Genomic DNA, 60948 nt, shown 5'->3' with positions numbered 1-60948 from the left:
ACTCGGTACCGGTACCCCCTGTACATAGCGTCGTCATTGTTATGTACATTTCTTGTTACTTTTTTATTGATTTCATTTAAAAAAAAAACTTGTTTATTTAGTAAATATTTTCTTAATTAACTCTTTCTTGAACTGCATTGTTGGTTAGGGGCTTGTAAGTAAGCATTTCACGGGAAGGTCTACACCGGTTGTATTTTGCGCAAGTGACAAATACAATTTGATTTGATTAGAGTGAATATGGAACTCACCCATCGAGATCATCCCAGTTCAGTCGGGTGTACTTGCCACACAATAGAAATCAATGTTTTAATATGGTCTGTCTTGATAAAAGACTGTTTAACCCTATCTAAAATGTATCCTTGAGGCTGCTGCCCCCCCCCATTCTCTTCACTCTGATGCTACAAAGTGTCTGTTTATTATTTGTGACTCAACGTCTGTGTCTAGCTGTCCAGGAAATCTCAGGAGTGTGTTGTTGAACTTAATTGGTTTTCTGTTGTAGAGCAGTACAGGTAGTAGAGGATTGGGTCTCCCGATCTCCCCCAGTGTGTCAACGGGACCCGGACTCAGACAGAACACAGGACATATTTAATAGTCAATCACCATTAAATCTTCATTCAAGTCAGGCCTCCCTAACGGCACACTGCGCACTCATGTGCGTGCGCACACACACGGACTGTGTGTCTATCTGTGTCATTGTGCCTTTGGGTTGTCTTTGTCTGTGGTTAGGTCTTGCATGTCTGTGTTTATCAGTGTACAGTATTTGATATTCGTGCAAGCATATAAAATGTATTTAACATAGTTACTTTATGCAGGACTTCTGCCAACGTCCATTTGGTATTGTGCACACACACACACACACACACACACACACACACGTTGGGGTGTGAAAAGCCTGTGCATCCTCTTGTGTTACTGCTCTGTTGGCTACACTAGTTTCACACCTCATCACTGCAGAGTGAATGCAGCTTTCACAGGTGCCTAGTAGTGGGACACAGCACGGTGGATGGTGTAGTGGCATGTAAAGGCCCTCCAGGGAGAGATTTAACCCTAACGGCTGGTCTAGGATCAGCTGTTACTACCTCAGTGCCATCTGTTATCATAAGGACTAAAATGACAAGACCTGTCTTGGAACAGAACTGAGGCCATATGTACCACATTGTGCAGCATACTGTGGCATAGGCCTGTATCTTAGTCTTCGTGAACAGTGTTAATTCAACAAGACCGCCAACATGCCTTCACAGCAGGAAACCTTGCACCACTTGTCAAACAAGTGTCAAGTTCAACTAGTCCTGCCCTGTATTAGCCTACTGACCCCAGGCCTTGGGATGATTGACAGGTGTCTAGCCCACTCACTGACTCAGCATGGGAGAGAGACGGTGAGTGATGGACAGCCGTGGGCTCAGCTGGCAGTGTGTGTGTGTGTGTGTGTTATACTGTTGCATCTGCTGCCAAGGCCTTCAGTCTCTGTGGGCTACTCGAGGGCTTGTTTTTCTCCATCTGTCCATCTCTCTCTCCCTTGCTCTTTCACTTGCTTGCTCTCTCTCCCTCCATGCCTCTCCTGTCTCTCTCTCCTCCCTCTATGCCAAAGTAGGCGTTATTCAGATGGTTCACTGTTTATGGATATGAGCCACTTCACCACCAGACCTCGCTCTGTTTACATCCCAGGTGGGAATGTTTGTCCTTAAAACATCTCTCCCCGCTCCTCCTCTCCACGGGCCTTTCTCCCTCCCTCCTGCTATAAAAAAAGGAATAGTAACACAATAAAATAACAATAACGAGGCTATATACAAGGAGTTCCGGTATCGAGTCATTGTGCAGGTGTACGAGGTAGTTGAGGTGATTGAGGTAATATGTATATGTAGGTAGGGGTCAAAGTGACGAGGCAATCAGGATAGATAATAAACAGTAGCGGCAACTAATGTGAAAGTGTGTCTGTTTGAGTGTGTGTGTGTGTGTGGCGTCAATATGCATGCGTGTGTGTGTTTTGTGTGTGTGTGTGAGTGTCAGTGTAGTATTTCTATTTATTTAACCTTTATTTAACCAGGTAGGCCAGTTGAACAAGTTCTCATTGACAACTGCGACCTGGCCAAGATAAAGCAAAGCAGTGCGACAAAAACAACACAGAGTTACACATGGGATAAACAAACGTACAGTCAATAACACAATAGAAAAGTCTGTATACAGTGTGTGCAAATGAAGTAAGGAGGTAAGGCAATAAATAGGCCATAGTGGCGAAGTAATTCCAATTTAGCAATTAACACTGGAGTGATAGATGTGCGGATGAGGATGTGCAAGTAGAAATACTGGTGTGCAAAAGAGCAGAAAAACAAATATGGGGATGAGGTAGGTAGTTGGTTGGATGGGCTATTTACAGATGGGCTGTGTGCAGCTGCAGCGATCAGTAAGCTGCTCTGACAGCTGATGCTTAAAGTTAGTGAGGGAGATATGTGTCCAACTTCAGCGATTATTTTTTTATTTTATTTTTTTAAAATTTTTTTTTTTTTTTTTGCAATTCGTTCCAGTCATTGGCAGCAGAGATCTGGAAGGAAAGGCGGCCAAACCGGTGTTGTGCTTGGGGATGACCAGTGAAATATACCTGCTGGAGCGTGTGCTACGGGTGGGTGTTGCTATGGTGACCAGTGATCTGAGATAAGGCAGGGCTTTACCTAGCAAAGACTTATAGATGAACTGAAGCTGAATATGTAACGAATATGTAAAGAGGACCAGCCAACGAGAGCATACAGGCCACAGTGGTGGGTGGTATATGGGGATTTAGTGACAAAACCGATGGCTCTGTGATAGACTGCATCCAATTTGCTGAATAGAGTGTTGGAGGCTATTTTGTAAATGACATCGCCGAAGTCTAGGATCGGTAGGATAGTCAGTTTTACGAGGGTATATTTGGCAGCATGAGTGAAGGATGCTTTGTTGCGAAATAGGAAGCCAATTCTATATTTAATTTTGGATTGGAGATGCTTAATATGAGTCTGGAAGGAGACTTTACAGTCTAGCCAGACACCTAGGTATTTATAGTTGTCCACATATTCACATATATAAGTCAGAACCATCCAGAGTAGTGATGCTAGTCAGGCGGGTGGGTGCAGGCAGCGATCGGTTGAAGAGCATGCATTTTGTTTTACTAGCATTTAAGAGCAGTTGGAGGCCACGGAAGGAGTGTTGTATGGCATTGAAGTTTGTTTGGAGGTTTGTTAACAGTGTCCAAAGAAGGGCCAGAAGTATACAGAATGGTGTCGTCTGCGCAGAGGTGGATCAGAGAATCACCAGCAGCAAGAGCGGCATCATTGATATATACAGAGAAAAGAGTTGGCCTGAGAATTGAACCCTGTGGCACCCCCATAGAGACTGCCAGAGATCCAGACAACAGGCCCTCTTGACACACTGAACTCTATCTGAGAAGTAGTTGGTAAACCAGGTGAGACAGTCATTAGAGAAACCAAGGCTGTTGAGTCTACCAATAAGAATACGGTGATTGACAGTGTCGAAAGCCTTGGCCAGGTCAATGAAGACGGCTGCACAGTATGGTCTTTTATCGATGGTGGTTATGATGTCGTTTAGGACCTTGAGCGTGGCTGAGGTGCACCCGTGACCAGCTCGGAAACCGGATTGCATATCGGAGAAGGTACGGTGGGATTCGAAATGGTCGGTGATCTGTCTGTTCATTTGGCTTTCGAAGACTTTAGAAAGGCAGGGCAGGATGGATATAGGTCTGTAACAGTTTGGGTCCAGGGTGTCTCCCCCTTTGAAGAGGGGGATGACCGTGGCTGCTTTCCAATCTTTAGGAATCTCAGGCAATACGAAAGAGAGGTTGGACAGACTAGTTATAGGGGTGGCAACAATGGCAGAGGATCATTTTAGGAAGAGAGGGTCCAGATTGTCTAGCCCAGCTGATTTGTAGGATCCAGATTTTGCAGCTCTATCAGAACATCAGCTGTCTGGATTTGGGTGAAGGAGAAGTGGCGGGGGCTTGGGCCTGTTACTGCGGGGGTGCAGAGCTGTTGGCCAGGGTTGGGGTAGCCAGGTGGAAAGCATGGCCAGCCGTAGAGAAATGCTTATTGAAGTTCTCGATTATCGTAGATTTATTGGTGGTGACAGTGTTTCCTAGCCTCAGTGCAGTGGGCAGCTGGGAGGAGGTGCACTTATTCTCCATGGACTTTACAGTGTCCCAGCTGCATGATGCAAATTTCTGTTTGGAAAAAGCTAGCGTTTGCTTTCCTAACTGACTGTGTATATTGGTTCCTGACTTCCCTGAAAAGTTGCATATCGCAGGGTCTGTTCAATGCTAGTGCAGTACGCCACAGGATATTTTTTGTGCTGGTCAAGGTCAGTCAAGCCTGGAATGAACCAAGGGCTATATCTGTTCTTAGTTCAAAATATTTTGAAAGGGGCATGCTTATTTAAGAACAACCTTTTAAAGAAAAACCAGGCATCCTCTACTGACGGGATGAGTTCCATATCCTTCCAGGATACCCGGGCCAGGTCGATTTGAAAGGCTTTACAGAAGTGTTTTACGGAGCGTTTGACAGTGCTGAGCAGTGGTGGTTTGACCGTGGACCCACGGACACAGGCAATGAGGCTGTGATATCTGAGATCCTGGTTGAAAACAGCAGAGGTGTATTTAGAGGGCAAGTTTGTCAGGATGATATCTATGGGGGTGCCCATGTTTACGGATTTAGGGTTGTACCTGGTAGGTATGTGTGAGTGTGGGAGTCCAGTGAGTGTGCAACAAAAAACAAGGGGGTCAATGCAAATAGTCCAGGTAGCCATTTGATGAACTGTTCAGCAGTTTTATGACTTTGGGGTAAAAGCTGTTCAGGAGTCTTTTTGTCCCAGACTTGGCGCTCCGGTACCGCTTGCCTTGTGGTAGCAGAGAGAACAGTATTTGCCCATTTTTAGGGCCTTCCTGTGACACCGCCTGGTAGAGAGGTCTTGGATGGCAGGGAGCTCGGCCCCAGTGGTGTACTCTTAGAAAAAAGGGTTATTTAGCTGTCCCCACTGGAGAACCCTTTTTGGTTTCAGGTAGAATCCTTTTGGGTTTGATGTAGAACCCTATGTGGAAAGGGTTCTACATGGGACTGTTAAGGGGTTCTACCTGGAACTGAAAATAGTTCTTCAAAGGGTTCTCCTATGGGGACAGCCGAATAACCCTTTTTTTTCTAGGAGTGTACGCCCTACCCTCTGTAGCGCCTTGATGTCGGATGCCAAGCAGTTGCCGTACCAAGCGGTGATGCAGCCAGTCAAGATGCTCTCAGTGGTGCAGCTGTAGAACTTTTTGAGGATATGAGGACCCATGTCAAATCATTTCAGCCTCCTAAGGGGGAAGAGGCGTTGTCGTGCCCTCTTCACGACTGTGTTGGAGTGTTTGGACCACGATAGGTCCTTGGTGATGTGGACATTGAGGAACTTGAAGCTCTCGTCTCCTTCCCACACTCCTCCTGTCCTCGCTATCTCTCTTTTCTCCCCCTGTCCTCTGCTCTGTGTTGTCTGACACTCCTCCTTCCTGTCTCTGTGTGAGTGTTGGTGATGGATATTGCTCTGCTCTGGGAGTGATGGGTGAGGTCCTTCCTGAAATATAGGCATGATGTCACAAAGAGAAAAGGTCTGAACTACACTGTAGTCCTATTCTGTAGCTCAAACACTCGGCTGGGGTTGTGTTGTCACAACCTACCTGAAGATTGTGACTGTGCGGCTGACAAAGGCTGAGGCAGGAACGTTTTTGTCTCTACTTAGCCCTGAATGAAATAAACACTAAAAATAAACCTTCTTTTTGAGTGTGTACCAGCTACATAATTTGGTCCGACAACACTGTCATTAGCCATAACCCGGTGAGAATACCCAGTGTTAAAACCCCTATACTTAGTCCCTTGTGATTGATACCGTGTTATTATGTTAGGCTAAATCTGTGTGTTGATGTGTGCTGATAGGCTTAAGTGTTGTGTATGTGAACCAACTGAGTGTGATCTAATGTTGCATGAGAGCAGTAAGCCAGGTGAGGAGTCAGTGCTCCACCCATATCATGCGTCCCAAATGGCACCTGATTACCTTTATAGGGCACTACTTTTGCACTACTGGTCAAAAGTAGTGCACTATAAAGGGAATAGGGTGCTATTTGGGACATAATGTTCATTCGGAAAGTATTCAGACCCCTTGACTTTTTCCACATTTTGTTACGCTGCGGCCTTATTCTAAAATGTATTGTTTTTTTCCTCATCAATCTACACACAATACTCCATAATTACTTTTTTTGTGCAAATGTATTAAAAATGTAAAACTGAAATATCACATTTACAGTATTCAGACCCTTTACTCAGTACTTTTCTGAAACACCTTTGGCAGCGATTACAGCCTTGAGTCTTCTTGGGTATGACGCTACAAGCTTGGCTTGCACAGCTATTTTCAGGTCTCTCCATCAAAGACTTGTCCCAAAGCCACTCCTGATTTGCCTTGGCTGTGTGCTTAGGGTAGTTGTCCTGTCTGAGGTACTGAGCGCTCTGGAGCAGGTTTTCATCAAGGATCTCTCTGTACTTTGCTCCGTTCATCTTTCCCTCAATCCTGACTAGTCTCCCAGTCCCTGCCGCTGAAAAACATCCCCACAGCGTGATGCTGCCACCACCATGCTTCACTGTAGGGATGGTGCCAGGTTTCCTCCAGATGTGACGCATTCAGACCTACGAGTTCAATCTTGGTTTCTTCAGACCAGAGAATCTTGTTTCTCATGGTTGGAGAGTCCTTTAGGTGACTTTTTGCAAACTCCAAGTGGGCTGTCGTGTGCCTTTTCCTGAGGAGTGGCTTCCGTCTGGCCACTCTACCATAAAGGCCTGATTGGTGGAGTGCTGCAGAGATGGTTGTTCTTCTGGAAGGTTTTCCCCATCTCCACAGAGAAACTCTGGAGCTCTGTCAGAGTGATCATTGGGTTCTTGGTCACCTCCCTGACCAAGGCACTTCTCCCCCTATTGCTCAGTTTGGCCCGGTGGCCATCTCTAGGAAGAGTCTTAGTGGTTCCTGTCACGTTCTGACCTTTATTTTCCTTTGTTTTGTCCTTATTTAGTATGGTCAGGGCGTGAGTTGGGGTGGGCAGTCTATGTTTTGTGTTTCTATGTTTAGGTTTCTGTTTCGGCCTAGTATGGTTCTCAATCAGAGGCAGGTGTCGTTAGTTGTCTCTGATTGAGAATCATACTTAGGTAGCCTGCGTTTCACTGTTGGTTTGTGGGTGTTTGTTTCCTGTGTTAGTGTTTGTGCCACACGGGACTGTTTCGGTTGGGTTTATTTCACGTTATCGTTTCTTGTTTTGTATTTCATAGTGTTCAGGCTTTTCTTATTAAAATCGTCATGGACACTTACGACGCTGAGGAGGAATAGGAGGAAATCTGCCGTAACAGTTACAAACTTCTTCCATTTAAGAATGATGCCACTGTGTTCTTGAGGACCTTAAATGCTGCAGAAATGTTGTGGTACCCTTCCCCTGATCTGTGCCTCGACACAATCCTTTCTCGGAGCTCTATGTATTCCTTTGACCTCATGGCTTGGGTTTTGCTCTGACTGTCAACTGTGGGACCTTATATAGACAGGTGTGTGCCTTTACAAATGATGTCCAATCAATTGAATTTACCACAGGTGGACTCCAATCAAGTTGTAGAAACATCTCAAGGATGATCAATGGAAACAGGATGCACCTGAGCTCAATTTCCAGTCTCATAGCAAATGGTCGGAATACTTATGTAAATTAAGTATTTCTGTTTTTTATTTGTAATAATAACCTGATTTTGCTTTGTCGTTATGGGGTATTGTGTGTAGATTGAGGAGGATTATTATTTTTAATCACTTTTAGAATAATGCTGTAACCTAACGAAAAAGGTGAAAAGGTCAAGGGGTCTGAGAACTTGCCAAATGTACTGTACCTATGGTTTGCATAACGGAACTCTCCTCTGACGTGCTGAACTATGTGCTTTTTAACACGACGGGGAAGCCAGGGAGAGCTCGAAGGAGGAGCAACGGGAGGAGAAAGTGCCAGGATCATTTTCTAGACTTCCCCTTCCCTTCATCCGTCAGGCCTTATCTGAGCTGGGGGGGAGGATGAGTGATGTGGTGGAGCTAGAGACTCTCTTGTCTGTTTTCTCTCGCTATCTCCCTCCCCCTACCTCTTTTTCTCAGTACCTCTGTTATTATGCCCTCTGGTCATATTTTCTGTCACACTCAATGAGCACATAGAACTGCTCTCCTCTCTCTCTCTCTCTCTGATGTTCAGTCTCTAGGCTGACCCTGCCTAAATGAATGTTTACAATTACACACTCTTGCTCTCTCTCCCTCTCGCTTTTTGGCTCTCTTTCCTGCTCTCTCTCTCTCTCTCAAACCAGGAAGCTGTGCAGGGTAGAGTTCCGTCACACTCTGTCTCTCTTTTTTTCTTTCTGTCCGTCTCTCGCCTCGCGTTCTACTCTCGTCTCTCGACCAGGCAGCCTTTTGCCTCTAGTTCCCCTGTAGTTTCCTTTTTCTCTCTCTTCCCTTTTGAAGAGGGACGTTGGCGGTGGATTTGAGCAGGGAGAGATAAAGCAGTGCTCTAGGGGGGAGACTTTCAGAGAGAGCGCTAAGGAAGGGAGGCCGCAAGAGAAGGAGGGTGATGGCGAGCGAAGAGGCGATGGGGGAGAGCCCGGGGGAGCGGTCGGAAGACAGCGGTCACCCTGACACAGCGGTAGGGTTCAAAGGGCGTGTATTTACTGTACTGTACTGTCAGTGTGTGTTGCTGTAGTCAGTCGTTGTGCCTTCTTTCCCATGGTGTGTGTTTGTGTGTGTGTGTGTGTCCAATATGTGTGTTTCATTTTGTGTCTTGGTACATTCAATTCACAAGTGTCTGTATTTTTGAGTTTCTGGGTCTGTTTTGTTTATGTCAGTTCGCCTTATAGGCAGCTGTCTACTTCCTTTATTGTCTTCTTGCTATTCTTCCCCTCCACATCCACTTCTCATAATGTTTTTAAATTGCTTTCTGTTTTCTGTCTCTAGCTGACTGACAAGGATATTTCTCCTCTTGTCTGGGTCTCCCTCCTCTCCTCTTTGTCCTCCTGGCTTCATTTGTTTTGTCCTCAGTCCGTCTCGTTCTCTCCTCCCTCGCTCTCTCTCTCTCTCTCTCTTTGTCACACGGGCCCAGCTGTGCATCATCTGCCTCTCTTCCCCCTCTTCCTGTCCCCCTCGTGCTGTTTCTCTTTGTTTGTGTTGGCTTTCCACTTCCCCTCTCTCTTTCACTCCCCATGCTCCCTCTCTTGCTCGTCCTGGCTCCCTCTCTTTCTCTTGCATTCTGTGTTCCCTCTGTCTCCCCTGCCTATCCTAGAATATTTTATCTTCCTACTCTCGCTCTCCCACTGTCTCTACTAGTCCGGCCGCCTTTCTCTCTATTCATCTCTCTCCCTTCATCTCTCTCGTTCTCTCTCTCTCGCTCTCTCTCTCGCTCTCTCTCTCTCTCGCTCTCTCTCTCTCATTACTGCAGGGCTGGAGCCACTGAGAGACATACGGGCAGTAAAGCTGCAGGTGTGCGCTCTCGTTCTCTTTTTCGCTCCCGCGCCCTGCCTCCCTCTCTCTCCCGCTCTCTCTCCAAGCTCTGGGGATGACATGCTCTTTCTACTTGTTTTCCCTGTCTCTCATCATCTCCTCCGTCTGCCTTCTCATCCAGTTTATATGTGGTAACTGGTTATTCCCTGCTGTTGCAAGTAGGCGAACAGAGAAATGTGACCATGTTCCACTTGATGAGAGGGAACGTTGATTAGACCAACTAAGTTAGTACAGAAAACCTATTTCAAAAAGCAGCCATTGTACCTGCATGCGCGCACACATTTTGTGTATACGTGCCTGTGTGTGTGTGTGTTCACCAGCCATGGCCCCATACATAGTGCGTGTGGGAGATGGTGTGTGTGTTTATACGCTGTGTAGACTGCCAAGAAGTGGGAGCACAGAGAGAGAAACCGTCTGTTTACCTCATGAGGGGCCCTGTGCTCTAACTGTGTACTGACTGTACTGTCTCCCTCATCAAGACACAGAACACACTCCCTCTGGATGTAACACACACACACACACAGTCACACACACACTCCTGTCAAAGAGACTCTGGGTACCGTAAAGACAGGTGTAATAAATATCTGCTCTTTATTTGGGACCGGTAACCAGGACACACACACACTGTCAGTGCCTCTGCTTTGGCGTATTGAAGATTTTCACCGAAGTTTGTGTATGTCTGGTGACCCAAGACGACTTCCCAAGATGGACGACCTGTGAGCTCCGTTACGTCACAATGGAATGGAGTCGCGGCGGAGTGTCAATGGTTCACGGCGGTCTATCTGGGTTCTCTTACCGCCACTGGCCTCTCTCTCACACACACACACACACACACACACACACACACACACACACACACACACACACACACACACACACACACAGAAAGCTGACTCACTCACACCAAAATCCCCTCCCTTGGCCTGACTTAAACTCTCCACATCACTGCAGGTCTCCGGAGTGTGTCGACACGCATGACCCATTGCCAGGGTATTGTTATTGTAGAGGGTGTGATCGGTGTTCTGACTGGACTCGTGCTTCATCCCCTGTCGTGTGTGTGTGTGTGTGCGTGTAGCGCCAGTGGCTGTAAGAGAACCCAGATACTGTCGCCCACGGCGGTCTATCTCGTGCCAGTAGTGTGTGTGTGTGACTGTATCTGTGTTCAAATCGTTATCTCGGAGCAGGAAACTCCGGCAGACTGTTTTCCATCGTGAGCTCATGATATTCTAATGCAATCTGACCATGTTCTCTTCTTCTCTTCAGTTCCCTCTCTTCTCTCTCTCCTCCGCTGGTCTTATTGAATTAGCCACTGTTAGCGTATAGCTAATGGCACCACGATCTATTGAATTAGCCTCTGTTAGCGTATAGCTAATGGCACCACGATCTATTGAATTAGCCTCTGTTAGCGTATAGCTAATGGCACCACGATCTATTGAATTAGCCTCTGTTAGCGTATAGCTAATGGCACCACGATCTATTGAATTAGCCTCTGTTAGCGTACAGCTAATGGCACCACGATCTATTGAATTAGCCTCTGTTAGCGTATAGCTAATGGCACCACGATCTATTGAATTAGCCTCTGTTAGCGTATAGCTAATGGCACCACGATCTATTGAATTAGCCTCTGTTAGCGTATAGCTAATGGCACCACGATCTATTGAATTAGCCAGCCATTATCTCTATGCACTTATCGGTACTTACTGCGTTGGGGATTCCAACCAGACGGCTATGTATTACACGTTGGTGCAGTTGTGTGAAAGTCCTAGTGGGTCTAGGAGCAGCTGGACAACTTGCCGTGTTGACAGTGATATAGGCCTAATTCAATTGCCATTTAATTGGAGCTCTGGTGGTGCAGACACTGATCTAAGGTCAGTTTTGTGTTTTCCCCGCTAATGGTCAAGGCCAGGATTTGGACCTAGCTGATCCTAGATCTGTGGCGAAGGGCCACTTTTACCCGCAGTAGCCTCACACACTGACACTTCCTCTATCGGGGTTACTATCTTTTCTGTTCATCTTCAACCCCCACACTCTCTATCAAATCATACTTTATTTGTCGCATGCACCGAATACAACAAGTGTAGGCCTTACCGTGAAATGCTTACTTACAAGCCCTTAACCAACAGTGCGAGTTAAGAAAATATTTACCAACTAATCAACCTTGGCCTTCCTGAGCGAAGGGCCAGCTCAGCTAACCTGGGTACTGGACTCTTTCTACATTCAACAACACTAGTTACATCACTGCCTTGTCAGTTGCCACACTGATGTGCTTAGACAACAACAAACTAAAGCAGAAACAGACTGGCAGCACGGCTCCAGTTCAGACATCCTGTCTACCAGACTCTTTCTGTGTTCAACAACATCGCCTTGCCAGCACACAAGGCGACACCAAGCTCCTGAAGCAGAAACAGACGGGTTCAGTTCAGGCGTCCTCTAGGCCTATGATGTGGTAGAAGTAGAACACAACAAAGCAGCACAGTCAGGCTCAAACCCCCAGTCAACTCAACACCCACGGCCTTCTACACTACAGTACAGTGTATCCCTAACCAGGCTAACAGTACAGTGCAGGGAGTGCACCAGCCAGTCTGCAGAGCGAGAGTTTCTCTCGCCTCGCTCTCCTCCTCCATGCTTTACAGACACAGCAGCAAACTTTGTCATCTTTAATTCAGGTCGCGGCGGGCCTGAAGACCTTGCAAGCCTCCCACCCACTCAGTCTGGGCCTGGAGCACCTCCCCAGGGTCCTAGAGTCGCGCTAACTGCTAGCATTAGCCTCTCCTATCATATTAGATGGATGTTGGGACTAGCTAGCCGTTAGCCCCAGGGTTCTAGAGTGGGTTCCCTAGGAACCACAGGCAGGGAGTGCTAAAGGCTAACCTTATGTTAGCCGCTCCTATCATATCATATGGATGTTGGCGCTAGCTAGCCATTAGCCCCATGGTTCTGGAGTGAGTTCACTAGGAACCACAGGCAGGGAGTGCTAAAGGCTAACCTTATGTTAGCCGCTCCTATCATATCAGATGGATGTTGGCGCTAGCTAGACGTTAGCCTCTTCCTGTAATACCAGTTGGATGAGGCATTAGCTAAACATTGGTCTCTGGATGAGGCGCTTGCTAACCGTTAACCTCTATTTTTCCTCCTTTCCTGTAATGTGAGCTGACAGCCTGGGCAAGGATGCTCTCTACTCTGCTCTGTTTCTCCTCCCTCTTGTTAAAGAGTAGCGGTTAGCTTTTAGTGGCCACGGTACTCCGTCCTGTGCACATTATGAGCTCAGAGGAAGTCAAAGGTCAAAATGGCTCATCCTCCCATACTCATTTGACTGGCCCCATTCCAGTAGTTTTGAAGTGTGTCCTTCCATCCTTCCTTGAGGTAATCACTAATCACGGCTGTAACACGTTTTGATTGGTGAAAGCAAAGGGTTCACAGCTTTCCCACTCTCAGCCATGTCTATTAGTAGCTAGGTTTCTATCCAAATTGAAACATTTTTTTTATGAGAATATTGTAAAATCTGCATAAAGAAAATATTTTTCCCACCAGTTGTGTTTCCAGCAAACTGACTTGTGGCAGTTACTAATCAGTGCGTGATGAAGTAGTGCACACGCAATTTACTTTTTCGCTTAAGTTTTCGTGTACCGAATAAATATCGAATTATCAAATCAAACTGTAGTTGTCAAATGCGCCAAATGCAACGGGTACAGAAAGACCTTACAGTGAAATGCTTACTTTACAAGCCCTTAACCAACAAAGCAGTTTTAAGAAAAATAGCTCAAATAAATAAGAAATAAAGTCACAAATAATTAAAGAACAGCAGTAAAATAATAATAGCAAGGCTATATACAGGGGGTACCGGTACAGAGTCGATGTGTAGGGGCACCGGTTAGTCGAGGTAATTGAGGTTATGTATACATGTGGGTAGAGTTATTAAAGTGGCTTATGCATAGATAATAACAGAGCGTAGCGTAAGGGGGGGGGGGGGGGCAATGCAAGTAGTCTGGGTAGCCATTTGATTAGATGTTCAGTAGTCTTATGGCTGGGGGATTGAAGCTGTTTAGAAGCCTCTTGGACCGAGACTTGGCGCTCTGGTACCGCTTGCCGTGCGGTAGCAGGGGGAACAGTCTATGACTAGGGTGGCTGAAGTCTTTGACAATTTTTTGGGCCTTCCTCTGACACCGCCTGGTATAGAGGTCCTGGATGGCAGGAAGCTTGGCCCCAGTGATGTACTGGGCCGTCACACTACCCTCTGTAGTGCCTTGCCATTAGCCCCAGGCCGAGCAGTTGTCATACCAGGCAGTGATGCAACCAGTCAGGATGCTCTCTATGGTGCAGCTGTAGAACCTTTTGAGGATCTGAGGACCCATGCCACATCTTTTCAGTCTCCTGAGGGCAATAGGCTTTGTCGTGCCCTCTTCACGACTGTCTTGGTGTGTTTGGACCATGTTAGTAAGTCGCTCTGGATAAGAGCGTCTGCTAAATGACTTAAATGTAATGTAAATGTAGTTTGTTGGTGATGTGGACGCCAAGGAACTTGAAGCTCTCAACCTGCTCCACTGCAGCCCCGTCGATGAGAATGGGGGCGTGCTCGGTCCTCCTTTTCCAGGAGTCCACAATCATCTCCTTTGTCTTGATCACGTTGAGGGAGAGGTTGTTGTCCGGGCACCACACGGCCAGGTCTCTGACCTCCTCCCTATAGGCTGTCTCTGCGTTGTCGGTGATCAGGCCTACCACTGTTGTGTCATGGGCAAACTTAATGATGGTGTTGGAGTCGTGCCTGGCCGTGCAGTCAGTGTGTTTGCATTGCATTTTCAACTGTAGTTTTGCTGTTGCGTTAAATAGCGAACGTGCCTACTCTGGTCTTGGTACGTGTGATCTAACCAACAGCTGGCAGATACCGTGCAGTAGGCTACACAATGAGATTAATGGATAAGCGCAATAATGTTTTTATTTGTCAAAATGGCAGTCAAACATCGATCATCATGTCACCAGAATAAGACCCTCGGCATTTATTGGAAAGGAGCATCAAGCTCGTACCGTGCACTTTCACCCCCCTGTGGAGTTCATAACATATTTCATCTGTAGCCTAATTTAAACTGCATGGTTTCTCGAGTCGTAGTGGGAGGACCACACAACATGTCATCGCGTGACTCCAAGTTCACTTCGATATGATGGTTATTTGTCAGTATTTGCACATAAAGGCTTTTCCACCACCATTCCTCGCATAATACATTTTACCGACACAAAACGATCCCACCATGTCGAACGGACAGATTATCCATCGGCATTTATAAAATTGTACCGACACTTCCTGTTTCCATCACAGCTGTTGAGGTTTATTTTTAATTTTTTTTTATACGCTATGACTTGACTCACAGAAAAGCAGTGGATGGAAACGTGGTTAGTCATTTACTTCAAAGACAGGACGAAAGGATGCTTTTTTAGTATGTTTGGAACGCGGCCCTCTCTCGTTCTCTCCCTGATAGCAGAGCAACACAGGCAGGAAACAGGAAGGGCCTGAGCTGGTGTGGGACGGATATCCTGTCCCCCTCTAACGTTACTCCTCTACAACCCCGACTATCTTTTCCTTTCTGTTTCTCTACTCCAACTCAATGAGCCTCGGTGTGGTTTTAGCCAGCGGTGTTGTCAGAGGTTCTCTGTCGCTGTGGTCTGGCGGTTGTAATTTGAAGGTGAAAGGGGACTATGTGTTGGCATGGCGATGGGCTGTTTGAGGACGACGACAGCCAGGAGGTGATGTGTTGTTTTTGTATTGTTTACGGTTTTGGGGGGTGGGGGCTGCTATTTCCTATAGCAGTGATTCATTCAGTCTCCCGCTGGTCCCCTGATTGTTTTGGCTGGTTTGCTGGCTGACTTTCTCCCTGAGGGATTTGCAGCTTGTGGTAACCACTGTGCCTCTGACTGTACAGTCAAGCTCCAATTTAGAGCTCAGAACATTGGCAATTTCAGGGGGGACTGTGGACCGGAGAGATGTGACGTCTTGAGCGTTGTCGCTAGCTATCGGCCTCCTGAAATATGTATTTAGCCTGCATTTGAGTTTTCTACAAACACATGCTAACATTTGTTCTATCCTCTCTTTCCCACTTCCTTCCTCTCCCTCCTTCTGTCTTCTGTTGCTCCCTTTCCCCTCTTCCCCCTGTCCAGAGTGACCCAGGTGGGCTGTCCGTCTTAGAGCAGCTGGGTCTGGACCAGAGCTCGGACTTCTCAGACACTGCGGTGCAGCAGCGTCTTGATGAGCAGAGGGAGAGGATCCGCAGGGAGATCAGGAAGGAGCTGAAGATCAAGGAGGGGGCTGACAACCTCCGCAGGGCCACCACCGATAAGAGGAATGCCTCCCAGGTAGGCTAGGTTTCCTCCCCTTACACTCGTACTATAAGTCTCCCCCTTCTTACAATGTAATTGAATCGTTTTATAATAGTTTCATTGTGTTTATTGGGTCTCATCAAATAAAGCGTAGGGCGTTACATGTAAGTTAACATAGTGACACAGCACAACACAAGGCATTACACATTCACTGACAAGCATTGATGTAAAGTGCTACGAGCATTGGAAAGTTGCAATGTAAATGTCATTTGTTGTTGTGTGTTATTCACTAGGTGGATTCCCAACTACGCAGCTCCAACCGCAAGCTGGAAGACCTGCATGCTCAGCTGCAGGAGCTGGACGCTCACATCATGGTCAAGGGAGGAGATGACAACAAGGGTATGTTTTTAGACGATTCCATTTACACTTATGTGTCGCCCCCTTGCGTAGTCATAGCCGTGCAAGTATGAAAAGGGAGATTTTTTTTGGTTGTCGTGATAGATTGATCCTCAAGGTATTGCGTTGGTATTGCGATGACAACATGTATCTGACCTTTGACCCCCCAGATGACCCACCCCAGTCCCCGGGGGCGGAGAGCCGCTCGTCAGCAAGCCAGGACCGCATTGCCGCCCTGGAGAGACAGCTCAACATCGAGCTCAAGGTCAAACAGGGAGCCGAGAACATGATTCCCATCTACGCCAACGGATCCACCAAGGTACTGTCTCTAACCAGCCATCTGCTGATTCATCCCCTCTGTACTTACCACACCTCTTTCCTCCCTCCCCCATCTGCTGATTGTCCTTGTCTCCTGTCACCTCAGGTCTTTTTTCTATGTCCTCCCCGCTTAAATGCATTGCTTCTCCTTAATCTACAGCGATCTGAAAACACAGGAACCGGGAAAAGCAACATGGTGGATTCATACCAGGATTTAGCATATGTATACCACATCAGTGCAGATGCAGAAAAGAAAAGAAAGCAATTCAGACTTGAGGTGATTCATCACATCTTCTACTTCCTGACATGTGACCCGGGTCTTCCTGTGTCTTTCTCCTCCAATCAGGACAAGAAGATGCTGCAGACGGCACAGCAGATGCTGCAGGACAGCAAGACCAAGATCGATATCATCCGCATGCAGATCCGCAAGAACGTGCAGGCCACAGAGCACACCGAGGACACACAGGGTAGGACAGTGTATACTTACCTGTCTGTGTGTCCGTCTGTCTGGGCGGCCCTCTCTCTGTGTGTCCGTCTGTCTGGGCGGCCCTCTCTCTGTGTGTCCGTCTGTCTGGGCGGCCCTCTCTCTGTGTGTCCGTCTGTCTGGGCGGCCCTCTCTCTGTGTGTCCGTCTGTCTGGGCGGCCCTCTCTCTGTGTGTCCGTCTGTCTGGGCGGCCCTCTCTCTGTGTGTCCGTCTGTCTGGGCGGCCCTCTCGCTGTTTTTCTGTGTCTCTGTCCATTTATTTTGTCTCATTTGCAGGTCAATACTTTGCCAGTGTCCAACTGTCTGCCTGCAAAATGTAACTGTCTATTTTGGACTGTGGCGATATAATCTGTCTCGGAGGTACAGGTTTTGCCTGTTAGGCTGGAAGGTTGCCAGCACATTTCACCTTACCTCAATCCGTCAAATGGCAGCTCAGTCAAATGGCCATCAATACTGCCCAGCTCTAACCTCTCCCCATGTACAGTATAGTCATCTACCTCCCCCTGAGTGTCTGTCCAGACTGAGACGAGGCTAACAGTAAACAGATCAATACTCTACAGCCTCAGGGACTGTCTGGATGCTTCTCTCCTGGAGTGAGGAGGGCAGCCAGACTCATTGACATCCCGCGTGTGTGTCTGTCTCTCGCCTTTTCAAAGCTGTGGGCTCAGTAGAAACTTGAGAGGACACGCATACAAACACTTTTGCGCACAAACACTGACTCTCAAAGTACAAGCACACACACGCACACACACACACACACACACACATGCACTCATCGTGCGTTATGAGTTAGCAGGCGATCAATGAATCTCAATTGCAGAAGGGCACGTGAATGGGCCTTTATGGGCCCTCCATCCTCAGGAAACAGCTAATGGGGTCATCTGGAGAAGAGAGGGATTGATGGAGGTCAAGAGAGGTAGATGGAGGGAAAGGAGTAAGGAGGGGAGAGGAACTGAAAGCTATTTGGAGGGACTTTAAGGATCATGTGTTCCTATGGGCAGGCGTTTTCTGGTGTACCCAACAGACCTCTGGCTAGTGAGGATAGTGTATTCCCTATGGAATATGTCTTCCAGGCTTTTTCCTCGTCGCTGGTCAGAAGCACTTCTTCAACTTTCAAATGTAGACATATGTGACGAGGGATCCTTGTTAAAATGTAGCAGGGTGAATGTGGGGTCGAGGATGGGATTTTCACCCTAAGTGGCTTTAGTGGTTACTTAGCCAACGACTTCCACTTCCACACACACACTTGCAGAAACAGACCCCCATCACACACTCATCTAAAGGTAAACACATACTCACGTAAAGGTAAATACACACTCCCTCTGTATTTACACAAATGCGCACCCGCCCGCGCGCACACACACACACCCCCCCCCCCCCCTTACGGTCAGACAGAAGGGTCTCTGGCACCCAGCCGAAGACCGTATTAGGAGATAAAGGAATTCAACCACATACCCACCTTTCTCTTCTGTGTCTGCCTCTCTCTCTCTCTCTCTCTCTCTCTCTCTCTCTGTCTCTCTCTCTCTGTCCTTCCACCCCCTCTCTCTCTCTGTCCTTCCACCCCCTCTCTCTCTCTCTCTCTCTCTGTCCTTCCACCCCCTCGCTCTCTCTCTCTCTCTCTGTCCTTCCACCCCCTCGCTCTCTCTCTGTCCTTCCACCCCCTCGCTCTCTCGGTTTCTCTCTCTTCCTTCCCCCCTCTCTCTCTTCCCACCCACCTCTCACGCTCTCCTTCGCTCTCTATCTCCATCGCACCCTTCTCTCTCTCTGTCTCTGTTTCTCTCTCCCCCTCTCTTCCCTCTCACATAAGCACAGTGTACACTCTAAACCTATACAGAACATCCAAAAAGGTTTTGTCCTCGACAATATTCCAACACACATTGATGAAATGTCTCAACCCCATCTGCTCTTCCGCAGTCTGAATAAAAAGGAAGTGTCATCTTGAGTTTATGTCCCAGTACTCCTGGAGAGGAGCCATATTTTCCCTGTCTCTTTTAACACATCACCAGTGACGGGTGAAAGCAGAATGGTAGAAGGACCGCTCCAGTCTAGTCCGTTCACCTGTCAAGTCAGGTCAGATTCGGGGTTGTGACAGAAAGCATAAAGAAGAGTTCCCTAAACTACACTGACCATCTTCCTCTCAGGGATAGAGTTTTCCTGATAAATAAAACATTCCAGATCATTTTTTAATTAGTATTTTTTTACCTCAAGAGTATATCAGAAACTCCTAGACTATTATTGAAGTTAACCTATGTTAACATTATGCATTAAACGCATACGTCGAAGTCTACTCACTCCTTATATGCGCTTTTCACTCATCCCTTCTCTCTCTCTCTCTCTCCCCCCTCCTCCAGGTAACCAGGACGTGTGTGGTGTGGAGCTGCGTATTGAGGAGCTGAGGCACCACTACAGGGTAGAACACGCTGTGGCAGAGGGAGCTAAGAATGTCCTCCGACTACTGGGGGCCAGCAAGGTCCAGGATAAGAAGACCCTGTCAGAGGTACACACCACATGCATGTGTAGACAAACACAGAACACGAACACACACCACAGAACTCATTGCGTGCAAACTCACTCTACATGGATGCATATGAATCCATATGTAACCGATGTGAAATGGCTAGCTAGTTATCGGTGGTGCGCGCTAATAGCGTTTCAATCGGGTGACGTCACTCGCTCTGAGACCTTGAAGTAGTTGTTCCTCTTGTCCTGCAAGGGCAAGAGAGATGGGTAGATGGGTAACGATGCTTCGTGGGTGGCAGTTGTTGATGTGTGCAGAGGGTCCTTGGTTCGAGCCCAGGTAGGGGTGAGGAGAGGAACGGAAGCTATACTGTTACACATACATACAGTACATAATTAGTGTCTGAACACTGAACACACTTACAACCCCATTCTAAGGAAGACCACCAAAAATTCTGAAATGTTCATCCCTAACTACAACATTTTCAGACAAGATAGAATGGCCAAAGGGGGCGGTGTTGCAATCTACTGCAAAGATAGCCTGCAGAGTTCTGTCCTACTATCCAGGTCTGTACCCAAACAATTTGAACTTCTACTTTTAAAATTCCACTTCTCTAAAAACAAGTCTCTCACCGTTGCCGCCTTCTATAGACCACCCTCTGCTCCCAGCTGTGCTCTGGACACCATATGTGAATTGATTGCCCCCCGTCTATCTTCAGAGCTCGTGTTGCTAGGCGACCTAAACTGGAACATGCTTAACACCCCAGCTATCCTACAATCTAAGCTTGATGCCCTCTATCTCACACAAATTATCAATGAACCTACCAGGTACCACCCCAAAGCCGTAAACACGGGCACCCTCATAGATATCATCCTAACCAACTTGCCCTCTAAATACACCTCTGCTGTTTTCAACCAAGATCTCAGCGATCACTGCTTCATTGCCTGCATCCGTAATGGATCAGCAGTCAAACGACCTCCACTCATCACTGTCAAATGCTCCTTGAAACACTTCCGCAAGCAGGCCTTTCTAATCGACCTGGCCCGGGTATCCAGGAAGGATATTGATCTCATCCCGTCAGTAGAGGATGCCTGTTTTTTTTGTTTTTTTTTACGCCTTCCTCGCCATCTTAATTAAGCATGCCCCATTCAATAAATTTAGAACCAGGAACAGATATAGCCCTTGGTTCTCTCCAGACCTGACTGCCCTTAACCAACACAAAAACATCCTATGGCGTTCTGCATTAGCATCGAACAGCCCCCGTGCTATGCAACTTTTCAGGGAAGCTAGAAACCAATATACACAAGCAGTTAGAAAAGCCAAGGCTAGCTTTTTCAAGCAGAAATTTGCTTCCTGCAACACAAACTCTAAAAAGTTATGGGACACTGTAAAGTCCTTGGAGAATAAGAACACCTCCTCCCAGCTGCCCACTGCACTGAAGATAGGAAACACTGTCACCACCGATAAATCCACTATAATTGAGAATTTCAATAAGCATTTTTCTACGGCTGGCCATGCTTTCCACCTGGCTACCCCTACCCCGGTCAACAGCACTGCACCTCCCACAGCAACTCGCCCAAGCCTTCCCCATTTCTCCTTCTCCCAAATCCAGTCAGCTGATGTTCTGAAAGAGCAGCAAAATCTGGACCCCTAGAAATCAGCCGGGCTAGATAATCTGGACCCTTTCTTTCTGAAGTTATCTGCCGAAATTGTTGCCACCCCTATTACTAGCCTGTTCAACCTCTCTTTGTGTCGTCTGAGATTCCTAAAGATTGGGGACACTCTTGACCCAAACTGCTACAGACCTATATCTATACTACCCTGTCCTTTCTAAGGTCTTTGAAAGCCAAGTCAACAAACGGATACCGACCATTTCGAATCACACCATACCTTCTCCGCTATGCAATCTGGTTTCAGAGCTGGTCATGGGTGCACCTCAGCCACGCTTAAGGTCCTAAATGATATCTTAACCGCCATCGATAAGAAACAATACTGTGCAGCCGCATTCATTGACCTGGCCAAGGCTTTCGACACTGTCAATCACCACATCCTCATCGGCAGACTCGACAGCCTTGGTTTCTCAAATGATTGCCTCGCCTTGTACACCAACTACTTCTCTGATAGAGTTCAGTGTGTCAAATCAGAGGGTCTGTTGTCCAGGCCTCTCTATGGGGGTGCCACAGGGTTCAATTCTTGGACCGACTCTCTTCTCTGTATACATCAATGATGTCGCTCTTGCTGCTGGTGAGTCTGATCCACCTCTACGCAGACAACACCATTCTGTATACTTCTGGCCCTTCTTTGGACACTGTGTTAACAACCCTCCCGGCGAGCTTCAATGCCATACAACTCTCCTTCCGTGGCCTCCAATTGCTCTTAAATGCTAGTAAAACTAAATGCATGCTCTTCAACCGATCGCTGCATCCACCTGCCCGCCTGTCCAACATCACTACTCTGGACGGCTCTGACTTAGAATATGTGGACAACTACAAATACCTAGGTGTCTGGTTAGACTGTAAACTCTCCTTCCAGACTCACATCAAATATATCCAATCCAAAGTTAAATCTAGAATTGTCACTTACAAAATAGCCTCCAATACCCTACTCAATAAATTGGATGCAGTCTATCACAGTGCCATCCGTTTTGTCACCAAAGTCCCATATACTACCCACCACTGCGACCTGTACGCTCTCCTTGGTTGGCCCTCGCTTCATACTTGTTGCCAAACCCACTGGCTCCAGGTCATCTACAAGACCCTGCTAGGTAAAGTCCCCCCTTATCTCAGCTCGCTGGTCACCATAGCAGCACCCACCTGTAGCACGCGCTCCAGCAGGAATATCTCTCTGGTCACCCCCAAAACCAATTCTTCCTTTGGCCGCCTCTCCTTCCAGTTCTCTGCTGCCAATGACTGGAACGAACTACAAAAATCTCTGAAACTGGAAACACTTATCTCCCTTATCTTTAAGCACCAGCTTCCAGAGCAGTTCACAGATTACTGCACCTGTACATAGCCCATCTATAATTTAGCCCAAACAACTACCTCTTTCCCTACTTTATTTATTTTGCTCCTTTGCACCCCATTATTTCTAACTCTACTTTGCACATTCTTCCACTGCAAATCAACCATTCCAGTGTTTACTTGCTATATTGTATTTACTTTGCCACCATGGCCTTTTTTTGCCTTTACCTCCCTTATCTCACCTCACTTGCTCACATTGTATATAGACTTATTTTTCTACTGTATTATTGACTGAATGTTTGTTTTACTCCATGTGTAACTCTGTTGTTGTATGTGTCGAACTGCTTTGCTTTATCTTGGCCAGGTCGCAATTGTAAATGAGAACTTGTTCTCAACTTGCCTACCTGGTTAAATAAAGGTTAAATAAAATAAATGAAAAGATTCTCCAGGGTTGTGTTCATTGGGTACAAACAGGTGAGAATGTGTCCGTACAGAATCTGAAAATACACCTTCTTTTGAAGTTCATTGAAACTTTTTCATGCCTACCGAGCTCGACCCTGGTTTGGTCTTTAGGGTCTCAGCCCTATCCTTCCAAATCCCTGAATCTCTCTACCTCCAGGCACAGTGTCATTTGTAAACCCACACTTCTATACAGTACACACACTTCCTGGTCTATTTTCGGGCATCTCACCCCACTTCCGCCCCCTCTCATTTCCTCCAGGCCCAGTGTCGTCTGAGCGAGGCGTCCCAGCGGTTGGACCTCCTGAGGGACTCTCTGGACCAGCGTCTGGCCGACCTGCCGGAGGACCACCCCAAGGCCTGCCTCATCAGGGAGGAACTGGTCCTGGCCTCCTCCCCGGCCTTCAGCTCCCGCCACAGTGCCCCCTACCTTCACAACCAGTACAGCACCCTCAGCAAGCCCTCCCCGCTCACTGGTGAGAGACACTGGTCTAAACGTGTCAATAGGATAGGACTGCACACAACACTCAATAGTATCCGTCACATTCAACCGTCTACGAATATAATATACCATTTAGCAGACGCTTTTGTCCAAAGTGACTTACAGCCATGCGTGCATACATTTGACATACTGTACATTCACACTCGTTCTGTTTCGCTGGCATCATGCCCTGGCTTATGGATTCTTCTTGATGGTGGACTATTGACAGTGGTTTCATAGCGGTTAGCTTCACCATGGCATTTCAAACTAAACATGGACAGGGGCATCTTTACGTCACGCGGTGAAGCGCTTGCTTTAGGTCCAGATAGTGGCGTCTCGGGAGCATGCTTACTCTCTCTCTCCCCCCCGGTGTCTTCAGGTACTCTCCAGGTGCAGCTGCTGGGCTGTGTGGGGTTGTTGGAGGTGGTCCCGGGGCGCAGTAAGGGCACGGCGGTCATGCTGCCCTGCTACAGCCCCGGGGAGGGACGCTCCTTCATGAACCGCAGCAGCAAGAGCAACCTGTACGGACGCAGCGGGAGCGTCAGCGGCAAGACTCCCAGCAAGACCGACGAACTCTCCTGTGAGTGGCTCGGGTAGAGTGTGTGTGTCAAATGAACCATACCGTTACCATGAATTGGGCTGTTAAATGGATATTTGTGTGAAGGTGTGTTTGTGTAATAAATGTGTGTGTGTGTGTTTGTAGTGGAGGTGAGTGCGGTGCTGAAGATGGATAACTCAGTGGTGGGTCAGACAGCCTGGAAGAGTGTAGGGGAGCAGGCCTGGGACCAGACCTTCACTGTGGAGCTGGAGAGGGTGAGCGGTCTCACACACACACGTACACACACACAGACAATATTATGCATTCAAATACGCTTACACAAGTACAAATGTCCTCTCTCTCACACACACACACACACGCACGCACGTACTCACTCATACACTCACAAAAGAAACAAGTCTTCACACACTCTCTCTCTCACACACACACACACACACACACACACACACACACACACACACACACATAAAGGGACCAAACCTCTTCACACAGTCTTGCTCCTACACTAGTCAGCTCTTTGAAGAGGTATCATGTGTCTGTGTGTATCTTAGTTGGAACCTGTTACGTGTGTGTGTGTGTGTTCCAGTCCAGGGAGATGGAGATAGCAGTGTACTGGAGGGACTACCGCTCGCTGTGCGCTCTCAAGTACCTGAAGCTGGAGGACTTCCTGGACAACCAGAAACACAGAGTTCAGCTGGAACTGGAGCCTCAGGGGCTGCTTCTGGCTGAGGTAGGTTTCAACACACACACACACACACACACACACTGTAAACTTGACACCATTAAAGAAGTGTCAAAACTGTGTTTGGTAAATGAGTTGATCGATCCATTATATAGAGGGCAGTTGTGACGTGTGTGATTTGTTCAGGTGATATTCTTCAACCCGGTGATTGAGAGAGTCCCACGCCTTCAGAGACAGAAGAAGGTCTTCTCCAAACAGCACGGTGAGAGAGGGCAGGGAGAAATCCAGAACCTACTGCTACAGTGGATATCTTACAACAGTATTTCCCACAGAGCTAGAATGAGATTGTATTTCTATGGCGTTTTTATTATGATGATAACGGGAGGGTTGACCTCACCACAGCACCTCCTTGTGGTCATAACAGATTTAACCGCATGGTGTCTTTTGAAAATGGTGTGTTTGCTGCTGTGTCCAGCTGGATTTATATATTGTGTGTGTGTGTGTGTGTGTTTGAACTGTTCCGGTGTGTGTTTGCAGGCAAGGCTTTCCTGAGAGCTCGTCAGATGAATGTTGACATCGGGACCTGGGTCCGACTCTTGAGGAACGCTATCCCCACCGTCAACAACACCGGAACCTACAGCCCCAATGCACACAACCTCAACTCTGGGTATTACACACACACACACACACACACACACGACTTGGTGCGTGGCCCACGCAAGCAACTTGTACCCAAGTATCTACTCCTCAAATTCATCCCTGTAAGTTATTGAATGAACTCCACGTAGCATGCTGTGCACTCTGGACCCTGTCGCTAACCACCCATGTCTGTATGTGTGTGTGTGTTTGCGTATACGTGTGTGTGTTTGCACGTGTTTACAGGGAGATCTCAGTGGAGAAACTAAATCTGGACAGTGACTCTCCAGTCAGACATGATTACAGGAGAGACTCTGATAATAACACCCCGGTGAGAGAGGGACAGGAAGACGAGAAACCCAATAAGAGAATAGCAAAATACAACATGAGATGAACCTCACACACTCACCCACTTCATTTACCTCTCTCTCTCACTCCTGGCTTTGCTTCCTCCCTCCGTCTCTCTGTCCTCTTCCTCCCTCCGTCTCTCTGTCCTCTTCCTCCCTCCGTCTCTCTGTCCTCTTCCTCCCCCCGTCTCTCTGTCCTCTTCCTCCCCCCGTCTCTCTGTCCTCTTCCTCCCCCCGTCTCTCTGTCCTCTTCCTCCCTCCGTCTCTCTGTCGTCTTCTTCTCCCTCTGTTCTCTTTTTTTCTCAGGAGCGGTTGTCAGTGATTGAGCCCTTCTCTCCCCCAGACCTCACCCCTGATCGCCCTGCCCAAACCCCCCTCTGAGCAGGTGTGCACCCACACTCGTTCCCGTGGACGCGCTCACTATGCGGACACACAAATGGTCATATATGTACACCTACGCACACGAGGGTTTCACACACACAACAATGTTATATTGGCGGCCACCAGTGACCAAGTGCCTTCCAGGCACCTCCGTTAACCTATGAACTGTTGAAATGCAGTACACACCTCTGGCCATGCTGGACCAGTCACTGTGTTTACTGTGGAGATATGATTTATTGTGGTAATGTGTCTCTCTCTCTACAGTGAACATAAGAAGCTCCTGTGCCTCCAGGACTTCAGGCTGATCGCCGTGCTGGGCCGGGGACACTTTGGAAAGGTACGCGTTTCTAACCTCCCTCTGGCCTTCAAGTCCAAATAAACACTTTGATTTAGTCTGAAATGTGACCCTTGAACCCTGTCTGTTTTACCTGTCCTCTCTCTTAGGTGCTGCTGTCAGAGTATAAGAAGACAGGAAGTATATACGCCATCAAGGCCCTGAAGAAAGGAGATATTGTTGCACGGGACGAGGTGGAGAGGTACGTGTGTGTGTGTGTGTGTGGACCTTTCATTTATACATTTACAAACTTGTTTTTACATGACTGCAACAATTTGTCATCACACAAGGCTTGAAGTTGAACTCTGAAAGCACAGATCTCATGTTCACCACCTCCACTGTTGTTTTTCTCCTCTCCCTCCAGTCTGATGTGTGAGAAGCGTATCTTTGAGACGGTGAACGTCTCCCACCACCCCTTCCTGGTCAACCTGTTTGCGTGTTTCCAGACCCCGGAACACGTGTGCTTCGTCATGGAGTACACGGCTGGTGGTGACCTCATGATGCACATCCACGCTGATGTCTTCACTGAACCACGGGCTGTGTACGTAGTGTGTGTGTGTGTGTGTGTGTGTGTGTGTGTACGTAGTCCCAGAGTGTGTGTGTGTACGTAGTCCCAGAGTGTGTGTTTGTACCTAGTCCCAGAGTGTGTGTGTGTGCAGTCCTTGTGTGTGTGTGTGTGTGCGCAGTCCCTGTGTGTGTGAGTGCGCAGTCCCTGTGTGTGTGTGTGTGTGCGCAGTCCCTGTGTGTGTGCAGTCCCTGTGTGTGTGCAGTCCCTGTGTGTGTGTGTGTGCAGTCCCTGTGTGTGTGTGTGTGCAGTCCCTGTGTGTGTGTGTGCAGTCCCTGTGTGTGTGTGCAGTCCCTGTGTGTGTGTGTGCAGTCCCTGTGTGTGTGTGTGCAGTCCCTGTGTGTGTGTGCAGTCCCAGTGTGTGTGTGTGTGTGCAGTCCCAGTGTGTGTGTGTGTGTGTGCAGTCCCTGTGTGTGTGTGTGTGTGTGTGTGTGCAGTCCCAGTGTGTGTGTGTGCAGTCCCAGTGTGTGTGTGTGTGTGTGCAGTCCCAGTGTGTGTGTGTGTGTGTGCAGTCCCTGTGTGTGTGTGTGTGTGCAGTCCCTGTGTGTGTGCAGTCCCTGTGTGTGTCTGTGTGTGTGCAGTCCCTGTGTGTGTCTGTGTGTGTGCAGTCCCTGTGTGTGTGTGCAGTCCCAGTGTGTGTGTGTGTGTGCAGTCCCAGTGTGTGTGCAGTCCCAGTGTGTGTGTGTGTGTGTGCAGTCCCAGTGTGTGTGTGTGTGTGTGTGTGTGCAGTCCCAGTGTGTGTGTGTGTGTGTGTGCAGTCCCAGTGTGTGTGTGTGTGCAGTCCCAGTGTGTGTGTGTGTGTGCAGTCCCAGTGTGTGTGTGTGTGTGCAGTCCCAGTGTGTGTGCAGTCCCAGTGTGTGTGCAGTCCCAGTGTGTGTGTGTGTGCAGTCCCAGTGTGTGTGTGTGTGTGTGCAGTCCCAGTGTGTGTGTGTGTGCAGTCCCAGTGTGTGTGTGTGTGCAGTCCCAGTGTGTGGGTGTGTGTGTGCAGTCCCAGTGTGTGGGTGTGTGTGTGCAGTCCCAGTGTGTGGGTGTGTGTGTGTAGTCCCAGTGTGTGTGTGTGTGTGTGTGTGTGTGCAGTCCCAGTGTGTGTGTGTGTGCAGTCCCAGTGTGTGTGTGCAGTCCCAGTGTGTGTGTGCAGTCCCAGTGTGTGTGTGTGTGTGCAGTCCCAGTGTGTACGTAGTCCCAGAGTGTGTGTACCTAGTCCCAGAGTGTGTGTGTGTGCAGTCCCAGTGTGTGTGTGTGTCCCTGTGTGTGTGTGCAGTCCCAGTGTGTGTGTCCCTGTGTGTGTGTGTGTGTGTGTGCAGTCCCTGTGTGTGTGCAGTCCCTGTGTGTGTGTGTGTGTGCAGTCCCTGTGTGTGTGTGTGCAGTCCCTGTGTGTGTGTGTGTGCAGTCCCTGTGTGTGTGTGTGTGCAGTCCCTGTGTGTGTGTGTGTGTGTGTGCAGTCCCTGTGTGTGTGTGCAGTCCCTGTGTGTGTGTGTGTCCCTGTGTGTGTGTGCAGTCCCAGTGTGTGTGTGTGTGTGTGCAGTCCCAGTGTGTGTGTGTGTGTGTGCAGTCCCAGTGTGTGTGTGTGCAGTCCCAGTGTGTGTGTGTGTGTGTGTGTGTGTGCAGTCCCAGTGTGTGTGTGTGCAGTCCCAGTGTGTGTGTGTGCAGTCCCAGTGTGTGTGTGTGCAGTCCCAGTGTGTGTGTGTGTGTGTGTGTGTGCAGTCCCAGTGTGTGTGTGTGTGTGTGTGTGTGCAGTCCCTGTGTGTGTGTGTGTGTGTGTGTGCAGTCCCTGTGTGTGTGCAGTCCCTGTGTGTGTCTGTGTGTGTGCAGTCCCTGTGTGTGTCTGTGTGTGTGCAGTCCCTGTGTGTGTGTGCAGTCCCAGTGTGTGTGTGTGTGTGCAGTCCCAGTGTGTGTGTGTGTGCAGTCCCAGTGTGTGTGTGTGTGCAGTCCCAGTGTGTGTGTGTGTGTGTGTGCAGTCCCAGTGTGTGTGTGTGTGTGCAGTCCCAGTGTGTGTGTGTGTGCAGTCCCAGTGTGTGTGTGTGTGTGCAGTCCCAGTGTGTGTGTGCAGTCCCAGTGTGTGTGTGTGTGTGCAGTCCCAGTGTGTGTGCAGTCCCAGTGTGTGTGTGTGTGCAGTCCCAGTGTGTGTGTGTGTGTGCAGTCCCAGTGTGTGTGTGTGTGCAGTCCCAGTGTGTGTGTGTGTGCAGTCCCAGTGTGTGGGTGTGTGTGTGCAGTCCCAGTGTGTGGGTGTGTGTGTGCAGTCCCAGTGTGTGGGTGTGTGTGTGCAGTCCCAGTGTGTGGGTGTGTGTGTGTAGTCCCAGTGTGTGTGTGTGTGCAGTCCCAGTGTGTGTGTGCAGTCCCAGTGTGTGTGTGTGCAGTCCCAGTGTGTGTGTGTGTGTGTGCAGTCCCTGTGTGTGTGCAGTCCCAGTGTGTGTGTGTGTGCAGTCCCAGTGTGTGGGTGTGTGTGTGCAGTCCCAGTGTGTGGGTGTGTGTGTGCAGTCCCAGTGTGTGGGTGTGTGTGTGTAGTCCCAGTGTGTGTGTGTGTGTGTAGTCCCAGTGTGTGTGTGTGTGTGCAGTCCCAGTGTGTGTGTGTACGTAGTCCCAGAGTGTGTGTGTGTATGTATGTGTGTACGTAGTCCCAGAGTGTGTGTGTGTGTGTAGTCCCAGAGTGTGTGCGTACGTAGTCCCAAAGTGTGTGTGTGTGTGCGTAGTCCCAGAGTGTGTGTATGTGTGTACATAGTCCCAGAGTGTGTGTGTACGTAGTCCCAGAGTGTGTGTGTACGTAGTCCCAGAGTGTGTGTGTACGTAGTCCCAGAGTGTGTGTGTGCGTAGTCCCAGAGTGTGTGTGTGTATGTATGTATGTGTGTGCATAGTTCGTGTGTGTGTGTAGTCCCAGAGTGTGTGTACGTAGTCCCAGAGTGTGTGTGTACGTAGTCCCAGAGTGTGTGTGTACGTAGTCCCAGAGTGTGTGTACGTAGTCCCAGAGTGTGTATGTACGTAGTCCCAGAGTGTGTGTGTACGTAGTCTCAGAGTGTGTGTGTTTGTGTGTATGTAGTCTCAGAGTGTGTGTGTTTGTGTGTATGTAGTCTCAGAGTGTGTGTGTTTGTGTGTATGTAGTCTCAGAGTGTGTGTGTTTGTGTGTATGTAGTCTCAGAGTGTGTGTGTTTGTGTGTATGTAGTCCCAGTGTGTGTGTGTGTGTACTCCACTTTTTTGAATAGGTGTCTTACATGTTTCTGTCTCTGTTGACAGGTTCTATTCAGCCTGTGTGGTTCTGGGGCTGCAGTTTCTCCATGACCACAAGATTGTGTACCGGTGAGTCAACGACACACATCTACTCTCTTCGCGTTCCATCCAAGTCCATGACGTCTGTAACATTTCCTATGTCCTCCCTCCTCCAGAGACCTTAAACTAGACAACTTACTGCTGGATACAGACGGATATGTAAAGATTGCCGACTTTGGACTCTGTAAGGAAGGTGGGTGGTCAGAAGTTTGTTGAATCTTTACACTTCTATGACGCGTACGTCTGGATACCTAGTGTGTGTGTGTGTGTGTGTGAACACTCATGTGAGTGCGAGTTTTGTGTGTGCCCGACCTGCGTGCGTCTCTTCCTGCCTGCATGCTTAACACTGTGTAATAACATCTCCCCCTCTATAGGGATGGGCTATGGGGACAGGACCAGTACGTTCTGTGGTACTCCAGAGTTCCTGGCCCCTGAGGTCCTAACCGACACCTCTTACACCAGAGCAGTGGACTGGTGGGGCCTGGGGGTCCTCATCTATGAGATGCTGGTGGGAGAGGTGAGACGTCATTGAAGAGTTGGACAAAATATAGATATGGGAGGACAGAAGATATCTGTCCACTCTTTATTTGAGTAGACATATTCAATGTACATCACTTGGTAGCAGTATACCGTGAACAGAAATGTGTCGATTCACATCAAAAAAAATCTCCTTGGGTTTGGTTTGTGTCTATATTGTGAGGTCTGGTATTTATAAATGGGTTTCCCACTCAATTGTCGGAGTGTATTTCTCTGCTAGTCGCCCTTCCCTGGTGACGATGAGGAGGAGGTGTTTGACAGCATCGTGAATGACGAGGTCCGCTACCCACGATTCCTCTCCACAGAGGCCATCGCCATCATGAGGAGGGTATGTGACCACACACATAGGTCCATGGTCTGTGGCACATCACAGATTTGTCCGTTTAATGATGCTAATGTTGTAGTCCTTGTCTCTTTAATTCATGATTTTGTTTACCTGGGAACAGCAGTTCTGATAAGACTCTCCCTCCCAATAACCCCCATAATTCTCTCATTAGCAAGTTTAGTATAACAGCTGGTAATTTGACTTCTATAACGGCTATCAATATTCGTGTGTGTGTGTGTCATGAACAGCTGTTGAGGAGGAACCCAGAGAGAAGACTAGGCTCTGGTGAGAAAGATGCTGATGAGATAAAGAAACAGCCTTTCTTCCGGGTGAGTCAGAAATCCATGACACCATATTCATCTATTTCCATTTCTCTTCATCCCACACTTGTTGTTTTTGCAGGAACATATTTTTCCACCGTGATGTTGCTTTTTGTTAACCCTGTTTTTTTCTCTCTCTCTCTCCTCCAGGGTCTGGATTGGGAGGCCCTGTTACAGAGGAAGCTGCCCCCTCCCTTCGTTCCCTCCATCAAGGGCCGAGAGGACGTCAGCAACTTTGACGAGGAGTTCACCGCCGAGCCTCCCGCCCTGACACCGCCGCGCGAGCCCCGCACGCTCTCCCGCAAGGACCAGGACAGCTTCTGCGACTTCGACTACGTCTCCGACCTCTGCTAGGGGTCGAGAGGTTGTGACCTCTATCACATCATCATCATATGAGGGTCATGGGGTCACGGCAGTCTGCAAGGGTGGTCTGCATCCACCACACTGTGAATGTGATATGAGAAACGGAGAAGGGTCGGTCTGTAGTGTAGTCTACGTCTGTGTGGGAGGTATGAACTAGAGGAGATTAATGCAGACCCAGGCCAAGACTCTGTGACTGTGTTTTTTTTTTTACACAGCAGCAGCATCTCACACAACTGTGAGAAGGGGCCCGTCAAGAGAACTGGTGGTTGATGGGAAATGAAGTTCTGTTACAATGAGACTCTGTTTTCCAAAGGAAAAGAAGACAGAAAAAAAGAAACTGTGATGCCCGCTAAGCTTGTGCCACCTCCTCCCTATCTAGAACACTCCAATGGCTGTGTCCTTACAAGAACTTGTCATAACATGTGTAACTTCTACTACACAGTCAACCCCTTTTAACTTTGCCTTCCAGTTCCATCCTCCTTTGTGCCAGTGTTGTAGTCTGCTCTGAGATCTGAGGATCTCCATGTAACGTTCAGGGTTGGGATCCATACCATTTCAATTCAGGAAGTCAATTGGAATTTCAGTTTATTTCCTGAATTGAATTGAAATGGAATGGACCCCAACCCTGGTTCCTTCATACTGTGACAAAACACAAATAATATTTGGGAGAGAGTTTGGTGGGGTGGGTGCATGGCTTGAAATGATGCCTTAAATTTCTACTGTGATCTATAGAAATGCATTTCATTTTGTTATGTTGTGGTCCTTGGTAACTAACTGTGGTCCTTGGTATGCAATGAGGGTGATAATGTTTTACATTAATGCTAAGAGGAGACAAGGAAGTACCTCCATCTGCCTATCAAAATGATTGCTTGGAGGAAGTTGAATCAACAGTGTGTAGAATCATCTATATATATGTACTCTGCATTGTTACAACGTTGTGAACAATCACCCATCAAGTTACCCATTGCTAGTCTTGTGTCAACAGAAGGGGTAAAGAACCACTGCTTGGAGGAACGGTCAATTGTGATCCAACCAGATCACTAGTCCATTCACAATGGGCAATTGTTGCCCTTTTAACATTCTTTCAAATGTTCTGATTTGAGTTATTATGGGGGGTCGGGTCAACGACGACAGTGCTTTTGGTTCTGTTTTTGGTTGATAATGAGGTCGTTGAGAAAAGCAACAGAGAGGGTTATTGAATTTATCCTGTTGCCTTTTAATTGGTCCAGTCTGTGAATTTTATATAAGGGTGTGTCATGTGGCAGTCTACACCTGTGCCATTTGGTCATATCTGAACACACAAAAGAAAGGCTGAAGGATGCATGTCTCGTTCCAAACATGTAAATATTCACCCAAACGAACACACACAGAGACTTTAATGCTCAAGACACTCAAATTCAATCAGTGGCATGAAGCGGAAACACATCCAAGCAATGAATCAGGCTCAGGCTTCTCCAGGTTGAAGTGACCATTAGGAACAGGTCTAGGATCAGTTTATTCCAACCTCCAACCACTAGGAAAAGAAAACTGACCTTAGATCAGAACTTAGAGGCAGCTTCATCCTCCAACTACCGTACATGCTCATCTGCAGGAGTCAATAGAAAATGAACTTGACCTCCCTTGTCTCTGTGTATGGGGTGTGTTGTGAATCATGTTTGTCTGGCTGCAGACTCTACTTATCTTGTGTACGACTATAGAAAAGGAAGTGAAAGTATGAGATGAGTTATTTATAAAGAAAATCTGTTGGGAACACTTGTGTATACGGTTTACTGTGTTTGATTGGGTGTCTCATCAGACCATTCTCTGTCACCTCCCTGCAATTAATGCAATGCTCTATCTTCACAAGTAAGATGGTCATAAAACAAAGGTCATTTTTAGACACGATTTTACCATGTGAACTCGTGAAGAATGTCCTGAAAGTATCAACTCATGTCCTCTCAAATTCAAATTCACGATGCAAAGAATCATAAAAAAAGATGCAAACATCAACATCCACCTTGTAATAAATCACAAAAATGCAGTTTTATTTATGTTTTGAATTGGGACTGTGTGATGAGCGAGTAAATTGTAGGACTGTGCTAATTTGGGAAAATAGTATTTTTTATTTGCATGATAAATTGACACGCATACTTTAGTTGATTACATTGTGTCAATGAGTTCTATGGCCCCAAAGCTTGACAGCAAATTTTACAACATGCTATACCAAACATGCAAGCAAGCCAATTTTCTATGGAAATTAGAATGTTTCAAACAGGGAGGGCATTGGGACATCAGCCGTCCCTGCCTGTATAGTCCACAAGAGAGGGAGCCTTGGGCTAGCTGGTTTCGCTCGATGATGCCAGAGAGGAAGAGGCGAAGCGAGAGGATTTACTCCGCCCAAAATCTGTCGGAGTGAAATTAAGCCCATTTTCTGTACGGAGGTATATGAGAGTGTCCGAAGTTGAATTACGTTAGGCTTATTTGATCGAATAGAAGTTTCGTAATGTTTAGGATTTACAAATATATTGATGTAAGTGATTGAACGTGGCATTCTGGCAATTTGAAAAAAACGATTTAGTTGTGCATGTTCACGCTCGCCTATGACCTCTCATTGGTTAGAATGGTCCCACATGATCGCGCCTGCCTTCAATCGTTGAGGGCATGTATTTCCATCGTTAGAACGGTCACTCTGCTATCTAGTCATTATAATAGATCATCTTTGATAGTGTTCAATTTTTCAAGATGTCGTCGCTGGAACAGAGACTCTCTCGAATCGAGGAGAAACTAAAGCAAGAAAATAAAGAAGCTCGTAGAAGAATTGACCTCAATATCGACATGAGTCCACAACGTTCACGTCCGAGGCCAAGTGAGTATCCGTGGGGGAGTCGGTAACGGAGAGAGGAAAGAGAGGAAATAAGCGAACGGAGAGGCAGAGTGAGGGCAGGAGAGAGGGGGTGTGATAGGGGTATGCTGCTGCTGCTGTTAGCTAACAGACTAAATGGATAAACAAATACCCCAACTCGGGACGTTGCCCTGCCCAGAGGTGTCATTCCTTTTCCATGTATATAATATATCACGTAAACATTTTGAAACTATGTAAACCAGAATTGTATATCAGTGCAACGTTGTAACCGAAACTCAATTTAAATCCCGAACTGTGTTTTGGTTCTGTCCTGGCAACTGCTGGCTAGCAACTAGCTAAGTTAGCTCTAGTAGGCCCCATCATCCGTCAGTCAATTTGTTGTTAATTTCTCAACACGGAAAATTAGCATTTTCTGGTCTAATATGCTTCATTAACCAGACATGGCTTGTGTGTGTATACATTTATAGCGATACTTCATATGATTTTGACCGAGTCAATGTTGTTAGTAGCCAGCTAAGCTAACGTTAGCTTTTCGAGCTAACGCAGTTTACCAGTTATTTGCGTGAACAAACTTGCCAGCTATAACGTTCAAGATAGCTAGCAAAACTACCCCTGGAAGTGGCTCTTGTCACGTCACAAATTGCACGAATATGGTGTTAGTAACTACAAAACTAAACAACAGCTGTTATCTTTTCGGTGTTTTCATTTTCTAAACCAATTCCATGTCTTGTGATTTGTTTTGCATTAATGCTCTTCTCATATTTTGGGCATGATGGATATTTCCTTATTTCGGCAGTCTTGAACATATTTGGCAGGTAATGTTTTGGTCATAATGTAGACGAACACATCTGGCAGAGTGTGTGGGCATAATGTAGCTGGCCAGCTAGAGTCTTTGCCAGTCAAGCCACCAAAATGCACCATGCAGGATTTATCCCAACAGCCCCGATTTAGGATCAGCTTACAGCGATATGAAGGTCAAACATTTCAAACAGGCTTGGCTCCTGCCCAATGCTTATGGGTGAATTTCGTCTTGCACCATTCAATGCCAGCCACATTCAGTGCAATATGGTGACATGGGTACTTCACTCTATGCTGATAGTGGTGGTGTCGCCCTGAGGTAATTTTTTATACTTTCATATCAAGGTATTTGATGCGTTTTCTTCTCACTGCGTTTCTTCTTGATGCGTTTTCTCTCCCAGCCTCATTGGAAAGCTAAAGGCATGGGAAAGCAAAGATGGTGTGGTAATGCAACTCTCTTATCTTTGACGAGCTCAACATTTGAGTTTTTTTTAAAATTCACACACACAGTAAATCAACTGGTCTGAGGTGCTCTTGTTTGATTGAACCTTCCTTAATTTTGTTTTGTGTGTGTGTGTTAGTGTGGGGTTGTAGGTCATTGGTGTGTGTGTATGGTAGTTTATTGGTGAGTCTCTGTGGGTGTTAGACAGGGTATGTGTGAGTGAGTACCTGGCATTTTACAGTGCAGTAATATGCACATGTGTATTTTCTCTCCTCTGTCCAGTCATCGTGATCCAGCTCAGTCCTGCTCCAGCTCCTTCCCAACGTGCAGGTATCATTCAATCATCGCTCTCTCTGTCTGCCACTGCACCGTCCATTCATCCTTCCCTCTCTTTCTCACAATCCATTCTTTATCCCTCTCTTTTCTCTCCCCATCTCCATGGCACTCCTCCTATTCAACAGAAAGGGAACATTTCACCCTCAGTAGCTCAGAACAGAACGTATAGATGCTAGTAACTTCACACATTCTTCAGATTGTTTCACCAAACCTGAATGACTGGCCTGACTGATACCTAACCAGCGCTTGTACATTATCATTAGATTTGAATGTAGGCCTAAATGAATTGCAGTACATAACACAGCCTATGAATTCTCCTCTCACAAAATATGTGTAATAGGCTAAAGCTATTGTTGTATAACATTTATAATTTCAGATATTTAGCCCACAATTGTACACAGCACACCTAAAATATTCTAAGACTATTCTGACAGTATGGAAGCCAAGAGGCATCTTTTATTTTCAAGTGGCCATTTGCACTGTATCCCCAGTTGGTCGCAGTCTCACCTCCACTCTAATCTCATTCTCCCTCCATCTTTCCATCTCTTCTTCTCCATATGTGAGTGCCAGTGGCAAGGCAGTGAGTGTGTATGCCTGGGTTTGCGCGTGTGTGAGGATATTATTAACCCGTTTTGCTGGTTGCAGAGAAAAGGTGCATGTGGCTTCCTGCACGGTTTTTATTACACAGTCTAATCCAGCATCCCACCACCGGTTGGTCTGCAGGAGTGCTGCTGTGACCAAATCTGACCACCTCTTCTCTTCCTCCTTTCACGTCTGAAGACATGTCCTTCAGCCTGTCTGTCATGTCTTCATCCAGGCTGGGCCCAAGCTGGCATTCTCTTTGCTCTGCAGTTCAGGCTGTGACAGGTTAATTTCTGTCTGTCTTGTTGTGTGTCCGTCTGTTTCTTCCATGCTCTTTCTCAGGGTCAGATAGTGTTCTTTGTGCGCTAACTAAGCATTCTCTCCTGGCATCCCCCTTGCAGTGGCACTGTCAATTGCCAGTGGTGGCTGATGTGTGTGTCTGTCTGTCTGGATCCAGCTGTGTGGAGGACTGTCTGGTCTTTGCCAAACCAAAAATTGCCTGAGTCCTTTACTAACACCCACTAACCGATTCTCTACAGTGAGCAGGTCCTGGCTGCATGTGATTGAACCAGGGATAAAAGCTACTGCCTGGCGTTGGTGCATTTATCTCTTGAAAAGGCGTTTAAAGAACTGCTCAACACTACCTCGTTGCTTTGAAAACTTCAAACAAACCAAAGGCTCCGAAGGTGCCCTTTGCAAAACGACCCCATTCACAGATTAGGAATGGGGTTCTTTTCACACAGTGTATAAAACATATCATATGAACGGTCTGAACTGCGGGTTGGTTGGGGGGGGGGGGGTGGAGTCCTCTTTGGGGGGGTCTCAGAGGTCACTGAGAGAGCTCCAATGTTCTGCAGCAGAGGGTCCACTCCTTTTGGTGGTGCTGCTAGCTAGCTACTGACTGAGCAGCAGTCTGGACGCATGGTCTGTTTGTGTGGTTGCATGGTGGGTCAAAGCTAACACTGCTCTCGTAGCTGGTCTCCACTGCTCAGTGCTCACCCTGTCTATATGCCTGTGGAGTGTTGTCTCCTTGAACAATAACACTTTTAGCCTTTGTGTCAAATTATGTAGTAAAAATGAATCGGCTAAACTACCCTTCAAGTTCAATTGAAGTTTTTACCTATGCTTTGCTAATATACAGGCTACGGGTTGTGTTGCTATTGCTAATACTTGTGGAATGTCTTGTCGAAGTGTTCGTATTGTGGTCTATAGACATTCACAGCCGACCTCTTGGAGACTGAACTGATATCGTTCTACTTACACTGGCCTGCTCTGTCTGTCCGTCATGGTCAAATTAAGCATGGACTGCTTTCATTCACTCCTTTTGAAGTCTGAATAGAAACATGGGGGAGTCCCAGATGGTACAATTTCCCCTTATAGTGCACTACTTTTGATCTGGGCTCTCATATGGCTCTGGTCAAAAGTAGTGCACTAGGGGGCTGTTTGGGATGCACCCTAAATGTGTATAAACTGAGAGGCAATGGGTGAGACCTTGAAGTAGAATGGCCCCAAATTTTATAAGCCAACCTATACAGTGCATTTGGAAAGTATTCAGACCCCTTCACTTTTCCCACATTTTGTTACGTTAGCCTTATTCTAAAATGTATGACATTGATGAAGAAAAACAATCTACACAATACTGGGGCGGCAGCCTAGTGGTTAGAGCGTTGGGCCAGTAACCGAAAGGTCGCCAGATCGAATCCCCGAGCTGACAAGGTAAAAATCTGTCGTTCTGCCCTGTCATTGTAAATAAGATTTTGTTCTTAACTGACTTGAATAAATAAAAAATAGCCCATAGTTTAACATTTTTGGCTTTAAAAAATAAATAAATATTCATCACATTTCACAAGTATTCAGTCCGTTTACTCAGGACTTTGTTGAAACACCTTTGACAGCATCAAGTCTTCTTGGGTATGACACTACAAGCTTGGCACAACTGTATCTGGGGAGTTTCTTCCATTCTTCTCTGTATTTTTCAGGTCTCCAGATGTTCAATCGGGTTCAAATCCGGGCTCTGGCTGGGCCACTCAAAGACATTCAGAGACTTGTCCCAAAGCCACTCCTGCATTTTCTTGGCTGTGTGCTTAGGGTCATTGTCCTGTTGAAGGTGAACCTTCACCCCAGTCTGAGAACCTGCTCCAGAGCACTCAGGACTTCATCAAGGATCTCTCTGTGCTTTGCTCCGTTCATCTTTCCCTCGATCCTGACTAGTCTCCCAGTCCCTGCCACTGAAAAACATCCCCACAGCATGATGCTGCCTCCACCATGCTTCCCCGTATGGATGGTGCCAGGTTTCCTCCAGAAGTGACGCTTGGGAATTCAGGCCAAAGAGTCCAATCTTGGTTTCTTCAGACCAGATAATCTTGTTTCTCATTGTTGGAGAATCCTTTAAGTGCCTTTGGCAAACTCCAAGCAGGCTGTCGTGTGCCTTTTACTGAGGATTGGCTTCTGTCTGGCCACTCTACCATAAAGGCCTGATTGGTGGAGTGCTGCAGAGATGGTTGTCTTTCTGGAAGGTTCTCCGATCCCCACAGTGGAACTCTGGAGCTCTGTCAAAGTTGATTGCTCAACTTTGGCTGGGCGGCCAACTCTAGGAAGAGTCTTGGTGGTTCCAAACTTCTTCCATTTAAGCATGAGAACCACTGTGTTCTTGGGGACCTTCAATGTTGCAGACATTTTTTGGTACCCTTCCCCAGATCTGTGCCTTGACACAATCCTGTCTCGGAGCTCTAAGGACAATTCCTTCGACCTCATGGCTTAGCTTTTGCTCTGACATGCACTGTCTGCTGTGGGACCTTATATAGACAGGTGTGTGCCTTTCCAAATCATGTCCAATCAATTGAATTTACCATAAGTGGACTCCAATCAAGTTGTAGAAACATCTCAAGGATGTTCAATGGAACAGGATGCACCTGATCTCATTTTCCAGTCTCATAGCAAAGGGTCTGAATACTTATGTAAATAAGGTATTTCTGCTTTTAATTTTGTATGAGTAAAAATGTCTAAACCTGTTTTTGCTTTGTCATTATGGGGTGTGGTGTGTAGGTTAAGGAAAAGTGTTTACTTAATCCATTTTAGAATAAGGCTGTAACAAAGTGGGGAAAAAGTCAAGGGGTCTGAATACTTTCTGAAGGCACTGTAGACCTGTAACTGTCAGGGTGTTTTCAATAACCGTCAGTGACAGGGAGTTAGAATCCCAATGCTATTTGGCTTCCTTTCCTTAGGTCTCTCGCTCTCTCTGTTACTGTTTGGTCAAAGAGCTAGATAGATTCCACTACAATGCTGTAAGCTCAATGATCATTAAGAAGAGAGATGAGGTAAGGAGAGTGGAATTGATTACAGTAACACTAGCCTGGGTTCCAGTCTCTTTCTGACAACGACAAGTTTCCTAAAGCAGAAACGGGCTAAAACAGACTGGCACCCAGGCTAATAAAGGACAGCCCCAGTCTTCCTCTTTTACCTTCCCAAATTTATACTCCTCCTCTCCCCCCCAGCTCTTCAGCTTCCCCTGGCTAACGACGGAGGGGGGAGTCGCTCCTCGTCCTCTGAGAGCTCACCCCAGCACCATTCCTACCCCAGCCGCCCGCGACACATGCTCAACCTTCCCACGCCACAGTACAGCCTGGTGAAGAGCGTGGAGAAGTAAGACAAACACGCATGCACGGAGCATACACACACACACACATGTATACACATGCACACGGAGCATTCGTGTTCTGGAAAGGGATACAGAAAGTTACAAAACAATTTTTTAAAATGCTTCCATTCACACACATACGTCAAATGACACACCTAACATTTTTTGTGTGTCTGTGCCGTGTCCCCTTAGTGCGGAGATAGACCAGAAGCTGCAGGAGATCATGAAGCAGACAGGCTATCTGAAGATCGACGGCCAGGTAAGAGACCATAGCATTGCCTAAAGTTATTATTGTTTTTTTGTATTTCTCTCTACTCATTAAAAATAATGTGCTGTATTGACAAGCATTCGGGACGCCATTTACAACCGGATATCATACGCAGAGCTTTATGAGTACTGTAGTACATCATGCTACATGTGCCATGTATGTTTGTCATTGACATGTTGTGACTCGTCACCTGTTTCCCTCAGCGGTACCCGGCCGAAGTCAGTGACCTGATCAGCGAGGGGGAGATCGGCAGCGGCACGTGCGGCCAGGTGTTCAAAGTGCGCTTCAAGAAGACGGGCCACGTCATCGCCGTCAAAGTAAGCCTTGTCTACCTCCAACCACAACTTGTTGGCATTAAGACCATATATAATAGCACTGGATTGCGTTTTAAACAGGCAGTTTGTACGCACGTTACATTGTCTGGCAGGGGGTCACTTCACTTTCATGTCTTGAGGATGAAAAGTCTGTCCTTCCGGCCTCCGCGCTGATTCTGTTGTCCTGGATGTGTTGTCTTGTTGCAGTTTGACACTTATGATACAATATACTTTATTGTCCGTTTAGATGGAAATTCATTACATGGTGTCAGCATTAGGGATGCACCGATATAACATTTTTGTCCGATTCTGATATTTTCCTTCCCCCCAAAAAACTATATCGATACTTAACATTTTAGCAGCCTTTTAAGCGTTCTAGTACATAGTTGAAACACACACACATACTGACCAAAAGTTTTTTGTTGGCATTAACATATGTCCCCATTACCAGTAAAACATAGTCAAAACCTGTTTCTTTCACTTACGTGCTGTTTCGTTGTTCATTTGTTCAGTCTTAACCAGCATTTCATCATACATGTCAAGCAGTGACGTTTCAGCTGTCTGTCTGTCCGTGACCTCTCTTCCTTGGTGCGCACTGTCACTGTGTCCGTTTCCGTCTTGTCCAGCTGTGTCTGTAACATTTCACCTAAACCCTGTTTCTTGTCTGCATCGAAGTAGCGGTCCTTGTACCTAGCATAGAGCATGGTGGCGGCACAGTAGAGGCTCAGAGAGAATGCCACGGAATCTCTTGTTCACCGCCTCTTGTAGAGTACCTTTACAAGTTTTAACCCCAACGGTCTGTGTCGGTGGTTTTGTTGAGCAGCGTTTCAATGCTATGACAGAGGGTATCACGTCTTCTGCAGACGCGGTTGATGAGCTTATTTCTCCAGTCAGTTGTTCGAATGGCGCTAGGAGTGTGTTCGTGTTTCAAACATGTTCTCAAATGCCATTGAAATGGCAACAGCGGTATAAGAACCAGCACATTCTTGAGCATGCAATACGACTTTCCTCAGTACGAAATCCTCGTCGACCCGCTGTGCTGTCAGACTCAGCATGCTCATGGGGTTGAAGTCGCTGTTCCAAATGTCAGTCGTGAAGCTAATAGCAGTGACGCCCATAGCAAGTTGCTCAGGGATGTGCGTTTCCACAGTAAGGTCAACATCATCTGAAAAATAGCCCTTACTTGGTACTGTGTACCGGAGCTCTAGGTGATTGACCAGTCAGCGAAAGCCAACATCCATGACAGAGAACGGTTGATTGTCAAAGGTTATGAATTCCATTTTCTTGGCGTTAATGGATTTTGCCTTTGTCTCCCTGAAATGTTCTTGCTCTTTCAAATGACTGCTCGACTTGAACTTGTTTAGTTGTTGGAAGTGTGCGATTTAGTATTTTTCAGCTTTTGTTCTGTGTAGCTCTGTATTTTCCGTGGCGTCACTACGTCATCTACCTACGTTATGTAGTTATGCACGTCAGTTGAGACATCGGTATTGCGCATCGGCGTTGAACTAGACATCGGGCCGATGCCAATGTTGCCATTTTTAGCGAATGTCGTCCGATTCCGATATGCTTACCGATATATTGTGCATCCCTAGTCAGCATACAAACACAACATATTACATGCAGTACGGAAAACTGCAAAGTTAGTCCACAAGTACACACTTACATTTCAACATATTCAAAGTCTCTGCGGCCTACTGTCTGACCGTGTATTGGGCCAGCATCTGTCCTATGTCCCACTGTTCAACAGCCTAATGGCATGAAACTAGCCTTGCTCCTATTCTTGCTGAACAGTGGGAACCTTAATCGCCTTCCAGCAGCTCGAAACATTAGGCCTATTCCGTTATGCAAGTGCTGTGTGGATGTTCTACTGCCGCTATTTGGGTTAAGGCCATAGCATTGGTTTTTCCTACTGTGGCAGAACACATAATTCCATAGCAGCTGATTTTGTCCAGAGGATATAACTGTTGGAGGCAGCCCTGGGCTGTTTGTCAGTTCAGTATCGCAGTTCTCTATCGGTTTCTCTCTGGGCTTTGCCTTCCATTGTTTATCCTCACACAATGATAGTAATTATACTGTATCGTCACTGGTACAATTAAGCATTGTTAACCCCCCAATTTAACTGTTTAACTATTAGACTAGTAGTGACTGACTTCCTATGCAGGGGTTGCATACAATGCTTATTCTTGGTATACACAGTCATGGTTACAAGCACAAACAACATGGCCTACAGGGATAATGGCTGGAGCTGTAAATGATTATACACTGCTCAAAAAAATAAAGGGAACACTAAAATAACACATCCTAGATCTGAATGAATGAAATATTCTTATTAAATACTTTTTTCTTTACATAGTTGAATGTGCTGACAACAAAATCACACAAAAAATATCAATGGAAATCAAATGTATCAACCCATGGAGGTCTGGATTTGGAGTCGCACTCAAAATGAAGGTGGAAAACCACACTACAGGCTGATCCAACTTTGATATAATGTCCTTAAAACAAGTCAAAATGAGGCTCAGTAGTGTGTGTGTGGCCTCCACGTGCCTGTATGACCTCCCTACAACGCCTGGGCATGTTCCTGATGAGGTGGTGGATGGTCTCCTGAGGGATCTCCTCCCAGACCTGGACTAAAGCATCCACCAACTCCTGGACAGTCTGTGGTGCAACGTGGCGTTGGTGGATGGAGCGAGACATGATGTGCTCAATTGGATTCAGGTCTGGGGAACGGGCAGGCCAGTCCATAGCATCAATGCCTTCCTCTTGCAGGAACTGCTGACACACTCCAGCCACATGAGGTCTAGCATTGTCTTGCATTAGGAGGAACCCAGGGCCAACCGTACCAGCATATGGTCTCACAAGGTGTCGGAGGATCTCATCTCGGTACCTAATGGCAGTCAGGCTACCTCTGGCGAGCACATGGAGGGCTGTGCGGCCCCCAAAGAAATACCACCCCACACCATGACTGACCCACCGCCAAACCGGTCACGCTGGAGGATGTTGCAGGCAGCAGAACGTTCTCCACGGCGTCTCCAGACTCTGTCACGTGCTCAGTGTGAACCTGCTTTCATCTGTGAAGAGCACAGGGCGCCAGTGGCGAATTTGCCAATCTTGTTGTTCTCTGGCAAATGCCAAACGTCCTGCACGGTGTTGGGCTTGTCAGCACAACCCCCACCTGTGGACGTCGGGCCCTCGTACCACCCACATGGAGTCTATTTCTGACCGTTTGAGCAGACACATGCACATTTGTGGCCTGCTGGAGGTCATTTTGCAGGGCTCTGGCAGTGCTCCTTCTGCTCCTCCTTGCACAAAGGCGGAGGTAGCGGTCCTGCTGCTGGGTTGTTGCCCTCCTACGGCCTCCTCCACATCTCCTGATGTACTGGCCTGTCTCCTGGTAGGGCCTCCATGCTCTGGACACTACGCTGACAGACACAGCAAACCTTCTTGCCACAGCTCGCATTGATGTTCCATCCTGGATGAGCTGCACTACCTGAGCCACTTGTGCGGGTTGTAGACTCCGTCTCATGCTACCACTAGAGTGAAGGCACCGCCAGCATTCAAAAGTGACCAAAACATCAGCCAGGAAGCATAGGAACTGAGAAGTGGTCTGTGGTCACCACCTGCAGAACCACTCCTTTATTGGGGGTGTCTTGCTAAATGCCTATAATTTCCACCTGTTGTCTATTCCATTTGCACAACAGCATGTGACATTTGTCAATCAGTGTTGCTTCCTAACTGGACAGTTTGATTTCACCGAAGTGTGATTGACTTGGGGATACATTGTGTTAAGTGTTCCCTTTATTTTTTTGAGCAGTGTATTATAGCTATGCAATTTAACATGTAGAATGCTATGTTTTGTTCAGCCTTAACTGGCAGGTACAACTTTATAATCAGTGTGTTCTGTTCTTAAAATACATAGGCCTACCTCTATCATTCAATCATATGAAAAAAAAAAATATATATATATAGCAGTTTCACTTTTCACCATCTGGTGACCTACTGTATACAGATGAGAGGGAATAGGTTTGGATAAGGAGGGGGCAGGGAATAGGTTTGGATAAGGAGGGGATAGGTTTGGATAAGGAGGGGATAGGTTTGGATAAGGAGGGGGCAGGGGATAGGTTTGGATAAGGAGGGGGCAGGGGATAGGTTTGGATAAGGAGGGGGCAGGGGATAGGTTTGGATAAGGAGGGGGCAGGGGATGTAGGTTGCTGGAAACAGCTGATACTCTGGAGTGAGGTAGGTTACTATGGTTACCCAGAGACAGATTGGACTATAAAGCACTTTCAGTGGATAATCTCCTTTTAAATCTCCTTTTTAGTGTAGGATTAGTCCTAATCTGTGTCCGGGAAACCGGCAGTATGTGATTGGCTAATGGTTAAGTGCTAGACAGGTTTGTGGGGTGGGCGGAGTTGTAATTAGTGGTGCCATCTAGTTGGTTGAAGTTCTCCTGCCTCAACTAAAATATCAACGTTGAATAATGACTGATTTATTGTGTGTGTGTGTCACTAGCAAATGCGCCGGACAGGAAACAAGGACGAGAACAAGAGGATTCTGATGGATCTGGATGTGGTGCTGAAGAGCCACGACTGCCCTTACATCATCCAGTGCTACGGCGCCATAGTTACCAACGTGAGTCACACGCACAGATAATTTAAACCATATTTATTCAGATTGACAGAAATAGCTTCTTTCTTGTAGCAGTTTCACTGTTCTGTTTAAAATGCCAATGTTCTGTGACTGACTGTGATTGGTCCTCAGACGGATGTGTTCATCGCAATGGAGCTGATGGGGACGTGTGCTGAGAAACTCAAGAAGAGGATCCAGGGGCCCATCCCTGAACGTATCCTGGGCAAGATGACCGTGGCAGTGAGTCTCTCCATCTCGCGTCTTATCTCTTGCGCTCTCATACCCTCAATTCAGGCTTTGAACTGAAACTCAAATTCAGAATAAAAAAATTGCCCTTCATTTTCAATTATGTCAAGTTCATCTCCTGAATTTAGTTCCAGTGGAATTGACCCCATCCCATAAAAAGTTTGTTCACCTTCTCTTCAATGTAGTAGTGGGTTACCCTTTGTGTGTCTACAGATAGTGTCGGCTCTGCTGTACCTGAAGGAGAAGCACGGTGTGATACACCGGGACGTGAAGCCCTCCAACATCCTGCTGGACAACAAGGGCCAGATCAAGCTGTGTGACTTTGGCATCAGCGGACGACTCGTCGACTCCAAGGCCAAGACCCGCAGCGCCGGCTGTGCTGCCTACATGGCTGTGAGTCACCTTGGTGGACACACGTACCCTACCACGTTTAACCTACCGAAGTGAAGGCTGCCATTTTGATGCTAAAGCGCCACTATTTTTCCACCTGGGGTTGCACATAACTCTGTAAAAATTCTGAATGCTGCCTTCCTCTGTCAAATGTTTCTAATTTCCCTGTGTATTGGTACAATAATTGCAGTTTCCCCCTAACCCAAGCCTGTTTCTCTGTGTCCCCAGCCTGAGAGAATAGACCCCCCAGATCCCAGCAAGCCTGACTATGACATCCGAGCAGACGTCTGGAGCCTGGGCATCTCTCTGGTAAAACACCCACACTACTTCATCACACCCTATTCCCTATGTAGTGCACTTCTTTTGGTCAGTCCTGTGCCTTCGTATTTGGCCCTGGCCAAAAGTTGAGAGCCTTTACCTACCTTCTACGCTTTGACACTTCTCAATGTCCTGTCATCCATCTGAAAGGATCAAATGGGTGTAAGTATTATGATAATTGCTCCATCAAGTCTTTTGGTAGACTAGGTGGACTTTTCTCCATATTGTTTACAGCCATCCAGCTATTCACGTCCACAAGGGAGCATGAAATGGTGTCTAGGTTAGGGGCTATGGGTTGATTTCTAACTAGTGAAGAGGTTTGATAACTTTAGTCTTAGTGGCCTGTCGTTGAGAGTGTAAAGGATGGTTTACAGTCGGTCTATCGACATGTCTGTAGACAATTTACGTAGCGACATCAAACTTGTCGTTGTGAAAAAGTGTAAACGCACAACGACGTCCGCAAAGTGAATTCAGTAAATGTCAACCTAGCAAGCCAGGCAACTAAAAGCAATTTTCTAAACAATGTTTTGGTTCGTTAGCCAGTTCAAATAATGACCAGAGAATAACTGACAACGTCTTAACTTTGGCTACTTTTTATTCATTATTATAGGAAAATAAACTCACAATTAATGGCGAGTTTACAGAAAATTGCTTACTGCCACAGTGCGACTAAATAAAAGTTTGTCATTGTGTCTGCGAAGTTTAGAACTCTGGTTGCTGTGGCAGTCTGGTAACCACAACAACGGACATAGCGACACTTGCAACAAGAAAGCTGACAATCACAGCGATGGTCTACGGACCATAAATTTAAATGTAGTTTTGACCAGCGATGCTTGTCGCATTCTAATTGCCTACAGACATGTCGTTAGACCAAGTATAAACTGGCCTTAACGCTGTAATGTGTTGTCATGGCCTGCAGGTGGAGCTGGCCACAGGACAGTTCCCCTATAAGAACTGCAAGACCGACTTTGAGGTCCTGACCAAAGTGCTGCAGGAAGACCCTCCCTCGCTCCCCCTCAGCATGGACTTCTCCCTCGACTTCCAGTCCTTCGTCAAAGACTGGTGAGACAAAACACACACGCACTGTGTGACTCATTGAGAGTTTATTATTAATTTCTGCAGTCTTACGGCTCTCAACCAGTCTCTGCTGACAGTACAGTTGCTAAGTAATATCAAGTGCTTTTTCTGTTAATTTTTACGTCACTGACTGCCTCTTTCCACAGCCTCACAAAGGATCACAGAAAAAGGCCAAAATACCACAAGCTGCTCGTAAGTCTCTCCCCTCCAGCTGTTCACACACTGATTCTTCACCACCTCTACTCTAAACCATGATTTAGGATTACAAGAAAGGGAAGACTGTTGTCTGAATTAAATGTTTATTTAAAGACAAAATCTGTACATTAGAAAGGGAATGGATGCAGTGTTCTAACTCCTCTCTTCTGCCCTTCCTCTCTCTGATACCCCCCCAGGAGCACAGTTTCATTCGGCGCTATGAGGTGCTGGTGGTGGACGTGGCAGGCTGGTTCCAGGCGGTGATGGAGCGCACTGAGTCGCCGCGCAGCAGCCAATGTTACAGCCAGCACCAGCTCCACTCGCTCTTCAGCAGGTAGCCCCCGGCCACTGGCCCCGCCCCAGCCTGCAGCCGGGAGACCCCAGAGAGGGACGGAGACACGGAGTAGGCCTTTATCCCTAGACAGACAGACTGGCTCGGTGGATTGATTGATTGAGTCTGGTTGATCAATTTTGATTGAGTCTGGATCAGGACAGACAGACACGAGGGAGAGTAGAGCTTCACCCTGTAGTTAGGCGTCATCAGAAGTCATATCAGCACATGTACATTATCATCGTGAACACTTCAGCACATACTGTAGGTTACTCTGTATCCACGATGCATGCACACTTTTCCATCTGTTCGATACTGACGTACAGTAGTGATACTGTAAAAGCATTTACGTGGTTAAACACATACATAGATACTACTCACTCACTAGTCATATCTCACGCACCTGTATAATCTTGTTCAGCTCCAGCCCTAGTCATAGCTATGGGGTCTGACAACAGAGTAGTCGATACACACTGGAGCTAATTTCTGCTACATCATGTAGTGTTAAGACAATGTAAGAGTCCCTACGGCAAGCCCAGAGGCCCAGTGTCATCCGCAGTGATGGCTAGGCTCAGAAGTGGAAGGTTCAGTGCAATATTCAGCCGGGTGTTATTGTTTCTATACTTACTCTTCAACAGGTTGTGTATGCGTGTGTGTACTAAGACACAAGTGTACGCTCGCTATTATGGATGGCAAATAGCTGTCCCACTGTAGCTCTAACAGACCAACTAGACTCGCTGTATTTGTTTCAGTCTGGTTTTTAACCATCGTTTTGAAAATACAATAGATGACAGAAACATTAACTTTGATTCAAATGCTTAGCGAGGAATATCAACAAGTACATGTTCTAGCAGCTTTGAATTGGAAAAATGGCGCAAAATACAAAAAAAAAGTAGGGTTATGCGTAGCTCTGTAGAAAGGGTGTTTTGTATGTATTTATTTATGTTGAGTTCAGGATGGTTTTGAGTGGGACTGGATAACCGGTGGATGAGTGGGAGAGATGGAGGGATACAGAGGAGGACAGAAGTCTCCCTATTATCGGACTTGGTTTACTGCATTTACCCCCAGCTGCTGTGTTTAAACTCAGTCAGGGAAACTGTACTCCCAGGTAGATGAGGTTTAAAGCAGTGTTGCTTGTTGTTGAAGAGGAGTGTTAGAAAAAAAACCGTTTGGAGGAGAACGGAGGGGAGGCGTGAGTTATTTGTGTCAAGAAACAGGCAAGAGACAGCAGCTTGCCCTTTACAAATAATACAATTAGATATGTTTGGCTGTGGAGCATTTCAACCCTCCCTCTTTCCGCTCTTTCTAAATGGCACCAAGCCACTCACCCTCTTCTTTATTTCATTCTTTCTGCTGTTCCATCTTCTAGCGGCTCCACAGTTTTGGCAAACCAAAGGTGGTAGGTGTTGGTGGAGGGTGTCACACAAGGCCCTCTCGTTGCTCCTGACTGCTGCCTCCCCTCCTGCAGAGTCAAAGCCAGGTACAGAAACTACCCCCCCCTTTCCTAGCCTGAGCATTAGGAGTTTGCAAGATGGCACTGACAGATCTGGGATCAGGCTAGACTTCCCCAACACACAACCAAGCCAAATCACTGCTAGAAACAGACACGATAGGAGAAGGGAGATCAACGGTATGTCAGAGAAATGGAGCGAGGGAACCGGAAATGTCGACTATGAATATGTGCAGAAGAAGAGCTAGGGAGAAGCAAGACGAGGAAAGGGTTAGATAAAAAAAAAGAAAAGAAATTAGGGATGACAGGATGAGGTGAAAAGGAGCGGAGGAAGAGAAGGATAAGAAAGTGAGAAAGAAGGTCAAGAGAGGTACGTGACAGAAAGGTAAGGGCTATCTAGAGCTAGTGAGGGAGGAGTGAGTGACAGCAGAGCGGTGAGTGTTTTGATAAAGGAGAGATGTGAGGAGGGAGTGAGAGTTTGGGGCCCTGAATTCAGCCATAGGCAGCCAGGCTATGGATCAGATGTTGGACATTGTAAAGCTATCTGGACATTGTAAAAGCTTTCAATGGTGTTGCTTGCACCAATATACCAATTATGATTTTATTTTTTAGGGTGAATTAGGATTTGTGTTTTGATTGTTTGCTGTTATATTCATTATTGTATCTTTTCAAAAAATATTTAATTATTTATTACGTTGCTACTACTGCTGCTAAATTGCTGTCGATAATTGTCCCCCAAAGGACAAATACTTTAGATCTTTTTAAACCAAATAAGTGAAGTAATGCAATGTCTTTACAGTTACCAAATACAGAAGAGCAAGTCTGATGGTGAAGGGTGTGAGAGAACAGTGACCGAAAGCTAAACCCATAGATGAGTAGCATAGGTTAACGTCACTAAACTAATCCACGCAAACGATGTACACCTCACATGTATCTAACGGTGTAATAGCATGTTGTAGTCACATATCGCACTACAGCACCGCAAAGTCTAGTTGTTATTAGTGAAGGAGTGTCCGTCTGTCCGTCCTGACCTGTGAACCTTGACCTTTTGCTCCCTGACCTTGGACATTGTAGTCCAGGGTCACCCTGATTTTAGAATGGTCTGTCTACCTGTCCGTCTGTCTGTCCGTCCGTGGGCCTCCTGCAAGCTCGACCTTGACATTACACACCAAAGGTGTCATCAACGAAAACAAGTTATTATTGATATTCTAATTGATTACTATGACTACGATATATTCAGAGTTTCTCTGTAGCTAGTGTGGGATAGGGGGAGGGGGTGGTTTAGGGGTTGCAATGCCCGTGTGTGTAGCATACAGGGAGAGACTTGTACTCTGACAAAGCCTGGGCACAGCAATCACACCCACTCAGCCAGACAGACCTTTTTACTGTGTAAACTGGTTCTGTAATAAGCCACTGCTCACCATCACCAAGTCTTTGGAGAGTTCAGGAGATTGGCTGTGTTGCAGGTAGAATTTACATGGTTCTCTTATTGTTGTGGAATAGAGAACAGTGTTGGTTCTTTGTGTTATGTTTCAGTCTGCAACGTTCTGTTTGTTGTTGCCCCTCCGCAAATCATCATGTACCAACATTGAACCATGACTCTTTGGTTTTGGTTCTACTATAGGCAATCAGGTAGTAATGACAGACACATTATTATACAATCTAGGCTGCCTGGCCCACTTGCTAAAACAAAGTTTTGAAATACTGACTTTATATGTACTTTATTAGTACTATCCCTTGTAATTTACATGTTCTCTAGCCCTTGGGTTGTCCAAAATCCCTACAAAGTGCACTCTACTCAAAGTGCACCCTATTCCCCCAGTCTTGGCTGTCCAGTGCTGTGTCAGACCCAGTCTCCCACTGTCAACTTTCTCTTTTGTTTTGCTGATGTCTTTTTACAAGCACACACACATACACACGTGGTTGGAAAACACCTGACAGGTGACTGTGCCACTTCACCTTTCTAAAAACGGCAAGAACTTTTTTAGGCCCCTGGTGCAAAACCTAAATGACTTTGATGTTTTGGTGTGTGTTCGTAAAATGTATAGTAATTTATTTTTTTAAAGTTTGAATACTAATCCTAACCCATTGCCAAGGACAGCGGTGTCGCGCCACACACGCTCCAAATGTAGGCTATAAACAATATGTCCACAGTGGTGCTGGTTGGCTGCTGTTTAGTGGCTTTGTGTGTTCTTAGCAGGCAGTGGCAAAGCCAGCGCTGTTAAAGATGTACTCTGGTAGGGTGCCTCTGAAGTCACACCCTATGTAGTGCACTGCTTTATCACCAGGGCTCATAAGACCCCGGTCGAGAGTAGTGCACAATGTAGTGAATAGGGTGCCATTTTGGATGCACATAGTCTGCTGCTGCGCTGTACCTTGGGGGTGCGGTGGGAGGGTGTGTCATCGCCCCATCTGTAAGTAAAACCAAATATCATTTTCACTATGCAGTCATTCAAATCAGTCAGCTTGCTGTACATTAGGAAGTCCTCCTGTATATGAACATATGGTGATAACTGGAGTTGGTGACTGAATGAGATCTTCTCCCTAGTACGGGTTGAATTCATGTCTTCAGCTAGTCCAGAGGGAAATTGAGTTAAGCGAGAGAGAGACGTGTTTTTGAATGAGCTGACTATTTAAGGATTGTGTTGGGGTGGGGCCGTTGGGTTGTAGTTTTTGGGGTGGGTTAAATGGGGTTTGTAGTTTGGGGGTTGCTAGTCCAATGCTGTAAGTATATCAATTGCATGTTATTGTCACTGATGTAACTGCTATTGATTTTAGATTATGTTTGGGGGGGGGGGGGCACAACTCTATTTATAATTTTTACATATTATATATTCTTTTGCAAAAAATGTAATTGTATACTTAGGAAAATACACACTTGCCTTTATGTTCTCTTGACTTGTTTTCAATCTGCTATTTGCAATATACATTTTTACTTTTATTGTTTTTTAGTTTGGTTTCATGGCGAGAATGAGTTGTCATTTGTGTAGATCTTTTTTTGTCTGTTTCTTTTCCTGAATGTGCTGTGTGTCTTTTGTTCAATTAGCTGTGTGAGTGAGGATGGAGGGCAAAGGTCTGTGTCTTGGAAGGGTTTTGTCTATGATTATTATTTACCTTTTTTTGTCTTTAAAAAAAAAAAGTTTTTTATTTGTATTATATTCAGGGAAAAGATGACACCAAATTGAATAAAGAAATTTCCGGATGATCCTAGAGAGCGGTTGAGATGGAGTGTGTGACAGTGTAGTTAGAGAAGAAGTCTTCTTTCTGTCCTTCCGGGAACGCCTGGGTCAAAGGTGTTTTTTCTCTCAAAGCGGAGCGATCACTTTCACTGCTCCGTTTAGCCGCTTCTTCACCCTGTGTCGCTGTAAAACTTTGGTCCTCCGATATCCTCTTAACTGAATTTTTTTTTCTTTTTTTCCCATGAGCAAAATATCATGATTGTTTCTCAGTTTAAATCTTTTGTGTGCCATTTTATTTTATCTCTGCCCAGAAGCCCCACTTTGTTTTTGTGGTTCTCTGATACTGTATGGTCAAACTAATTTGACTGCATCTGAAATGGCACCCTATTCCCTAAATGGTGCACCAAAAGTAGTGCACTACATCAGGAGTGGGGTGCCATTTGAGACGGCGCCAATGAGAGAGCGTCTTATTAATGCTGAAATTGTCATGAGTGGCGTTTGCACTTGGGCAGCTTTTTGAGTCGGGTGGGAAGGAGTCTTTGGGAGCTCTTTTGGGTTGCAGACGTCCCGTTTGACCAATCACAGACCTGAGACTGGCAGAAGATAAAACAACTGATTTCAACAATGTATATGTATTATCACTATTTATTTATTGGTTGTGTGTTTTTTTTTTTAAGCCAAACAAGACACACATGGTAAAGAGAATCGTCTGTCATTGGCGTTGCCGTTGATACAAAAGCCAAATATCAAACCACACTAACCCACAGGAAACATTGCTATTGTAGTGGAGTGGTTTAAACTAGATGGTGTATGTGCTTTTAGTACTGGCTTGGCTGAGCTGTAGGATGTCTGTCATGTTTGTATACTTTAGTGTGTGCACTCATTTCATTGAAATCCTGCTCAGTCAAGCCAAAGAGGTTATGGTCTAAACCTTAACATTTACAGCATGGGTGGTATTAGAGAGAGTGCTAAACTAATACCCATTTTAAGTTGGCTCCTATTGTTTGAAACTTAGATTGGTTTTACACAAGTAATGAATTATCCTCCTGAAACAGACTAGCAGTCAACGTTTTACGCATACTCTGACTGAAATAATAGTTTTCTATTCCGAAGTGGACTGATTGGCGCGTATTTAATCTGTACTCTAGCGAGGTGGAAGCCCTATTTTTAAAATGTTGATCAAGAATAATTTGCTTGTTCCCTAGGGTTTCTAAATGCAGTATTGCATGACTTGCTCGATTTGAAAGGAGGGAAATTGTATACTTTTTCCATCGCCATTGCAATTCCATGGCTGTTTGTATGTATGACTCAGAGTTTGTTCTGACAGTTGTATCAATCTACACAGCTACTGTCTCCCTCTGCTTTTCGCTGTCTCTCATTTTCCGTTAAATTTCCTCTATTTCAAACAGAATAAATGCCATTATATTGTGAATACCTCAGGATTTTTTTTGGAGACAAATCAAATAAAGAAAAAACTTCCAAAACGTTGTGGAGACATGTTACATGAGTCTTTATTGCCTGAAGTCTACATGCCTCTTATGACTCAAACTATGTTTAAAAAAAATAAAAAATAAAATGTATTTAAGCATATTGATGTTGTAGGACTCCTACCGAAAATACCAATAGATTAGAAAAAGCTGTACTTTTTGTAAAGCAGAAAACATTCCTTGTTGCATGCAATTGAAAGCAACTAGAATGTTAGACAAATGCATTAAATTAAACCTTCCTATTACATTGTGTTTACCATTTTGTGAATTTAACATCGATCATGAGGTCGGGCTACTAAGAACCACAATGTTGATTTACTGTTTAACGGATGCCCCTGTTAATGCTATTCCACTTTTGACACATGGGGTCTTGACAACAGAGATCCTATAAAATGTCTGTCGTTATATGGTAATGAGGTTGAACTAAGGTTGCTATAGTATTTTTACAAAGTTAACTCTTTGATTTGCTTGCCTGGTCTCAAAAAAAAAAAGATATTGTTAACTGTTTGTTAATCAAGTCTGTATACATTTAGGCTACACAGACAGCAGAGGACATGTCGTTAGAATGGTCTGGCTGAAAAGGATGGTAGGTCCCACAGTTGACTTTGAATGATATATTAAGGCAACATCATTGAATTCCTTATAGTGTAGGTGTCCATCTTCTCATGAGATTTGGCAGTACAATAATAAGTCAAAATAACACGTCATCTGAGGGTAAAAACAAGGTAGGTTTTAGCAATGCTTTCCATAAGAGGCGAAAATGTTCTTGACAAGGGCCACACATTTGGTTAGTCCAGGACGTATCAAACATGGTACCTTTCAGCAGCTGCTCCCTGGTCCAGTCAGGAAACTTTCTCTGGATCTTTTTTTATGAAATTTCTGAGAATCTCAAGTGCCTTGTTTAAGATGGTCCTGGCTGTCCTATTCTCCCTTTTGAGTGTGGTTGCCACTATTTGGAGTAACATCAACCTAGGAAATATGATGGAAATCAATGGACAACACTTCACTTACATTGTAATCAGAAGAGGATGGTGGGAGGACCTATAGGAGGACGGGCTCATTGTAATGGCTGGAATGGAGTTTTTGGAATGGTGTCAAATGTATGGAAACCACGTTTGACTCTGTTCCATTAACTCCATTCTAGCCATTACAATCAACCTGTCCTCCTATGGGTCCTACGACCAGCCCCCACTGTAATCTCATTCAAACATGGCACTCAGCATCAAAAAAATGCTAATGGAAACAGAAATAGGATGAACAACTTTATTAACCTATAAATTCCATTCGAAGCTCTCAAATCTGGGCTTCGAGGGCCTGATTCATACCTTGGACACCAGGGATGTATTCATTAGGCACCAAGAGGAAGAAAACAGAGGGATTACCTGGATTTGTCCAATAAGAAAGCTGCCTTTTTTTCTGAAATGCTTTGTGTTGCCTGCCCTTATGAATATGACCCAAGTGACTGGAATTCTCTGGCCAATCAGTGACTTCAATTAATTATAATCTGAGTGCCTATCTGCATAAGCCCAAAGGACTTTCCATAGTCCCCCCCAGCCATTCTTGTCCCATATTGCTCTCCCACCTCTGGACTCTTGAGATGATGCCACAGATGATAGCTGGGTCTATTTCATACCCCCCCCCCCTTTTTGATAATGGCATTGTACTTATTTAGGTCATTCTTATCATTGTCAGACATTCTATGGGCCTTAAACGGTTCCTCCCCTTATCAGTATAGCCACATGTGATCGATTTCCCTGCACTCAGGCTTCATTATGGCACCCCTCATGTCTCTTTTAGAACTAATGATTAATAATAGTTCATAATAGTTGCACCTTTAAGCTGCTGCTCCTCGGTAAATTCAGGAAACTTGTCTTAGATTTTTTTTTTATGAAATCAATTAGAATCCCAGTGGCTTGTTCAAGATGTTTCTTAATGTCCCATTCACCCCTTTTCTTGTGGGTCCACATCAACCTAGGAAAAATATTATGGAAATCAATGGACAGTACTTCACTTCTGTTGAAATGCCTTTGAAACATGTCAGCATCAAACAATAAAAGGTCATGGAAACAGAAATAGGTTCAATGGCTTTTTCAAATTAATCTGTATAAACTCCATTTATAGCCTCCTTCACAAATCCAGATACCAACTCAGTCGCCTTGTGGTTAGAGTTTCTACCCTGAGATCGGAAGGTCCCCGGTTGAGTCATACTGAAGATTGTAAAAATTCCTCTCTGCTTCGCACTTAACATTAAGGAGATAGATTGGGGGAAAGACCACGTGATAAACTAGCATCCTGTTCAGAGGTTGTACTTTTACATCAACCTCTCTCATGCTACAGACACAGGAAATATGCTGGCTGGCTGGCTCGTGTAAGGCTACTAAAGCGTCCTGTATGCGTCCAAGTCGAAACAGTTTGCATATATATTATGATGTTTTTTTGGCAGCACCAAAGATATTGAATTATTTTTTCCAGTGTCCCTGAAAGAAATTAGATGCATGATCACTCCACAACCGATGAATAGTTACACATAATCTGAGTGCCTACCTGCATTAGCCCAAAGCCTCTTCCATAGTCCCCCCAGCCTTGTTTTGGGACAATTGGTGGGGACGGTTTACGTATTGCTCTCCCACCTCTGGTCTCTCTTGAGATGATGCCACAGATGAGAGCCGGGGCTATTTCATTCTCTTTCCCCACCTCTCTGATGATGTCAATGTATTTCTTTACGTCATCTTTGTCATTCTCTCAGATGCAGTCACCCCGCTATAACCTGTTGTAAAGTAAATGTGTTTTCAGTCTTTTTGTGAATGAAATGGATGTATGGATTAATATTGATTATGTAGGTTCTGTTAGTTTCATAGACCACATACCGCTAGCATGGCCGTCAGCATCTGCTGTCTCCTTAGAGGCACCAGTAGTTTTAACCTCCATAATGTCTCCATACTTTGACTTGACCTTCATAAAGTCTCCAAGCCATGCCCACAGGAATGCTATCTCAACAAGACAAACACAAGCTGAGGTTAACTGTCCTGTTGTAGGGTAATAGGCCTATGCCAAAATACAACAAATATTTTATTTACTCAATCTTTTCCAACTACTAAACACAAGTACGCTATTTGAAAAAACATCAAGCTCACCCGTGTTGTTCTTTTCTCTTAAAATTCTTGAAATTGAAGGATCCTCAAAATGTTAAATCCGAGCCGAGCCGGGTTAAAAATATAAAAAAACTGCTGCACAAATGTGACCATTTGTTAACTGAACTGACACTCGCAAAATGGTCAAGCCAGTATCCGCCTGAATTGTTATGCACGAATACACAACACTTTACGGTATTACGTGTTTCTTGGTAGGGCAACTGAGTCGACTGCACTCTCACGCACAGATAGAGACGATAGCTACAAATCATTTCAAGTAAACAATTTGATGCACACTTTTATACAATATCCAATTATACAATATCGTTCATTTCATTTTCGTGCCTTATCAAAAAAAAGGGCGGGGAAGGAGGGGAGGACAAACAGAGAAGGGGTGTTGCCCAGGTGTTCAAGACACGGTACCAGACCAGACACCTGCACTCATGAGGACACACATGTGTTAGAGCCATCTGTACCCTTCCTGTGATGCTTTATGCTTGCTTACTATCCAAATACACAATCATGTAAGGAAGAAGATAGACGTGTATAATGTGCATGAATATGCTATATTTTTTAGTCTGACCTAATTTCAGTATTTTTAAAGAATGTTACTTAATTGAATGAAATGTTAGATGTTATAGTTTGAAAACAAACTTGAACCCTGTGGTGCTGTACAGTAGGAATGGTGGAGGTGAAAATGAAATGTCTGTTTTTCCACCAGACATTAGTATAGGTGATTTCATTGCCATTGAAATGGAGTGCGACAACATTCCACAGGCCACCATCAACAGCCTGATCAACTCTATGCGAAGGAGATATGTTGCCCTGCATGAGGAAAATGGTGGTCACACCAGATACTGACTGGTTTTCTGATCCACGTTCCTCCTTTTTATTTAGGTTTCTGTGACCAACAGATGCATATCTATATTCCCAGTCATATGAAATCAATAGATTAGGGCCTAAAGAATTTATTTCAATTGACTGATTTCCTTATATGAACTGTAACTCAGTAAAGTCTTTGAAATTGTTGCATGTTGCATAGTGCATTTTTGTTCAGTATAATTCCACCTTTTCAAACGATCACCTATTACTCTACGTATAACGCGAGAATCTACATCCACAAGATGACAGAGTAGACAGTAGATAAACTGACTGAATATGTGAAGGATATTTTTGGTGAGTATTGGCAAAGTGGGACACTTTCTGAAACCAGCAACACAGTAAAATGTTGTGTATTTACGTCAGAAATCCAGGCAGAAACAATCCTTCTGACAGGCACTAGTGAGCCTGATTTCCAGGAAATCACAGCTCTGTCCAGAAACAATCCTTCTGACAGGCACTAGTGAGCCTGATTTCCAGGAAATCACAGCTCTGTCCAGAAACAACCTTCTGACAGGCACTAGTGAGCCTGATTTCCAGGAAATCACAGCTCTGTCCAGAAACAATCCTTCTGACAGGCACTAGTGAGCCTGATTTCCAGGAAATCACAGCTCTGTCCAGAAACAATACCTCGTGAAGTATGCCCATCCTGTTAATTGAAATATATCTGAGCTGTGCATGGAACAAAGGATGATAAAAACCTGGTGAGTCACGTTGCTCATAATTTACAGTCCCACTCTGATATTTACAGCTATTTTTTAAATAGTTCAAATGAATGAAATATAGGCTACCCATTGATTCTTGAAGAATATCACTTACACACATACACTGGTCTTCCACTCAGTGAAGAAAAACAACCTTACATCGGCAATAACATTATTACACTAAAAGATACTCTTGAGTGTACAAAACTCTTTCCTAATATTGAGTTGCGCCCCTTTTTGTCTTCAGAGCAGCCTGAATTCATCCAGGCATGGACTACAAGGTGTCGAAAGTGTTCCACGGGGAGGCTGTCCCATGTTGACTCCAATGTTGACTCGCCAGCTTAGCCAGGGTCTTAGCTTGAAGGTCGGTGCTGTGATTCTCCTGCTTGCGAAAACTGAGGTTGGGCTCTGCACCTGGGGTAGAATAGTTATTTTATCCTATATTATGTCAGATATACAAATATTTAAACTTTCAGCATTGGCTCTGGCTTAATTTGCCATTGTCTCATTAGCCATGGTTTTATGATCCGATCAAGATTATCCAATCACAGGTTGGTCACATCTACCCATTGTTTAAAAATGTGTCCACATTGTGATCAGATTTCCTGGTCCCTTCAAGCATTCCAATTATTTGAAAGATATTGTTTCAAAATAATGACCTTTTTTCTCTCAATAATTGATGCCTTGAGTCAAGGAAGGCGGTATAGTTATGATTTAAATGGTTTGACCGTCCAGATCTATTTTAAATTGTAAGATATCCAGAAACAATGTGTCGCGGACCACCTCTGGAGCTGGTCAGGTAGATCTGATCACAATCAGTTCACAACGGGTATTTTAATCGTTCACACCTGTCTAAATGTGGGCACAATGTGAATGTGGACAAGATCAGGACGAATGTTAGTGCCAGGTATATAAAGAGCTATATAAAACAATGACAACTAGTTTATTCTTGCCGTGGACTAGCCTATATTGTTCCTTTAAAATGAGGCAGCAGTTAAATAAGAATGTGTTTAGCCTATGCAATGACGGACTGTCTAACTTTTGGATGATTTCCGCCAGTAGTTTTGAAAGTAGTGCTCTCTCACGAGCCAAAAGTCTTCCCCCCGGTCACAATTTGCAGACTTGTTTACGTGTTGCTGTGCGTTTTGTTGCCAACCTTACTTTGCTACCTGACAACTTTACGTTTTTTTTCTTTTTTATATTTTTAGTTTTTCCCCCTCACTCAACTTTTTTTCATTAAACTTTTTCACTCCGGACGCTTTATCTGGACATGGTTCGTCAGGACCTCCAACAGCCGAAGCTAAGTAGTAACTAATTGCAGTCGCTTGTACTCGTAATATACAGGATAACGATCGCTTTACGGCGAGAATAGCTGTGCTGCAAGCCCAGCTTCAGATCAATCGTTAGGCAAGGGTAATTTCAGTGTAGGAAAGGATGAAACAGCGCCTGTGCCACCAGTAAGTACAGACAGCAACGTTAGTATAAATCCCCTCGCACGGTCCCCGCAGCCGGACATCTTTCTCATAGCTTCTGGAGGGAAGTGCTGTAGGGGGCAGGGCTACCGACGTCAAGGCTAATCTGAAGATGGTGCTGGCTAAAGCTATAACTGGCGAGTGTAGAGAGTATAGAGATATTGTTATCCACGTCGGCACCAACGATGTTAGGATGAAACAGTCAGAGGTCACCAAGCACAACATAGCTTCAGCGTGTAAATCAGCTAGAAAGATGTGTCGGCATCGAGTAATTGTCTCTGGCCCCCTCCCAGTTAGGGGGAGTGATGAGCACTACAGCAGTCTCACAACTCAATCGCTGGTTGAAACTGTTTTCTGCCCCAGGGGTATACCAGAAAGCAGAATCAATGAGTTAGCCAACTAACCTGAAAGAAGACCAGAAATAACTATAGATTTTCGGGTTCATTAAGAAAGCTACATTTAGAAATGTGTTTTTGGTTGTTGAGCCAACTTCAAAATTATATTCAGATTTTTT

General features: G+C 45.9%; 2 protein-coding genes and 1 pseudogene across 4 annotated transcripts; 2 read left to right on the top strand and 1 right to left on the bottom strand.

Moving 5' to 3' along the window:
* The first annotated feature begins 8404 nt into the window (after nt 1–8404).
* LOC115142477 (serine/threonine-protein kinase N1-like) lies at nt 8405–33477 on the top strand. The gene is made up of 23 exons (XM_065006240.1): nt 8405–8704; nt 15703–15897; nt 16155–16260; nt 16428–16576; nt 16922–17042; nt 19410–19555; nt 23198–23411; nt 23796–23996; nt 24120–24229; nt 24562–24705; nt 24844–24919; nt 25195–25324; nt 25540–25624; nt 25947–26016; nt 26276–26358; nt 26466–26557; nt 26720–26896; nt 30150–30212; nt 30299–30375; nt 30557–30699; nt 30940–31047; nt 31293–31373; nt 31515–33477. Exons 1-23 carry the CDS (start codon nt 8633–8635, stop codon nt 31716–31718), a joined length of 2847 nt encoding a protein of 948 aa, XP_064862312.1. The 5' UTR covers nt 8405–8632; the 3' UTR covers nt 31719–33477.
* Nucleotides 33478–34095: 618 nt separating this feature from the next.
* LOC115142490 (dual specificity mitogen-activated protein kinase kinase 7-like) lies at nt 34096–54249 on the top strand. 3 transcript variants are annotated; one of them, XM_029682000.2, is made up of 12 exons: nt 34096–34572; nt 36092–36139; nt 40222–40369; nt 40557–40623; nt 40836–40949; nt 45459–45578; nt 45708–45815; nt 46035–46214; nt 46440–46520; nt 47449–47591; nt 47753–47798; nt 47999–54249. In XM_029682000.2, the coding sequence occupies exons 1-12, from the start codon at nt 34449–34451 to the stop codon at nt 48137–48139; spliced, it is 1320 nt and encodes a 439-aa protein (XP_029537860.1). In that variant the 5' UTR covers nt 34096–34448; the 3' UTR covers nt 48140–54249. The 3 variants fall into 3 exon arrangements, with proteins under 3 accessions (XP_029537860.1, XP_029537861.1, XP_029537862.1); XM_029682001.2 differs by lacking the exon at nt 36092–36139 and having other exon boundaries at nt 34097–34572; XM_029682002.2 differs by lacking the exons at nt 34096–34572; nt 36092–36139 and adding an exon at nt 36146–37012.
* Nucleotides 54250–55223: 974 nt separating this feature from the next.
* Nucleotides 55224–59532, bottom strand: LOC115143592 (lysozyme g-like; annotated as a pseudogene).
* Between the last annotated feature and the right edge of the window lie 1416 nt (nt 59533–60948).

The sequence above is a fragment of the Oncorhynchus nerka genome, linkage group LG21, assembly GCF_034236695.1.
Source record: "Oncorhynchus nerka isolate Pitt River linkage group LG21, Oner_Uvic_2.0, whole genome shotgun sequence".
NCBI lineage: Eukaryota > Metazoa > Chordata > Actinopteri > Salmoniformes > Salmonidae > Oncorhynchus > Oncorhynchus nerka.
Note: the sequence above shows the minus strand (reverse complement) of the source record. Positions and strands in the feature narration are given on the sequence as shown.

What these genes read in the sequence shown, in the direction of transcription:
- LOC115142477 (XM_065006240.1), top strand. Translation starts at nt 8,633, where the DNA reads ATGGCGAGCGAAGAGGCGATGGGGGAGAGCCCGGGGGAGCGGTCGGAA. An exon ending in TCACTGTGGAGCTGGAGAGG is followed by an intron (nt 24,230 to 24,561) that starts GTGAGCGGTCTC and finishes TGTGTGTTCCAG; the next exon opens with TCCAGGGAGATGGAGATAGC. An exon ending in GCACACAACCTCAACTCTGG is followed by an intron (nt 25,325 to 25,539) that starts GTATTACACACA and finishes ACGTGTTTACAG; the next exon opens with GGAGATCTCAGTGGAGAAAC.
- LOC115142490 (XM_029682000.2), top strand. Translation starts at nt 34,449, where the DNA reads ATGTCGTCGCTGGAACAGAGACTCTCTCGAATCGAGGAGAAACTAAAG. An exon ending in GCCACGTCATCGCCGTCAAA is followed by an intron (nt 40,950 to 45,458) that starts GTAAGCCTTGTC and finishes GTGTGTCACTAG; the next exon opens with CAAATGCGCCGGACAGGAAA. An exon ending in GCTGTGCTGCCTACATGGCT is followed by an intron (nt 46,215 to 46,439) that starts GTGAGTCACCTT and finishes CTGTGTCCCCAG; the next exon opens with CCTGAGAGAATAGACCCCCC.